General features: G+C 36.0%; 2 protein-coding genes and 9 non-coding genes across 12 annotated transcripts in view; 1 reads left to right on the forward strand and 10 right to left on the reverse strand.

The window, feature by feature from the left end:
• Window positions 1-15,987: 15,987 nt before the first annotated feature.
• On the forward strand, window positions 15,988-42,679 carry Smp_067280 (putative dynamin; the record flags this gene model as incomplete). Its single annotated transcript, XM_018794844.1, has 11 exons — window positions 15,988-16,089; window positions 19,443-19,703; window positions 22,084-22,333; window positions 23,399-23,652; window positions 25,312-25,425; window positions 28,852-29,211; window positions 30,911-31,111; window positions 36,194-36,391; window positions 38,394-38,454; window positions 41,349-41,560; window positions 42,067-42,679. The coding sequence occupies 11 exons, from the start codon at window positions 15,988-15,990 to the stop codon at window positions 42,121-42,123; spliced, it is 2,070 nt and encodes a 689-aa protein (XP_018649215.1). The 3' UTR covers window positions 42,124-42,679.
• Window positions 42,680-44,809: 2,130 nt separating this feature from the next.
• Smp_tRNA_02426_Trp_CCA.1.1 lies at window positions 44,810-44,880 on the reverse strand. The gene has a single exon. It is a non-coding gene (tRNA).
• Window positions 44,881-45,683: 803 nt separating this feature from the next.
• Window positions 45,684-45,754, reverse strand: Smp_tRNA_00799_Trp_CCA.1.1. The gene has a single exon. It is a non-coding gene (tRNA).
• On the reverse strand, window positions 45,685-45,755 carry Smp_tRNA_02316_Trp_CCA.1.1. The gene has a single exon. It is a non-coding gene (tRNA).
• Window positions 45,756-46,563: 808 nt separating this feature from the next.
• Smp_tRNA_02196_Trp_CCA.1.1 lies at window positions 46,564-46,634 on the reverse strand. Its single transcript has one exon. It is a non-coding gene (tRNA).
• A 1,630-nt stretch (window positions 46,635-48,264) lies between these two features.
• Smp_tRNA_00818_Trp_CCA.1.1 lies at window positions 48,265-48,335 on the reverse strand. The gene has a single exon. It is a non-coding gene (tRNA).
• Window positions 48,336-49,068: 733 nt separating this feature from the next.
• On the reverse strand, window positions 49,069-49,139 carry Smp_tRNA_02054_Trp_CCA.1.1. The gene has a single exon. It is a non-coding gene (tRNA).
• Window positions 49,140-49,931: 792 nt separating this feature from the next.
• Window positions 49,932-50,002, reverse strand: Smp_tRNA_01875_Trp_CCA.1.1. Its single transcript has one exon. It is a non-coding gene (tRNA).
• A 798-nt stretch (window positions 50,003-50,800) lies between these two features.
• Window positions 50,801-50,871, reverse strand: Smp_tRNA_01672_Trp_CCA.1.1. The gene has a single exon. It is a non-coding gene (tRNA).
• Window positions 50,872-51,663: 792 nt separating this feature from the next.
• Smp_tRNA_01405_Trp_CCA.1.1 lies at window positions 51,664-51,734 on the reverse strand. Its single transcript has one exon. It is a non-coding gene (tRNA).
• Window positions 51,735-60,208: 8,474 nt separating this feature from the next.
• Window positions 60,209-72,089, reverse strand: part of Smp_158560.1 (serine/threonine kinase) — a gene marked incomplete at its 5' end in the record, with an annotated part of 74,083 nt that continues 62,202 nt past the window's right edge. The window contains 4 exons of one of the 2 annotated variants that reach the window (XM_018794845.1): window positions 60,209-60,300; window positions 60,334-60,461; window positions 60,495-60,895; window positions 70,352-70,433. In XM_018794845.1, the coding sequence (XP_018649216.1) occupies window positions 60,531-60,895; window positions 70,352-70,433 (447 nt within the window). In that variant the 3' untranslated portion in view covers window positions 60,209-60,300; window positions 60,334-60,461; window positions 60,495-60,530. Of the gene's footprint in view, window positions 60,301-60,333; window positions 60,462-60,494; window positions 60,896-70,351; window positions 70,434-71,005; window positions 72,048-72,089 lie in introns of those variants that run through there. The other variant, XM_018794846.1, reaches the window with a different exon arrangement.

Here is a 72,089-nt window from a genome sequence, read left to right on the forward strand (position 1 = left end):
AATACGATTGATTCTATTGAGTAAGCCCTTTAATTAAACCACGTTTGTAATGAATTGGGCAGTGACTATGGAAATTAAGATATTGCCCCGTCCATGTTCTGATAAGCTTCGTCTTCTCACTGCATTATCGAAATTTATCAAAGGGACTAATTGTTTTAACTTGTTGTTGTTGTTTATTTTTCCTGCACTTTTATTTGATTATTATCGATTTTTTTTGTTTTTTGAATTAATAAAAAGGTAATTTTTACACTTAAAAATGTTTAGGAATAACACATTTTCAATTGTTTACATCCTGAAATAGTTTAATGAGAACGAAAAGAATTTTAGTAAATAAAGAACGATTAATCAATAAATGAACTAATTCAAAACTGTACTCAGATACTATTAGTAAAAAATAAATAGATTGGAGAAAAATCAGCTAGTTTTTATCAGTAAACAATAGTACCAAATAAGACGAAACGCGCGTCCTGGATTCCACTGCTAGCCACTATCCATCTTTGCTTATTAGACAATAGTAACTAGTTTATTACTGAGACAGAAATAAGTTCACAGTTAGCCAGAAAAAGTCGATATGAACTTTGGATAGAGTTTCTAAAGAGACCAGGTACACAGAATCTCACGAAGTAAAAGAAGCAAACAAGTATATAACTGACAAATATTTCCTTGTCAATTTAATAGTAAAGAATATTTGAGTAAATAATTGTTTTCAATAATTGCATCAGGCTCAGTATCATTGCATTATAATAATCAATCATAATGTATCGAAAAAGGTTATGTTGATTTGATTGGAATGATAGTAATGAGAAAATAATGTATTATGAAACAGATAATTACACATCTATGAATAATTTTTGGAAAAAAAGGATGTAGATAAAAGGTAGTTGATAATAATAGTTTATAATAAATCGGTTGGGAAGTTTTGCCAAGATAAGCAGAACGAATGTATAGAGTGCTTTTGGTTAGTCAGTCAGTCAGCTACAACGTAGGACCAGGCACATATATGCATCGGTCCAAGTTGCCATACCTCAATTAGCACAACAAGATGAACACCAAATTCATAGTGGTAGTTACTTCAATGGTAGTAATATAAAAAAGGTTATATATAAGGATACAATATAGGAAGAAAGTTATGAAGCAATTTTAATCTCAAGGTTTAAGGGAAGATAAAGAGTGTATACACCTGCATTATTGTGATCGATTCTGAGCCATGTCACCCAGAGTCTCCAACCATTGGTTACGATAGTCACGCGGACCCCAACCAGGTAGTCTGCATCTGCCAACATGGCTCAGACCAGAAGCTAGTGACTTCATGCTCTGATGCCACGTTTCGCTTTAGCCTCCCCTAACTCTCTTCCAACCATGTCCAACACTAGTCAGCATAGCGCGTCGAGGCAATCGGTGTTCAGGCATACGTAACAGCTTTTGGTTAGTTAAATTTGGTTTTCGTAATTTGATCTTAATGACTTTACTAACGTCAATTGTTCTGAACTTGATATGAAGCTGAAAAGGATATCCTCTTGACTAAGTGTTTATTATCGGTCAGTTAGGAAAGGACGTTGCTAGTTTTAGATCTATCAACCTGTTTTCCTAGCCATCCTGATAAATGTTCATCAGAATAAAAGATATGGCTATTAGAGTGTAACTCAAGTACCAGGTTCTACAGAAGCAATTAAACTGGTATACACATTATAAAAAGACAATTATTACAAACTTCTATGGTTTCTTTTGTAAGTACTAGTTTTACCATTTCTTTGGCGTTCTTTGAGAGTTGATATGAAATTATTTATCATATTTAAATTAAACCATAAGAAACAAAAGGCAATGCCTTTACGTTACTCCAGATAAAGAAATATATAGAGTAAGACTACAAATTGTAAAATTTATTACAAATATTATTATCATTATGTCATAAAGTATATTAAAATTTAACAGAAATGCATATTAGATTATTATTCACTCTATTTGTTAAATAACTAAGAAACAAAATTTTATGGAAAAAACCTATAAAACCTATTATAAGCAAAGATGGATAGTAGCTAGCAGTGGAATTCAGGACATGCGTTTTGTCTTATTTGGATAACGCGATGGCGTTTGAAGTGAAAGGTACTGGGTTCGAGTCCCAGAGTGAATATCAACCCTGAGATGCAGGTACATCCAGCTGACGAGTCCCAAATAGGACGAAACGCGCGTCCTAGGTTCCATTGCTTGCCACTATCCATCTTTGCTTATAATGCTTGTGCATTAAGGCTATATCGAGGCAATACGCGCAGTATGCACATATGCCAATAAGAGATCGATCAACTGCAGTCCTAAACATCAATGGGAAGATTCAAACAAATAATACCAAGTGAATACAAAACTTATTATTAAAATTGTTTAATTCAATGTGTTTTTCGGAAAATGTTAAATTAATCAAACAAATCTTTAAATAATATTCAAAATAACGTCCATAATCTCTAATGCATATCGATTTCATCTCATTGATCTTGACGTACACTGTGGCATTAAACCTGAATAGCATGGTGATGAATACCAATAAGACATATTATATGGATTTAGGTTATTCTACAGACTCTTTCTTATTATCTAAATCATAAAAAACTGTTTAAATCTTAACGAGTTGAATATAACAGTGAGATAATAGTTATGTTATATCCTAGGGAAGATATGAGTACGGGTAACTTCCGGGACCTATTAATGAACTATTATTCTATACATATTCTTACTGTTTAACTACTGAGTAATTAGATTGTGTATATCTATATTCATCTTATTACAAGCTTCATTTTGACCTATGGATTATTATTATACGAATCACTGTTCCTAAATTATATTCAGTTTATTGATTACTGTCTCCCACGTTCACAGCCACATTTCGGCTTGATCTTGTACAAATATTATTTTCTATTTTATGGTGTCATGTGGTCTGTCTGTCTGGTATATAAACCGAGTATGCTTGAAATAAATGATTCACATAGCGGTGTTCTGGATTCAGTTGGACGGGCTATGCGGACAAGAGACTAATAAGGAAGCTAGACTGCTCATACTGGTCGAACGTCATTGATTTGGCACAGTACTAAGATTAGACAAGTCGTATTCCGATTGGTGGACAAATCACGTGATAAAAGCCGGACACAAAATCACAACAAATTGGCATACGGTCCTTATTTTTAAAAATTCATAACAAGTAACGTATTTTGAAGTCTATTATATACACACTTTCAAAAAATACCCATCAAACCCCATCATATTAAAGAACATAATAGAAAATTTCCATGTCTACAGACGTTCCTTTGATCGATGAAGATTTGTAGCCCAGATGGATTATTTTAGAGGGTTTTTGTTCTCTGAGCTGGATGGATTAGGTGTGAGGCTTTCATCGTTCTTCCGAGCAATATGAGTTCAAACTTCCGGTAGAAGTGACATATTCGAATTTCTCCATCTCTAACTGATATTAAAAAACTAATTCAATTTATCAATCAATTAGAAATGTCAGAAAAATGTACGATCAAGAACCAGGTCAGAGAGCGACAATTAAAATAAGTATGTGGTAACTACAGGTTAAAGGCCTACTTCTCCCTGAAGTTTATTCTGATGATGTTATTCTGGAGAATGCTAAAGGCTTCCAGGTTAAACCATCCAGCTGAGAAAACAAAGTTCCACCAGAGTCCTTTGAAACTACGTATCATTTTTCTAAAACCTTTCCAGCCCAATGACTTTATATTTTTTCACTTGAGATATTTTCCATGATTATTCAAGTGATCTGAAATGAGTGATTAAGTATCGTGATGTTTTATAGATAAAAGCAGTTTATAAATGAATTGCTAAAGCAGATAATCAATATGTCCATTGTAATTGTTTTTAACGTGTATCCAATTAAGATATGATCAATGACTTTGGATATCAATTTCTAATAGTTATTAGCCTCACCTTTCTATTTATATCCTCCTAAATAACAGTCTATAGTATCATAAATCTATGATGACATTATACGTTTAAAAACTTAATTCCAACCTTAGTATTATCATTCAAGGTTGTAAACAGTACTGATTAATTCTTTACCAAGACGTCATGAAATAACACAAAGGAAAATATAAAGTGACAACAGATAAGAAACATGAGTTGTGTAGTTTTATTAACTCAGGATAAGTAGTAACAACTACAATCAGCTATTTATGCTGCAACTTGGATAGACCCGTTTTTTATATTATCATGAGATTGAAAGACTATAAATTACCATTGATGGTATAATAAACTTGAATAGATTACATCTGATATCATTTTCCACAATATAAGAGTTGCAAAGTATGTAAACTCACTTTACTGCAATAAACAAGCTGTTTGACGATGAATGAAGAGATATTTGAGCTATACGACTTTTCTTGGGGAATATAAAACTCTTATGTGTTGACATCCACTTAGGATGAGAAATGAAATCTGTAGGATGAAACCAAAATATAACAATGTAGATAAGTATGGAATTTCTATGGTAAATGAAAAAAAGCACAATAAATTCGAAAACAGTTTTGATTATGCATCCAAATTAGTCAAGTGAACATTCGAATGACAGAGGAAATCCTATTGCATAAAAAGCACAGCATTACACACGCTTATTATCCATACGTTTACAATGAGGGTGATGTTAAATACTTGGTAAACGATCGTTTCATAATTTTGGAATTTATCTTCGTTACTTTAAAGTATAAATTATTAGGCACATATATTTTAATAGTTGAGATCATGAATCAATTGAGGTTAGACCACTATGGAAAACCTAGAAGCACTAGACGACCGTTTCGTCCTGTTATGGAACTCCTCAGCAGTGCGCCCCCATGATCCCGCCTCACAAGATTCGAACCCAGGACCTATCAGTTTCGCACGCGAGCAATTAACCTCTAGACCACTAAGCCGGCATCCAACGGTGTTAATATCACTGACAGTCAATGATATGTTGATTATTCAGACAATCATATTTGATGTGAAATTTGATACCCTGGACCAAATTCCTATACTCTAACGATCGGAAATTCATAAGAGAATAATCAAATCTTCAAGAACGAGAGTTATTGAACCAAAGTAAGGGGATACTGTACAAATTATGTACTGTAAACTTAAGATTAGTATATGAGAGACATCCGTTATTGATTAATCTCTGTAAGGCTTTTGTTCATTTATGATTTACAACTAAGTAAATTCATCAAGAAGTAGATTGTATTGTCTTTACATCTTTAAGTACATGAAGAATAAATCATCTCATTTACGAATACTACTTCAACTTTTCCTGTTAGTTTAGATCAGCTAAGCTTTTGTCACCTGCTAGTATTATCTTCTCAACGTTTTCACAATCCTATTTAAGGAAAAATATGCACAATCGACTTTTAAAATATTTCAGTTGATACAGATTAATAAATGCATCGAAGCACATATTTGAAATATATACAATATTAATAGTATTTACTCAACGAATTTTTATAAAATAGTGTTTTAATTGTGTAATAACATTAATTGTTTTTTTCTGAAATCATGTACTTATAAATGATATGTCAAGCATTGAGTCTGAACAGTTCAGCAATCATTATCAGAAGGGGTTTTTGTGGAGATTTAGTATTTTCATAGTTGAAAGCGTGAGTCAATTGAAGCTAGACCACCATGGAAAACCTGGAAACACTGGACGGCCGTTTCGTCCTATTGTGGGACTCCTCAGCAGCGCGTATCCACGACCTCATCTCACGAAGTTCGAACCTAGGACCTACCAGTTCAGTAATTTGTTATTATCTAATACAATCTTAAATACTCTTTATTTCTAAGATATACAAATCAGAATAAAATATTTGGATTGTGGATTGGTTAAAGTTAGAAATGAACACAGTTAAATGCTGGCCCATTGGTGTGGAGGTTATGCGTTCGTGTGTGAGACCGAAGGTTCTGGGTTTGAATCCCACATGTGTGATCGTGGGTGCGCACTGCTGATGAGTCCCACCCATACTACTAGGACGAAACGGCCATCCGATGCTTCCAGGCTTTCAGTGGTGGTCTATCTTAGATCGACTCATGAATTCAACTATTAAATAAAATATTTCTTAAAAATATCCATGTATCGTACAGTTTATTATTAAAAAGTTATTTTATTGATGATACTGAACATTGGTAAGTGTAACAAATTAGTTGTGAACCAATAATAATAATAATAATAATAATGGTGATTTACAACATAAACAAATCGAATGATTGTTTTACTCTTATGGACTATATCGATAATTATAGTGATCACAATACTTATAAATCAATATTATATTCGCCTTTCTTGTATACACACAGACACAAACACGTGTATATACAGAAATTCACACAGTTAAAATATGAGCTTGGAATTTAATTCTGGTTTATTGATCTATATTGTTACTAACATAATTTTTTAAGCATTGTTACGGTATTCGGTGTAGAATACGATTGGTAATGGTGTAAAACAAAAAAACACAATGTTAGTGATAATTAAACAATTATTGTTTAAACTCCTGAATTACATCAGTCACCATTTGATAATTGTGGATTACTATCCCAGTTGTAAGAGATCATTTATTTATATTGTAAATTTAATTTAAGAGTGCTTAAAATGTCTTTTGTCGCACTTCAAGAGCATATACCTATAATATATTATAGGTTCATACATATTAATCCAATTATTAGAGAATAAAACTGACTTCAGAAGGGTAATGTATATTACCTTGACCAACTTTTATAAAGTTGACTAATTCTTGATACAATATTATTTATCGTCGAATTTGTTGAATACTATTATCATTAAGATGGTGAAGATTTGTAGCTCACGTGAACGATTTTGGTGGAGTTTTATTCTATAAGACAGATGGTTTAATAGTATTACCATTGTATATTGCTGAGGCAACTTAAAGATATCGGATTTTCATTAAAAAGTCATTCAAAAACTGGGGAAGAAACCCCAAATTAACAATAAATATCTTTCAAGAACGAGGTAGTTATGATTATCTAACCTATATATTCTTGTGGTAAAATCTGATTTCCCAAGTCATTTAGATCCTTGTAAGGAATGGGGAATAACAATCGATCACATTAATTGAATATTATTATTATTATATCCCACAGCGTTATGTGACAATAACCAAACTCAATTTCAATTAAATCTAGCCACTCTCAGTTAAAGTCCATTAAATTTAAATGATTTCTCTTTGTTGTACTTTCTTCAAATGGTGACTAAAACGAATTAGTTGTATGAATTTCTGACATGCTCCACAAAGTTACAGCGGAAAATGATTATTAAAATGAAATTGAAATGAAAAGATTTAAAATGTAAAGTTACTTATAAGAAAAGACTGAAATCAAAATATATTCGATGGTGAAAATGAATAAAGTAACAGTTCTCATGATGATATATAAAAAGAAGAGAGTAAATGAAATTAACGGGACATAGAGCCAACATGGAGCAATCTTTCACAATGATATATCGGGTTAACAGAAGTCTACCTAATTCCGTCAGACTGAGAATACTGCAGACGGCTGAGGCAATTGCTATTCGGATCAAAAAACCAGAGCTTTGCATCCAAAAGAAATATGTCCAGCCGCTCCTTTTACCCTGGCCAACTTCAGGGTCAACTTGTTAATAATCAATTTTATAATATGGTGACATTAATTTGAATAATGTTCATTTTTATACCCTAAACTTATTTTATCTACACATCTTACCATTGCCATTATTGTTATTATTACATTTGCTAACCTTTTAGAGAAATTTATTCAGAATCCAGCCCTATCTACTATATCTGACTTAATTCATATTATTCTACATATTACGTAATTTCTGATTTGTAATCCCCTTGTTCTATCTCACCCTATGTCAACTATATTTAGTCTGATCATTTATCTCACAATTTCATTTCACTTATAAATTGATTCAAGTTAACACTACATATTATTCATCCCAACATTAACGATTTTATTTTATTTTATAACACAAACACTCCTTGATTCACATGTTACAGTTTCCGAAATGATGTACTCTGCCTTAAACTTGGTCAGTTTTATATGGATTATTAATTTATAATTGTAGAACCTGATGAGAAATTATTGAAAAGAATATTCTTCTTTCATATAAATGTTTTAATATGATGGGAATTTTTCAGCGATTAAAATGATAATAAAGTGTATAGTCTTGAATGATGGTTTAATTGGAAATGTATGAATGTTTCATTAAGTTTGAACTAAGTTATAGGACATATACCTGAGGTAAATTGATAATGAAAACAATTTATACACCATCGTTACATTCTGAAACAACTTTAAACAAATTAAAAGTTACATTACAACAAGCAAATATGGATTATGGCTAGCAGTGGAGTACAGGACGTGCGTTTCGTCCTATCCGGGACTCGTCAGCTGGATGTACCTGCATCTCAGAGTTGATGTTCACTCTGGGATTCACTGGGAAGATTCAAACGAACAATATTAAGTGAATTTACATTACAATAGTTTGTAGACACTTGATTTATTTCAATTGTAAGATAGGTAAAACTTAGAGTCAGCATGAATTCCGTTAACAGAGTCAGGCATGTAATTGTCATTATTAGTGCCTTAATGAAATAATTCAGTGTTTTTCGTATTTTACCAATTTTTGGGTATGCCAACAATTTCCCCCCATACTTAGGATATTGGGTACCTGGAATTGTTTACGTATCTAACAACCATTTTTTTTGTTATTCTCAACATTTTCAGAAAAGTTAAATTACAGCCTAGATGTCTGTTTAACCATCTTTTATGGAGGATCATAGTAACTCAAGAAAATGTTTCCAATCATCACGATTAAAAAATTTCCGATTATTCATGAATTATTTTCAAGTAAGTTATGATTCAATATTCTAAAGATCTAAATGATAATATAAACTGTTGTTTTAGAAGTAGTCGTGTCCGTAACTTGAGCATAATTTTCTCAATCCCATCAATTTATTAACTGAAAACCAATTCTAGAGAGTTCGCAAACCTTATGGTGAGATCAAAGGACAATATTACTGAGGATGCTTAGGTTCTAACAAAATATGGTCCAATGTTTTTAGATTTCCAATAGTTTCCTAGGAGATACTCATTCAATATAACTAACGGGATACTGACGAACTAAACAACTGGAAATGATCACGGCTCATCACTGGGCAATATGATGTCACAAGTAAAACAGTATATTCTTTTTTGAAGATAAAGGTGTGAACCTGACTACAAAACTGTAAGATGAATTCAGAGATAAAATATATTTGGAATATGATAAGGTGGAATTTTCCTGCCACTTGGAATTTCGGATTAGAAAACATCAGTCGATGTGTGAAAAGGAAATCATCAGGCAGAAATAATGATCAGTAAGGAAATATTTGTGTTGAAGAAGAGATTCAACAGCAATACTATAAAAAATTGAGTATATTATCTCTGTATACAGAACTCAGCGACCAACTGGTAGCATGTTGTTTACTCAGAAATTCAACAAATTTATTGATTATAAACATTTTAATTTAATTTCTATGGATAAACATTGAGAACGTAAATTGATCAATATTAAACCACCACTGAAAAACTGGAAGCAATTGACGGCCATCTTGTCCTACCGTGAAACTCTTCAACAGATAAATGACATTTGATATGACTTTTATTACAGAATCTCTAACAATGCAAAAGTTGTACTATCCTAATAGGATTTTCAGGTAACTTTCACATCTAAAACTAAGGTTAATAGTTTGACGAAAACTGAATAGGCCTTCACTTCTAAAAAATCATTACTATTTCATAAACCAACAATTTTTATCTTTTTGTTTCAATGATAAACATAAGTTTTCAACATTAGACGCTAAAATAAAGATTAAAAATGATTTTTCGAATTTCATTAAAGAAAAATATACATGTAGATGTTTTGTAAATCATAGTCAGTACTTCATACTTCAATGAAAATTTGATCTCATTACTAGTGGCGCTTTCATAATACTTGTCAAATCCATATTTTTCCACAATAAGAATGATCAGTATTTTCAACAGACTTAACAAACATCTAAGGAGTAATCGAAATTGAACAAAGGAATAGTTTTGTTTCTAAAGAAAAACAACAGTTTTTAATTTTACATAGTTGAAATCATGAATCAATTGAAGCTTGACCATCATGGAAAACCTGGAAGCACTGGATGACTGTTTCGACCCATTGTGGGACTCCTCAGAAGTGCGCATTCACGATCTCGCCAAAGCGCTTAACCACTAGACTGGTAGGTCCTGGGTTCGAATCTCGTGAGACGGGATCGTGGATGCACACTGCTGAGGAGTCCCACAATGGGTCGAAACAGTCATCCAGTGCTTCCAGGTTTTCCATGATGGTCAGGCTTCAATTGATTCATGATTTCAACTATGAAAAATACTGAAATCTCCACAAAACTCTTTCTGATTATAATCATTAAATTATTTAATAAAATGAAATAAAATAACTTACCATCAATATAAACAATTTTATAATTTGGTATATTAAAGTTTAATGAGTCTATTTTGAATAAACCAGATTGGATAATTATCAGTATATATATAAAATAAGTAAATAATTTAGTATATTCCATTGGTGAAAAATAATAATTATTTTATATATATATATAGAAATAAATAAATAAAATCTTTTCGATGGTTTTGTTCAACGTTTATAATACTTGAATATGATATTGTTGTTGTTTTGTTTTCATAAATATCCCCATTGTATAATCATTCTATTTCATATTCAATATCTTTATTCAATCCTTTGAAAAAATTACAACACCCTTTGTGTGAACACTCAAAAAGGTGTTCTATAACTATTAAGCATAGATTAATCATTATATATGAAAACAAATATAAATATAAACATACCTAGTGATATATATATATATAAACAAATATCTCAACCAATGAGATTTGAGATTTTGTTTTAGATTCTCTTAGAATTGTTACTTATGTCACGTGCTAATCAACTCATCAAATAAATAAGGAATGTGTATTCAATGGTGTAACTTCAGGTCTATCATTTGTATTAAACGAAAGAGAAACTTGATTCCTTGAAAAGAGTCAAAAAAATAAAATGAAGAATTCATTTGGTTATTAGATTTAGACAATGGTCCCAGTTTCGTCTACATAGGTTTGATGTTTATTGGTATATGGAGAGTAATATCAAATAACTTCTCGAGAGTTCCAACTGGAGCTGAATAAATGAAAAGTAATTTATTTCAATGAAAAGAAAAAATATTCACCTTTGGTGATGACTATTGTTAAACATTAGGAACTCATAAAATCTTAAAGTAATCACCCATTGAATTTTCAATTTATAGATCAGCGACAAATGATTTGATTTAAGTCTTGAAGATTCTCAATGCTGTTATGAAGTGTTACTGAGTAGGAAAAAAATGAAGACATGTATTATCGGATGTACAACTGTCTATTCCAGGTGCTGGCTCACTCGAACATCACAAATTTTCCGACTAATAGAAGAAAAAATGAAGGCGTTCATCAACAGCATACGTTATCTCCTGGCAATTTATCATAAAGTTTGGTTAACGACTATCATTACCGGATTAGTGGAAACCATACGTAATGATCAAACTAGTAGGCTAGTTTCTTTCCTACTCGACGTTCGAAAGCCAATTTTAAAAATATTGCTATCCTTTCAAATTCTGATACTTTGAGAGCCTACAGTAGAGGGTTATGGTCGACGACGATACTCTTTATAGATTTACACATATATCAGTTGTATTTCGAAGTTTATCTTGGAATTGTAAGTATGGGATTTATGTGCTTTGCTTTGATGACCGTGAATTTTGATAATAATATATTATCAATGCCTAAACGAACAAAAGACCAATAATCGTGATATAATCTATGCTTGTTTAAGCATGCATGGCTGATCACGTGCTACTGCCCGCGCATATACTATCCTTACTCGGTTAAGCATTTATCATTTGAAACTCATGACAACTCATTCTTATTCTTGTATAAATGTTCCAGTTGATTTCTACCAATTCATTTTTATTTGCATCCATTTTTGCTTCCTCCTGCTGTTTTTTTGTCTTACATTCAATTATATAGGGCAGTTATGCATCCATATTGCTCTGTCTCTGAACAACCGCCTTACTAAATAAAATTTGCCGTTCATGAAAATTTCTGTTAGACCGACCACAATTCTGTCAAGCTAACGTTGAAAGAACATCCTAGCCCAGCGAACAAGACTACAATGATGTGAGCAGGTGGTGAAATCTTCCTATGGAATATCTTCATGTAGTACATCAGTCAATACATCTTCGCCGGTCATTTACCAAACCCACTGGGTCCTTCTAATTTGGATGTAATACCTTACATATCATCAGGAACAGATGGAATCCCTTTAAACATACAATAGGCTTGTTGATATCTATCGAATACCTATACTATAGCAGTATATGGAAGTTAGGACACACTCAGACAGCCGAAATTCCGTTGTGATTGATAGCGACTGGGCGAAACCGGGACAAGTAGTTAAGGCTTTACCTGTGAAAGCAAATATCAAGGACACAAAGCTATTCTGTGATCGCATTGTAAACTGCATGATCGATCGATCGGCTATCTATAATCGAATATAGAGTATAGCATGTCCGTTCCCATTGAAGATCCTCATCATGGTGCTATCATTTGATCTGGGTAATTTTTGGTATTTTCAGGCTTTATTGGTAACCGCATAAGTGGGAGAAATCACCCAATTTTAAACTTTGTCCGATTGGTTAAATATAATAAACTACGAAAATATCAAATAATATAGAATAGATTATCATTTCTGTTTGATGAGGCAACTGACGATCGGCAGTTAGGCTTTGTATAAATGGAGCACAAATGAGATACATTTAATGCCGAAAATTCCGAATTGTGACTCTGTTGGGGATGCTAGATCCCCAGGACTCACTTGATAAATGTTCTGTTTTTGTAATTTTATTTTAGAAATTTGAATTTCTTGTTTTCGAGCCAAAGTCTTTCATTTTCACCTTCGTATCGTATTTCCTACCTAAGAGGACCCTAAATATTATTGGTTCGTTGTCGCTTTTGATATTGTTATATCCCGTGGAGAATTATGAATGGTAACTTTGAGGACTATCTATGGACCAATATGATATGTATATTTCCTATTGTATAATTGTTAAGTAAGTAAACTATTCATATTCGTGTCCCTCTTATCATAAGCTTTATGTTGACCTATAGACTATTATCATACGATTTACCATTCTTTAGTTATTCCCAGTCTATTGATTACTGTCCCCCCTGTTCACAGCCACTTTTGGCTAAATCTTGTACAAATGTTATTTTCTATTTTATGGTACGATGTGGTCTGTTTGGTTGGTATATAAACCCAGTATGTTTGTGAATAATGATTCATATTGTAGAGGCTGTTATTGGTGTTCTGGACTTAACTGGCTGGGTTAGGCAGATAGCAGGACTGACAAGTAATTAAGACTGCTCATACAGCTTTTGTGTATCATTGCTCTGATCGATAATTCTCCCTTCTCTGATTAGCGAGTATCATCACCTTATTTACCAAACAGGGCACGTACGCACCCACATGTTATAACAATTACTGTTCCACTTTTATTTTACTGAAAACTTGATTTCAGTTGGCTAACCTATTAGTGGATCGTATTCTTTGTTTATCCTATTTGGTTTAGTTGACTGATTCTACCTCTTGAGCTACAGAGGCTTAATTACTTACTTTTTCATACATTTAACTGCTCACCTTGAAGCTACTTGGTTGATGTTGCATCTGTCATTTTTCGACAGGACTCTGCTTATGGGTAGTGTGGATCCTATCTTGTCACTGCCGAGTAATCAATGAACCGTTAGATGACTGATCATATATTCTGTTTACTTTTCATCGATATTTGTCCATTCAATACGACTCGTCTACATTAAGTCGTGTGACTCCACGTCACTGATATGGTAAGCCAACCAAGAGTAGCTAAATGGGATCAGTCGTTGTAAATCATAAGTGACATCAAGGACAATTCCATTTCATCTGCCAAGAAATGGATTAATTTCTTCAGAGGTAGAGTTGTACATACATAAACGAGTACATGGGAATTTATTCGGTAGCCCAATATGCTTTCTCTTCCACTCTTGTGTTTCAGTCCAAGTAGTCAGTTGGTGGGGGGATGAGCGCGTACTACATCGCATATCATTATCAGAATTCAGACACCACTTGTCACAACAGTTTCTATAAAACTTATTATCCATCATCGGCTTTTTGCAAACTTAATCTGAAGTGAGTCACTGAATAACTGCATGGCTCAAGTTTATCGGTTATACTAGAGATACCGGAATTTAAAAACGGCCGTCGAGAAAGTAATTTAGGTTCAATACGTTCCAAACGTTTGCGCAATATCCGAGTATGTTGATCAAGTAAGGAGTTTAACGATACTTCTAAGCATATTTGATAAGCACTCCACTGTTACTGGCCTGGTGCTGTTGTACTTCCATAATGATGCTAAAATTGATCTAACGTTCTAGGAGATCAAGCGAAATGAACTTCATGGTAATGGTAACAGAAAATGAATGGTATATACAATTATTTAAGGATAGAGAAAACTTACTTCATAGCCGGCAAATGAAGATTTCGAGGGACATTGCATAACACTTAACAGATTCACCAAAACTTACTTAATTATGTACCTCCTCCTCAACTTCGTTCACTTATCGATAAACTTGTCCTCAACCAGAGAAGCTTACTCTGTTATGCAGCCTCTCTTCGACAAGCCGAAACCGGAGTTTCCCAAGTGCCAGGTCCTAATGGTCCAACCAGTAACAGCGGTGATACCACTAACCTTTTAGCTGAACAATACTCTCGGACATTTCAACCGACCCAAATCAACTGTACTGATGAAAGCACCATCTGCAACTGCACAGGACTTTACTAAGTGAACCTGAACGTTGACTTGGTGTACCAGAAACTACACCACCCAAACAAGGACACTTCTCCTAGTTCGGATATGGTTCGTTCTGCTTTACTGAGGGAAGCAGCTTCGATCTTGATAACACCTCTTAGCGTGATGTTCTCACACTCTCTAAGCCTAGGCAAACTACGAAAAATTTGGAAGCTGGCTCATATAACACCAATTTTCAAATGAGGTTGACGCAGCGAACCTTCAAACTACCAACCGGTACCACTTCTACCTATACCTCCCAAAATTACGGGATCCCTGACATCCTAGGGTAAACACAACTATTTATTATCCTCAAGCTCTTTTTCACCCCAACAGCATGGTTTCAGGAGAGCTCATTCTTGTATAACCAACCTGTTGACTGTGGTGGACAGATGGACAAGCATCCTTGACCGCAAGGGGAAGGATTATCAATAGGCTAAAACGATTGGGTATCAAACCACCTCCAACCGCTAAATTTTACCCATTAAAGTATAGTCGTCTTAGAGGTGAACTTCTAATGGCTTGCAGTATCATTAACACTTCTGAACATCCTCCTAAACACCTAATTAAGTTTAGTTTCCACACAAACCTTGTGGGTAACACCCAGAAACTGGAGACCCAACACAGCAGAACGAACTGTAGACAACAAGTTCTACTTCTTAAAAGTTATCAAATGCTGGAATTCTCTGCCGGCTGAGCTAGTCTAAACGACTTCCTAGGAGTCCTTTAAGAAGCAACTTGACCTATTTTTAAGGACTAATGGTAACATATGATTATGATTTACCAATTTCTTTTTCCTCTATTATTGTTAATATACCAAGGTTCCTTCCTGAAGGTATTAGTGGTCCACTGTTACTAGACAAAGAAACATGTTAAACGAAAACTTCTCCTATTCCATCCACAACCATTTGAACCATCTGAACTTTGAATGCTGGAGCCCTATCCTGAACATAGTTGTTCAAGGTCAGGCTGGAGAGGAAGATTTGAGCGGTCTTGATTTACATACTGTGCTAATTTTCTCGATCTTCTTGCTTATATGGAATCTCTGATACCAGTCATAAACAAACTACAGGACGTGTTTAACACAGTAGGGTCCGAAACAATACAACTTCCTCAAATCGTTGTTTTAGGAACACAGGTAATTTTCCTCAGTTTATTTTCCCAGTAAATTTAATGAAATTAGATCTAGCTTTAAAGTTAGATTCTGTATCATATGACGTTTAAGAATTCAAATATGCCGGCGGAAAGCTCTTATCTTTCTTTAATGTTTCTATCTTTTCAATGGAGTTATCTCATCAATAACACCGTATATAATTGTAATGTTAAAGATCTTGGATATTGTCTCCTATGTGATCTAATTTTTTCAACTATGCATAACGTTACGATTAGTTGCCCTGTGCGCGTTCATCGTTTTACTTTGATAAGGGTCAGCATGTATCTTTTAAAGGTTCTGGACGGGGTAGACTTTCTCTAAACGGACTTCTGTATCTAGTAGCAGTATATCACCGGTACCTCCATGTAGAAACCTAGGTGTATCTTAGTAATTTAAAGCAGTGCCCTGGATCCTTAAGAATAGGTCAATTGTCTTTCTGACAGACTCCTGGCAAGACGCTTGGACCACTTCAGCCAGCAGTGAATTTCAGAATTTGACTTAAGTCAACAGGTGTTAAATTTATTAATATTAGCATTCTTTGAAGTTCAGTCTGACAGAAAAGAATTCAGAATGTATGGACAAATGGATTTTTAAAGCCTAAAATCACACTTTTATGCAGGTGTCCTGCGTTTGATTGTTGAGCTATATGATTATGTTCAAACTTTTGGTTCTAAGACAAGGTGTGCAGTGTTTCTTTGAACTTTATGGTTTTTCGGTTTTTGCTCAAGTCACTCGGTAGCCTATACGTTTCCGTCGGTTGATTTTTCGGTATGAAACACTTAACGCTTGTCATTGCTCTTTCTTTCCAGCTTTTAAACAAAAATGGATATAGTGGATAACCTTGTCGGACACCACTTGAGGCTGCAAAATCAGATGACAGTTCGCCATAAGCTCTAACTCGGCAGGTAGTGTTTGACTAAAGAGTCTTCATAAGGTTTATGCACTTCTGAGGTACTCCTTTCAATGACAGACACTGCCGAAGAACCTCTCAGTCTATAAAGTCAAATGCTGCTTTTAAGTCAACAAAAACTATCATTGCCACAAACTGATAAGCATGTCTGTGTTATAAAACCTGATGAATAGTGAATATGTGGTCGATGCAGCCATGACCAGGTCTGAAACCAGTCTGATTTTCTCGTGTTTACAGTTCACGAGTCTTTGTGAAGCGTCCGATAATCATTGAGACTAGTATTTTACATACTATATTAATTAAACTAACTCCTCTATGGTTATCACAAAATGATTTTGACCCCTTCTTATATATTGGGACGATCAGTGACTGAGACCAGGCACATAAGATTACATCCAGTTCCCAGATTTTAGCTAAAATATCAGTCAATTTAATCGCTAAAACTGGACCACCATATTTAAAGACATCTGGAGCAAATCTGTCTGGACCAGCTGCTCTTCTTCATTTCTGATTATCTATAGCCTTTCAAACTTCAGATATAGTCGGAGAGCCTACTTCAACATTCCATTCAGACTGTCTGGGAATGGTGGGTAGTTGTAGAGTAGCTGAAAGGCAGCTAAAATGCTCTTCAGTGTTCCACCCATCTTTCTAAACGTCTAGGCTGAGAGCAGATAAGTGTCGTCTTTTTCCGAGATCGTCTCACTTTTACTTGACTTCTTAATTCCAGTTTCTTTTATTAGTCTGAAAAGTTGTCTCGTGTTGCCTACAGCCGCCTCCTTTCTCATTTCTTTTGCTTTCGTTGCCCACCACTGCTCACGATCGTTCGGTAGACTTTAGGTTAACCTAGATCTGATTTGCTTTCGCTTTTCACCATGTTCGGAGCCTGGTGGGATGACTTGACGAGAATTCACCAGTGCAATAGACTTAGCAGAAATCCACTGGTTTTTCATAACCCTTTAGTTCAAATCACTAATGTCGTTGCTGTTTCCACAGCTGTTTGTGTATCTTTCCAAGCAGCATTTGGGTCAGCCTCGTTTACAGAACTGCCGAAATGTGAACTCATTTGTTCCTGGAATTTACATTTGGATTTCTCGTCCCTCAGTTCAATTCTCATTGGTCTTCTTAATTTGACTTTACAATAGGCAGGCCCGGCCATCACGTCGTGGTAACAGCAACGGTCGGGTCAATGTTTGGTGGTGTTAAGTAACGTGGAATAAACCAGTCTTAACGGTTCACTATCTTTTAAATCTTGAGTGGTGTCCGTTCGAACAATTTATTCTTCGATATCACTGGTTCTCTTTTAACTTCATCTCATGTTTAGATTTTTATTACAATTCAAACTTTGTAATCGTCATATTACAAAATGTTCTGTTTCTGCACTTACGTAAAGTGTGGCAACTAAAACCATTACACATTTATTTCAAGCTGTAACAGTGAAAACGGACTCAGCAGTCCGAGTCAAAGTCAGTAGGTTTGTCGATTGGGGTTGTGAAAACATATTTATTGTATCATGTATTACTTATTTTAGTCATTCACTACCCTCAACTTGATATCCTAACCTTAGAAATAGTAAACTACGAATGTGTTGAGGAACAATACTTGTCCATAAACTCACAAACTCTTGGTTTCAACTGTACAGAATAAGTAAGCTGTCTGAGTGATCCTTAAAAGTATAAAAATGACTGTTTTGAGACCAGTTTTTTCTATATTTTACTTCTAAACATCTTGTCAATTTGCTCTTTACATGCTTTTACTCAAATCATTGCTCTTTTAACCTATCCATTCTTACCATACTTACAGTTGCAAATTATCAGAAATCAAACCGACAAACTTTTGTATGAGGTTCCATTCAGTTTTTTATGTTTTACTAAGTATTCGAATTATTTTACGCGAAGAATCCAAGCACTAATAAAGTAAAATTTCGCGTTAGTTTGTTTATGCCACAGTTAGTTTTTACCACTCATAGTTCTATCAGGGAAATCACATGTCTTTCATATCACAGAATAATAACCTCACGGTTTTACTGATACTGTTTTATGGTGACCAAACGTATGTGTGGTTAGGACGAACTACTTAAATAATGACTATACGTAGCAATTGATGGCGGTTCACGACATACTAAGGCAACAATTGATTTCTGCAAGTAAGCAGCAAGCTCTTGTGTTGATTACATTTAGATTGAACTCTGTGGTATTGAACGGTAGGCTCCTGACACTTTTATTAGATATAATCAAATTTTCTCATCCAACATTAGCATTAATTTTGTTTTAGTGTTAGTTATTCGGATTATATAAGTTGTTCATTTATTCTTCAAGTCCTTCGTGGTCTTTACAGTAAAACGGATATTTTTCTCTTCTCTCACCCCCGGGTTTTTAGCCTAATGAAGGGATTAAAGTGATTTTCTCTCTAATTCTTATCTCACATTTAGAGCTCTGGAAAGAGTTCAGTTCTTGAAAACTTAGTTGGTCGGGATTTCCTGCCTAGAGGACATGGAATTGTGACGCGGCGACCACTTGTCTTACAACTTATCCATGTAGATGAGTCAGACCATGCTACACGGGTCGCAGAAGGTGATGGTACTTCAACCGAATGGGCAACATTCTTACACAACAAAAAGATATACCGGGATTTCGATGAAGTTCGTAATGAAATCAAAAGCGAAACAGATCGGGTTGCTGGGGCTGGAAAAGTATGTTTCGTTTAATTTACTTTCAATATAGGATATATTATTTTCACCTTATACTATGTAGTTGTAACATAAGGTGTACTGATAAGTGATTTGAATAAACAGATGGTTATTTCTTGCAAAGCTTATAGTTTCATGTAACGTTTATAGGTGGAGAGAAATCAGTAAGCAAAGCAATCGGTCACCAAGTTTTGTTCTCTTGTAACTTGCTCACAATATTTGAGTTGAATTAAAATTCTAAGCTTAATAAATAAGCGCTATCAAACCAGCTCTTACTCACGTACGCCTGTTAATCCTCGTGGAGGAGCATAGGTTGCCCACTAGGATTCTCCAATCAACTCTATCCTGGACTCTCTTTTCCAACCGTTTCCAATCGCTGTTCATTAATTTGATGTCCGCCTCCTACTCTCGATCCAATATTTTCTTGAGTCTCCATCTTCTTCTTTTCCCTTCAGGATTTGAAGTTAGGGCTTCTTCTCCGAGTAGATCTTGTAAGGCTTGGAACCTTTTCCTGGGAGCTTTATATTGAATTTGTTGAGTTTTTCAGTATCTCGAAGGAAGATAGTATTAAACGTTTGTAATGCCTGTTTCTGCAGTTATCTAGTGCTTCTGTAGCTTTAGTTTCATCTTGGTAACTACCAGGTGGTGATTTGAAGCTATATCAGCCCCTCTCTTTGTACGCACATCTTTCATTGACCTGAATTTTTCACTGATGTAAATATGATTGATCTGATTCTCTGTATTGTGACCCGGTGAGACCCATGTAGCGTTTGTGGGGGAATATAGTAGCACCTATAACTATTTTGTTGAGTGCATATAAATTTGCGAATCACCATTCTTGTTCATTTCTCCCAGTCAGTCCATGTCATTCCATGATATCTCCATACTGGATGTTGTCCATTCCGACTTTGACGTTTAAGTCACCGATCAGGATGGTCAGATCCTAAGCTATTCGCTATGATAGATTGCAGCCTCTCATAGAACTGGTCTTTATCGTTTTCGTTTCAATCATTGGTGGGTGCATAACATTTGCTTGAATTATGTAAGGACTGTTCTTATCCCGGAGTGAATATCACCTTCAAGATGCAGAGACATTCACCACACGTCCCAAGTTGGACAGAACGCGCATCCTGGATCTTTTCGCCAGTCGCTTTATACCTAATCTATGTAAATTGTGTTTATGAGGTTTGTTCTCACCACCTAACTTGCTTGAAATTTAACTACTCGGATCATTGACCTACTATTGTACCCGTAATTTTTGACTTTCAATCTTCGATATATATTGAGCAACCTAAGTCATATTATTATTGAGAAGACACTGAGTGGCTAGAACAAGGTCTGTCTTCAGTCCAAAGGTTTAGTGACTCATTCTAAACTATGTAACGGGAATGAAAACTTCTTTGTCAAGGTTTGCAAGTCAGCCACAGTTTATAATTCAAAACAGTGATCTTGAGTGCTGTTAGAGATACGAGGGCAGTTATCACTTCCCAGTTGCCCACACCGTGGAAGGTTTCTTCCAGAGGTACCTGAAAAGAAAATTTGATTAGAAGTGGTCGTAATGACCTGAGAGCGTGACCGCAGTGCTCAATGGACAACTGCTTGAGGTCGGTCACACACCACCTTTTTGTGGGTAATTTTTGTGTCAGGGCGTACTTGTTGGAACCTTATCGCCGGAGACAGATAACCGTGGGATAAGGCGAGGTGTGCATTTTTAGGGTCGACCTTTCCTAACCCCACCCCTCCTTGTGGGAAGGCAGCATCTCTGTTATGCTGGTTGTCTGAAGTAAACACCTTACTGTCGTCACACCTCTGTACAGTCAGCAGTACGACTTCACCTTCGGACCTTGGGTTTGCTGCATTTAATCTTACCGCTCTTCAACCGACCTGCCTGGCATGGTAGGACCTTGAGGAACGATTGTTCCAGCCAGTATAGCTCGATTGGTTCATCACGGTAGGCAAGCCCGACCACCATGTCAAGGTAGCAGCAACCTTTATTTTATACATAAACACCACTAAATTAACTAATTCTATGAATTCGGTGTTCATCTTGTTGTGCTAACAAGGTATGGCAACTTGGACCGATGCATATTTGTGCCTGATCCTATACTGTAGCTGACTGATAATTCAAAACATGATTGTTTTATTCACAATTAGTTGTAACAACATATATACATCCATTTTGACTACCCGATGAAACTCGTAGGCAAATACCAGTATTCTCGTAAGGACCATGTTTTGTTTCATTTTATGAGTTTCTGCTGCGTTATTACTTAATTTTTATTTCAAATCTCGTATAGACTGCCACGCAGACTTTGCAATTGCAGTCAGTTTCACTAGGCGTCAAATTTTAACAATTCTAATAAAATCCTTACGTTACTTTTAGGCTGTAAGCTCCGAGCCTATCAACTTAAAAATATTCAGCCCATCTGTTCTCAACCTCACTTTGGTTGATCTTCCTGGCATTACAAAGGTTCCTGTTGGTGATCAGCCTGAGGATATTGAAACATTGATCAACGATTTATGTCTTCATTACATTAACAATCCTAACAGTATAATTTTAGCTGTTACACCGGCCAATGCAGATATGGCTACCAGTGAAGGCCTTAAGCTGGCCAAAACAATCGATCCTGACGGTAAGTCGTGTCATATCTACTTGATAGAGCATAACACGTAAAATATGCTATCCATTTGTCGGACAAACTAAGACGGAATAATATTTTATAATGGGCGAAGTTACTTATAAATTTGTTCTTGATAATTTGAGGTTAAATTAACTCAGTTTTCCTTAGATTTTCATGAGATTTCATTGATCATATATTTAATCTAAGCATTTCAGTGATGTATGTTTTTAATGAATGATATTTAGTTTATAATTCAGTTGTTTAATGAATAATGGCATGGCAGTTAAAGTAATCTTCATTGGGATTCAGGTACATGTAGTTATTAACTTAATTAAAACTCAACGTAGAACCTACTACGTATATACATCGGTTCAAGTTGCCATACCCCATTATCACAGTTAGATGAAATTGTTAGGACGAATCCCAGAGTAGTAAAAGTAGTAACAGTATAAGTGGTAATAGAAAAACTTGACATCGGCCTCGTGGCTTCCGAAGGAACTCGGCTTTCACCATGAGGCGTCATAACTGTTCTAAATGAAGACCTTCTGACTCCCATGGTAGAGTTTAAATAGTTTGAGTAATTTTTTCTGGTTAGCTTTTTTAGCGAGTTAGTTTTCTACGGGATGGGGTCACTAACCACTTGCACAACCCTCCTCCTTTATCCGGGCTTGAGACCGGCAGTAACCCCAGAGGGGCTCCAGGCAAAGTTGTAGATGAGCCAAATGCAGTGATAATTACTGATAAGAACAAGTGGTTACATAATTGGCTGACATGTTTAAGAGAAATCAATTTAATAAACGAAAGTTAATGTTTGGTCAGAAATGGAATTATATATTAGGTGTTATTGTTTCTCGATAGTTATTTCTTGCAGAACAACAAATCGTTGGTTCTTCTCTCTCCTTCTCTATACACAGGTTTTAAACGTTTAAAGGAAATGACCTTTCCTAAGTAAATAAATCGTGATGTTTCTCATTGTCAATTATTTTCAAAGTTTTGGGAATATCCACTTTTATCCATTATTCATTAACTGGAGATATTTACGTATTATGGGTTTCTTATTTTATTTATTATGCTTAGGCCGCCGAACTTTATGTATTCTTACTAAGTTGGATCTAATGGACCATGGAACAGATGCCCACGATCTTTTATTGGGGCGTGTGGTTCCAGTTAAACTCGGGATAATTGGTGTTGTCAATCGTTCTCAAGCCGATATTAAGGCGGGTAAAAATATTGACGAGGCTTTACAAGATGAGGCCAGTTTTCTGCAACGGCGTTATCCATCTCTTGCTAGTAGAAATGGCACCCCATTCTTGGCACGGACATTAAATAGGGTATGTTATTACACTATTGTATTAAAATTTTATATATGTAAGAGTTTTAACTACTTTGTGCTAGCTGCTACTGAATAAATTTCTCTCCAATCTGTAAATCATCTGTTATTTAAAATTCTTTTTTACCCCACTTCTGTTGTATGTGGGTTTAGCGTAAATCATAGCAACTAAATGAAACATTTGTGATCAGGTCTTTTAGTTCTGTTCATTCAACTACGAACTGTGCTAACGCGTTTAGGAGGTTGATTAGTCACAAGAGAAGTAAAGGTAGAGAAAGTTAGTATTATAGGTAATGCACTTTTAGAGAAAACACTCAAATGTCCGATACAGAGTTCCTACACCGTTTTTGTAATAAATTTCCAACATTCATAGATAATTAGACGCTGAAAAAGTGAGAAAACTGTAATGCGAATACATGATTTGTTTTAAATTAGTTTGTGTACATAAATCACCATCTATTTATTTCGTTATGATCTGATGTGGTATTTTGTAGACTTCTAGATCAGCTGCATAATTTGTTAACAATTTTTGTGTTTGTCTAATCATATTAGAAAAGAAGTGTGTACCCTTTTAAGAAATTAGTTGTTATTTAGGTATTGATTTGCGGGAAGGTGTTAAGAAGTATTTGGGACTTTGTAGAGATTCAGGATTTGAATCCATCCATCTATTAAGTCGTATTATTGTCTGGCCCTAGACAGTGATTCAAATAAACTCAGTGTTTACTTTCCTAATACTGCATACTTTTCTTTCTATTTTTTAACTCTATGAATTTATCGTTTGTTATAAAGAGGATGTATAGTTTTAATTTCATTAGTCGATGCACATTGTATTCGTGAACTTTAGAGCGACATTGTTACTTAGTCTTAAACTGTCTCAATAGTTGGTGAGTTTCCAACTTAGAAGCCAAAAATTCATAATTTGTATTTGATTTTGTTTTCATCGTATTGTTTTAAGTAGATGAGTTTAATTTTCGTCTTAGTTTGTAAAACCCATGAAACCTCTGATGTTTATTGTGAGCCATTTTAGGTGTTTTTTTCTTAATTACAATACACAAGTCAACTCTAGTTAGTAGTTAGAGACTATAGGGGATGTAAACCTACAATTATTAGTATCATTATTCTCAGTTTTCTTTATCGCTATGTTAGTGCTAAGTGTGACAGCCTGGATTTATAATATTAGTCATAGGTCCTGTATGAAATATGTTTACTTTCTGCGAGATTGTATCTTGAATTTTCAATATCTGCCTCACGTTAAACCACATTGTGAAACCTACAAAAATAAAACCGTACCACAAAATTATAAAAAGTAGCCAGAAATGTCATATTAATTCAGAATCGATCACCAAAACAACCAATATAATCAATTGTCATAAGATTTCACTGTCTAAGGTCAGCTCACTGAAAGCTAAGTCAACCATTTAAAAAAAGGACAGTAAATTAATTTTATCTAAATTATTTGTCGACCATATTTACTAAATGTGGTAAGTCCTATTTTATGGTAAACATTAGTCGATACTATGTGTATTTTGTTCTAAAAAAGATACTTTAATAAATTGGAATTTTGTGTAATAGTAGTCGTAAACATCGATGTTCTAGAAAGTTCTGTTGATTTATTAGAAGTTAATATTATGCTTTTATATTATATTATATTTTTCGAAAGCTTTTAATGCATCATATACGGGATTGTTTGCCGGACTTGAAAACACGTGTAAATGTAATGGCTGCACAATTTCAGAATCTTTTAAATACATTCGGAGATGAAATCGAAGACCGAGTAAGTTTATTGCTTTATGTTTACCCTTCCCTTAGTTTTATTGTTCATGAAGTAAAATACTTTCACTTGAAGTTACCTATTATCATCCATTTTTTAATATCCATTCAGCGTGTATGAAAATATTGTCATGAATTATGCATCAAATGTAAATAATTACATTTTGTTTCGTAGCATGAAACTTTTATTTAAATGTGGCCAATATTTTGGTCAACACCTGGACTAATGGTAGCTTACTTTTGGATTTTTGTTTATTATTCTCGTATTATCCTCTTTACTACTATTTTCTTCTGTTAAATGATTATTTTAGCTTCATAACATCTTTTAAGGTGAGAAAATAGAAATTCCTGATCTTTTTACTATTTTATCGACTTCATTTCTTTATTTCTAATGTGTTTTAGAACACAGTTTTACTAAGATAATATGTTGTCATCAGGATAGGGTTGTGGAGACGGTTAAGTTTTAATTAAGATCACGAACCGATCAATGTTATACCACCATTGAAAACCCGGAAGCACTGGACGGCCGTTTCGTCCTAATATGGGACTCCTCAGCACTGCGCATCCATGATCCCGAACGCGGACTCAAATCAAAAACTTTCGGTCTCGCGCGCGAACGCTCAACCTGCAAATTTTAACTTCAACTAGTGGAAATTTATGCATACTATCTATATTAAATTATCCACTACATGCAAATGTAAGAAGAACATATTACAAATAAATGTACTCGTCTAACGTGCTGATTTAGTCAACAACTTAACAAGTAAAAGAAGTTGAAAAACTGAACGTCAAATTTACGTCAACTAAAATTCCTCCAAACCCATAGAGGGATCAGATTATTTTGGAGTCTATCTAAATATTCCAGTCACATTGTGAAACTCACCATCTTACTTATACAAGGTAGGGTTTAGTGTTTCTAACCTAGCCTTCTGCACTAAGTTTGTTAATCATAATTCTATCAAATGCTGTCTACAGTGTTTGTGATATTAAGTTGGCTGTCATATCCCTATTCATTGAGTTGTATTCGCTTATAATTTCCATTTACAGGTTCAGAAAATACTCCAAATAGATAAATTCATGTACGACTTTTTTAAGCTATCCTTGTTTAATACCAGAGCAACATAATATTTAGGAATTAAAGAAAGCTGTTTCATTTCCTATTTTCAAGCGTTATTTAGTGAGAATAAATATCCTTGCATAAGTACGTTATTAGTTGCTTTTTTAAAATATTATTTATTGTCGTTTGACAAAGATTTAGAAAGCGCTTTAAATACTGGATTATTAAGTACGAACCGGATTTTGTCGAAGTAATCAATGTAATAATATGAATATGTTCATCCATCAGTTCGTCAAAGCCTGTATTATAAACGAACATTTATCACATTTCTTGAAATGAAACCTGTCTTTGTCTTTGATTTTTTGACCAGAATTGTTCTGTAAATTTTTATTGACGAGGTGTACTTAAACTTTCATCTATATATTCATAAATGGTACAATTAGAGTAAGATTATGTAGCTAACAGTACTTGATTTTTAAAATCTAATTACATACATAGTATTCAAAGTGGATTTATCAATGTGGTGATTGCTTTTGCTTTACACCTTGGAATTCTAAAGAAGCTTTATGGAAATCGGTCATTCTACTCACCTTCATTGGTGCATTTTTTAGCTATCTGAAAACCCCATATGTCAGAATACTTATGGTATTACTGTCTCTTCTTGTTGCTGAATCCAACTATAAATAAATCTATTTTTTTAGAAGTTTTCTGGATTATGATTTAAATCTTTTTTAAATCATGAACTTCATTTATTTCGTCATCCCTTACATAAGTCATACAATGCGTTTTTAGTCTACTTGTAATTTCTCTAACAGGTTGGCTGGGAAAATTTCATTAATTAGAAAAACAAACGATGTCTAAAGTTTTATCTATCACATAAACGTGACGACAGTTTGATTGTATTTACGGGTCAATACGAATGTCAAATTAAAACTTTAAATGTTCAACTACTGATTTTCTGCTGCTCACGTTGCTGACTGTATGTATGTCAGTTTAACAAGTTCCTCTTAGAACGTTTTCAGACTAGTCGGCCTGGTTTAGCAGTATTGCATTTTGTCAACATTTATAATGGCCTTTGGAATCGACAATTTAATTCGATGAGCGTGTTAGTTTACTTCACATGCAATATGTGGAGTTAAGTGTCATTATATCAGATTGTCGTTTGTCTATTCATCACACTTCCTGGTATAATGTGACATGAGTTAAAGTATCATGGCCCAAAACCGGTTGCAGTAACTCAGATTTTTAACTTACGATTAGATTTTGTAGCTATTACGCTGTAATTTTGTTTTCTGTTTAGATAGTGATAACTATCCAGGTGCTTCTTTTCCGGACAATTTGTTTTGTTTCCTATGTTCTTCTTTTTCCAATACTTTTATAATGTTTTTATGTATTTTCTGTGCGGTGTATCTTGATACGTATCCCGTATTATATAGCGTTATTGAAATTAGAACAAACTAGAATACTTAGGTTTAAAAGTCCGAATTTTAGGGTGATAGTTATTTAACATATGAATCTTAACCTGTTTGTTTGCAAACCTAAAGGCTGAAGTGGGAATTCTTTTTTTAAAGTGAATATAACGACAGTGATCGTTCATAATTTATACGAATCCTAATGGTTGGACAGACTTTCAAAGTCATAACAATTACTGAAGATTCCGTCAGTGGTCTAGAGGTTAAGCGTTCGCGTGCGAGACCGATAGGTCCTGGGTTCGAATCTCGCGGGGCGGGATCGTGGATGCGCACTGCTGAGGAGTTCCACACTAGGACGAAACGGACGTCCAGTGTTTCCAGGTTTTCCATGGTAGTCTAACTCCAATTGACTCATAATTTCAACTAGATAGTCAGGATTTGCAAAAAAACAAATCTACACGAGTGAAATCGACCGACACTATTTGATATTGTTTTGTTTGAACACAAATAATAACTAAGCCTTCCAACTGATAGACTGTATTTTTGAAGCAATTCGTAACTCATTAATTCGTGAAGCTGGGAACAGTTATGAGAGCTAGCATATGGAACATTAGCAGTCCTCATTTTAAATCAATCAATTCAATTTAAAAGTAACTGTAGTTATTTCCGGCTACAGTTAATTAGAAGAAGATTAATCTGTTGCTCCTTATTTTTAGGGAATGTAACATACTATATACCTAATATTTTAATTTATAAGAAACCTTTCATGTATGTAAAAATTCAAATCCACTCAATTGAATCCTATGTGGTTAGTTGCAGATGTCTATGTCAGTGGGGAATTAACTTGTGAATATATTAAAACCTAACTTTTTGTTACATCGTTACAAAGATTCAGAAACTCAACTCTTCTCTCTAAGCTTATTTATTAGAACATCACTTACAGTGTACTTTATCCTTTTAGGGACAACTTTTGCTGCAGATTATTACAAAGTTTAATACTGCTTATTGTAATACAATTGACGGAGTTGCGAAAGATATTGAAACGACTGAGTTGTGTGGTGGAGCTCGTATTTGTTATATATTCCATGAAACCTTCTATCGAACGTTGAGTAAAATCGATCCTTTGGGTGGTTTATCAACTCTTGATATTCTAACTGCAATACGAAATGCTACCGGACCAAGACCTGCTCTATTTGTGCCAGAGGTTTCTTTCGAATTGTTGGTAAAACGACAAATCAGGCGCTTAGAAGAACCGAGTTTACGATGTGTTGAATTAGTCCATGAAGAAATGCAACGCATCATTCAGCATTGTGGTGCTCAAGTGAGCAATATATTGAATCTAGATATTTTTCGGCGTTATTGCATTTTTGTGTAACCATTCTATATATTTGGAAAAGATATTGTAAAACCATAATTGTATACGTTTCCTACCTTTTTGTGCGACGATCGTTGGCTTATAGTTGTAGTATTTTTGACAGCCCACATTAAGTGCCAACTTTTTTTCCATCAATCAAACTAGAATCCAAATATATTCATATAGATAAATAGTGTACGTTGAATTTTGATCGATGTTCGAGCGTTACAATTAACACAGAGAAACAATGAGTTTCTGACGTTTTGCTACCGAGTGTAAGTCGTCTCTTCAGAGAATGGATAAATGGAATTAAGCTAACATAATATTTTATTAATATTATACGAAACTTCTGAAATTCAATGTTTTACTCATTGGAATATTACTAATGTTTTATTATCATAGACAATACACCCAATACTGAACTTTTCTTATTTTCTCTGGTTCAACCTTGATAATGTTAATTACTATTAAAGCACAAACATTTCGACCAGAACTTTGGTAAATCATCCGATTTCTGAGTGAAAGTATTCAAATATCGATTCGTGCTTACAGAACCAATAACCATTATTCAAGCTTCTCATCTGGGAAAACTTATCTGGAAACAATACCGTTTGGATCGCTTCAGTGTTACCTGTTATTAAAAATAACAAAACAAAAATGGCTTTCCATGATAATCAGAAGCAGTATTTGTGAAAATACGATACGCTATCATTCTTTGTTTCATCTCTCCATGATCTGTTCAATTTACTCATTCCACTCCTTAAACATCGTACTACTATATACCGTACATTCATCGCTGTTTTTACCTTTCAACAGACTCCTGAATAATAGTAATTCAAGCAGCTACTGATTCCAATTGGAAATCACAAGTACAACCCTTTCAAATAATTACCATGATAAATCCATCAGTCAATCATAATCGAAATAAAGCCAGATAAAAATCTGCTTCATCTCATTTATCATAGGAAAAATTCTTCTCTGTGCATTATATACGAATGATTTAATGTGACAAATAGGATAGTTTAAGGATAGTGAATTTCCGAAGTAATAGAATATAAAGAAGGGTTACTAACCTGCGTTGATCATCCTCGAAGGTACATCAGTGGGTTAATAAATGTGTTTATGAATAATTCTTGTTGCTAGTGTAAATCGATCTAGTTAGCAATATAAAGCACTCTTAGACACGAATTTACGTGTTGAATGTATTCTGAAATCTGTAGACTTTTACATCATTTCGATCAGAAAGAGTGAATACAGGTGTGAATTATACCTAAAAGTCGTAATTCAAAGTAGATTGTAGAGCTCTCATGATTGATTTTGTCCAATTGTTTATAACATCTAAATGTTTTATTTTTGTATCAATATTTTGTATGTAAGCATGCAATTATATTTGGCAAAATAAACCTATTTCTCTGGCCAGTAACCTGGTCCTTAATCTTAGTTCATTCGGTGGAGTTTAAGTCAATAATAGCAATAATAGTAAATAGCACCCATCTATCGATCAACATCATTAATCCTAAACCACAAAATAAATAGATTTGTTCAGTTGGCTGAGCTACAGGTTATTATTTATCAGTATCCAATTATTGGTGACATTTATCATTGATTTCCTTAATGTTTATACTAAGTTTTACGAATTCATCTCAGTTTTTTCATTTACCTATAGCAAGAACTCCTTCGGTTTCCGAAACTGCACGAACGTATAGTCGATGTGGTCACTTCTGTATTGCGCCAGCGCCTGCAACCAACCAATCAAATGGTTACTAATCTAGTCGCTGTTGAGTTAGCTTATATAAATACTCGACATCCTGACTTTCTGGAAGCGCTAAGTACACATCGGCAACAGGCTCCAGGATTAGAGAATCTGGTAATTTTTTCCTGGTTTCGAAATTTCTTAATGTTTATTTTAAAATTAAACTAATTTCCTATTAAATTATGGGTCACTTTTCATACTTACACTATTTTATGTGGTGTGTTAATGGTTTTTGTAATCTATTTGTTTTTTTAGTAGTTGGCTTGTTTAAAGAACCCTGCTTGACTTTCATCTACTGGGCTAAGAGTTTGAATCCCGCTTCTGTTCAGGCAGTTGGGTAACATCAGTAACCTTCACAAAATTGTTTGACTCAAAGCCGAGCGCGTAAATCCGTATTTAGTTAGTGGATTAAATGAAATTATTTTATCCAGTTATTAAGTAAAATTGTGTCCATTATCTGTGATTTTAATATATCTCTGTTAAATATTGTTTATGGATTAAACACTTAGTAATTGTAAAATAAAAAATCTCAGGTTCATCTAGAATGTTAGTTGTATATTTGATTAATAGTTTCTCTAATACTATTTTCAAGACAACTATAGACATCAAATCTTGATTTTACTTCATGACCTATTACGTAAGTACTCCATCAACATTTTAGAGCTATTTTCCTTTATCTTAATTTATTTCACGCAATAAATCGATATATCTCGGGTCTTTCTGTTGGCTCAGAACTAAACTTTATCTATTGGAAGTGCTGTGAACATCATATAGTTCAATTAAGAAATTACTAACAATCGATGAAAAACTTGTCAGTATTACCACCATCATCATTAAACCCTACAACTTGACGAAAATATTAAAAACAACTTTTCCTTATAATGCTTACTTGTTTACAACATGACTGAATATATTTCATTCAAAAAACAGTTCATCTTTTGATGACAAAAACTGCTAAAATCAACCGGATTTTCGCTTCAATTTAATCCCAAATAATAATCGATTACGGTTTTGTCAAAGTTTTTATAAATTCCATCCAGTCATTGATTATCGATTATATAATAGCGAATTTATCAAAAAAATTATATAACCTAAAAATAGTCGTGACACAAAACTTTCTAACAGAGAATGACATTGACCGATGTTCAACCAGATTAGGAGAACCAACTGAATTAATTTTTTGTCTATTTGTTATGTCAACAACAATACTTAAATAATGAAATTGAATGTGCCGTTCTTTGGAATTTCAAGTATATATCATTTGATGATATCGCAAACCATTATAGACTAAGTTTATTAAGACATATTTTTCAAATCGCTTGGAGAATTCTTGAAAGTCATCAATGAGTTTATCTAAGGTCACTGCTTTCTCGTTGGCTCTCCACTTCTCGTGTAATTGTTTATTTCGTTTCGGTATCTCTACAACCGTTGTCCTCTTTTCATGAACGTCGGTGTATGATTCGTTTTCAAACAATTTATAATCCATTTTAGATTAATACTGTTGTATCTGAAAGTTTAGTCACTATATATACTTTTCGTTCATACTTGGATTTCCAGTGTTCCTATCTGTTGTTGCCTCAGACTATAAAATATATGAAAATTCACCAACTTATAGATGTAGTAATAGTTGAGTTCAGTTTGTTTCATTTGGTATTGTTAACATAAATTTTCTAAATCTTTTCTTGCCTAGTTTTTTCTTCCACTTGTCCAAAATTAACATATACTAGCGACTAACTTTAATGACTATGTACACTTTCTGTGGTTATTTTCATTAATATAATCATCTCTTTACTTTAAATTCATTTTCTAAATATAAATAATTATTCTTACTAATTGTGTGCTATTTCATCATTCCCAACCAGTACCTAGCAGCCACTACCCTTCTATCTTGGAACATCAATTTCCCCGTTTTAAACGCAGACAGACATAAAAAATTCTCCAACGATGTCATGTGAAATAGTGAACATTGATGTGCGACCATTACGTTTATTTGTCATAATACTTTGTTTTGAGCAACAAACTTATATACCTATAGAGACTTTTCCCGACCGTTGATGCTACCTTGACATGGTGGTCGGGCTTGCCTACCGTGATGAACCAATCGAGCTATACTGGCTGGAACAATCGTTCCTCAAGGTCCTACCATGCCAGGCAGGTCGGTTGAAGAGCGGTAAGATTAAATGCAGCAAACCCAAGGTCCGAAGGTGAAGTCGTACTGCTGACTGTACAGAGGTGTGACGACAGTAAGGTGTTTACTTCAGACAACCAGCATAACAGAGATGCTGCCTTCCCACAAGGAGGGGTGGGGTTAGAAAAGGTCGACCCTAAAAATGCACACCTCGCCTTATCCCACGGTTATCTGTCTCCGGCGATAAGGTTCCAACAAGTACGCCCTGACACAAAAATTACCCACAAAAAGGTGGTGTGTGACCGACCTCAAGCAGTTGTCCCTTGGGCATTGCGGTCACGCTCTCAGGTCATTACGACCACTTCTAATCAAATTTTCTTTTCAGGTACCTCTGGAAGAAACCTTCCACGGTGTGGGCAACCGGGAAGTGATAACCATCCTCACACGTCTGACAGTAGTCAAGATCACTGTATTCATAATCAATCTCCCTCTTCAATACCTATTGTTCCTCACACCTCGACTTTCAACACTAAACTTCCTCTTTCGACTTCATACTGTCTCAAGTCTACTGAAACCTCGCCCAAAACTACACATTGGAGTCTTCAACGTACACACCCTGTGTCAAATCGGCCAGCAGGCCTCCTTAGCTAAGACCCTAAAATCTCGTACCATTGATATATACTGCATCTTCGAAACACACAAACAGGATCGTAGTGTGGTTATTCACTCTACCTCACCTAGCTAAAACGGGGAGCGTAAGAGATATACCCTCCGTATATCCGGCGACCTGACAGCAAGTTTCCGTGGGCTGGGGGTGTAGGCGTAGCACAAAGTACGAGGGCAGAAGAAGCACTTTTAAAATAGATTCCTGCTAACAGTCACCTATGCAACGTTAGGCTAAATGGCTCCGTATGAACTCGGAAGGATAAGGATACTCGTCGTTGCCTTTTCATCATTTCTGTCTTCACTCTCACTGACTGCATCCTGGATGAAGTGAAAGATGAATTTTACAGAAAGCTTTTTAAACTTCATAAAGCTAAACGCTAAGACATAGTACTCGTAGCAGGTGACTGGAATAGTCCTTAGATAATCAAAGCCATTACAAATTAAAAGATACATATATGTTATCACTTTAGACAGTAATCTCATCAGCATCCTTCAAAACAAAGAAGGAAATCACAATGAATGTTATCCAATGTTATGCACCCACCAGTGATTGAAACAACGACAATAAAGATCAGTTCTATGAGAGGCTGCAATCTATCATAGCGAATAGCTCCATTTTTGTTCAGCGTCATCATAGACCTACTTCTGGAAATAACGTTCTCGTCGACTGAATTTTTGGACATTGATTTCCTAGAAGGAGGTCTACTTGTCGACTTAGAATACGCAGATGATATAGTCCAGTTTGGCGTAAATGCTGATGAAATACAGTCTTTTGGTAGCATTGAACAACAATGCAAGGATGTTTGGGATGCGTTTCTCCCTCGCTAAATGTAAGTTGTCGCTTCAGGACTGGTCTGCGTCAACACCTGAACTAAGGATAGGGAGTGAAGTAGTTGGACGCGTCGACAACTTCAATTATCTTGGAAGTCTGATCAGCCTTAATGGGTCGGTGTCTGACGAGATCTCTGCACGGATTCAATAAGATGCCCGTTTGACTTTTGCCAACTTACGTCACCTATGGCGAAGGCGAAATATCCGTCTATCAATAAAAGGACGAGCATACTGAGCAACAGTTTGCTCTGTTCTATTTTACGACTGCGAAACGTGGTCATTAAGAGTAGAAGATACTCGTAAGTTACTAGTATTTGATCACATATGTCTTAGAAATATCGCTCGCATCTACTGGGATCACCGGGTAAGTAATAGTTAGGTTAGGCGCGAGGTATTGGGGAATGATGGTGAATCAGTTGACGAGGTTGTAAATCTTCATCGACTGAGATAGTTGGGTCACGTGTTACGCATGCCTAACCACCGGTTACCACGATATGTAATGCTGACTAGTGTTGTGGATGGTTGGAAGAAAGTTAGGGAAGGCCAAACCAAAATATGGTATCAGTCCTTGATGTCACTAACTTCTGGTGTTAGCCATGTTGTTAGATGCAAACTACTTGGTTGAGGTCCACGAGACTATCGTAACCAATGGTTGGAGACTGTGGGTAACATGGCTCAGAATCGATCATAATAGTGTAGATGTATCCACTCTCTGTCTTTTTTTAAACCGTAAGATTAAAATTGCTTTATGCGTTTCTTTCTACCAACTAATTATTTCTTCCTGAACTATATCTACTTCTACGAATTCGGTGTTCATTTTGTCGTGTTAATGAGGAGTGGCAACTTATTTATTTATTTTATTTAAACACATAAATATTGGTACAAAAAGCACCAGATAAATATGCGCCTCACAAATCTCATTTGATTTGTGTGAGGGCTGAGATACTGCCCAGGTGCCCAGACTGAAGCAGGTGATTTTCTTAGGGGGCCACACCCCGAGCCTTTGACCTAAAAGTCTTATCCACAAGGCGGTGGAGCATCGTGAGGAGATGCAGTCCCATGGTAGCCGTTGACCAACGATTGATTCATACGCCATTTGTTCCCTCAGGATACTGGATCTGATGTGCACCATTGGTTTGGAATCAGGGTTTTCCAACTCCCCTAGGTGGACTTTCCGTGTCCACCAAACCCGGTTAAAGCGCCGGACATTCACTTTTCATCCTCTCAACTTCGTAAACAACACCCCCGCCACGAGAAGGCAGTGAGTAGGATTTCCCTGTCAGAGGCTATATATTCGCGTGGCCATGTGAGAACATTTCGAGAGGGAGAGCGAACTCTCCCCACTCTCGGCCGTACCAGGGCATTTGAGGGTGGAGTGGCAACTTGGACCAATGCATATATGTGCCTGATTCTACGTTGTAGTTGACTGATTGACCTATAGAGATTTACTTCTTTTAAGAGGTTTCTCATAGTTTCGTGATATTAATTCTAGCATATTTCTTGTCTCGTATTAATGATTAGTGTTTCCTAGTATCTAAACTTGTTACATCTCTTACTGACTTTTTTGCCAGTCCCTTAACGAGCAACCGGCAACACAGGGATCAATTTCGGGATCTTCACTTCGTACCATTACTGGTTCACATCTGTCTCGTCGCCTACCTGGAACTCTTCAGCACGAAGAACAGCCTAGTTCACTAAATGTTAATGGTCCATCCTCAGACCAAAATCCAGATAATCTGCATATTGGACTAAGCCTTACTCCGGATATTGTAAGTTTTTTCTGCTTATTGTACCGTTGTGTTCATGTCACTAAAAGGTAGAAATTATTTTTATTTAGATAAATTTTTATTGATATTCTAGACATCTTCCAGGTATTATATTTTTGCAGGAAGTGGAACTCACATATTTGCTTATCTTTACACGCTTTTAATTAATGAAATCGTGGATTAATACTTACGGAGGAAAAATCAATTTCGCTAATGAATCGTTACATAACCCCAATGTTTTATAATATTAATTTTTAACTAGCAGTACGTTACTTATATAACTTTGTGTCACTATTCAATCATTATTCTGTCTTTCTTTTTTGAATTGTTATCTTGTTCGTTCATTAGATGTATCTTTTGTACTTACTTACTTTACCCCTGTTACCCGTCATGGAGGAGCATAGGACAACCACCAGTACTCTCCATCCAACCCTGTCCTGGGCAATCCTTCCCAGCTGCTATTCATCCTTTTCATGTCTGTTTCCAATTCCCGACGTAGTGTGTTCTTCAGCGTTCTGTTGTATTGTTCATTAAATTCAATTATCTTTGACTGACTTTTATTTGCCTTACAATTCATCAAGACCGTAATTAGATTTTTAATGATCTCTTAAAACTAGATAGATATGCTTTACTTTTATTGTTAAAAGTTAAGAAAATTGTCAACCTTTTTCTTATGATTTTCATTGGTTATACATGTTTATAGATTTTTGCACTAATGAATAGTTTCCCGTGTAATGTCATTGACTGCTGACGTTCGCCTGTAACTACTACAATAAATATGTTGAAAAATAAGTCAAGTGCTTAATCATCTTAAAGCATCCTACAAAATTCGTGTATAACAAGTATTTTGTTTTTCAATATCCATGATATTGGTCAATTTAGTACAGTGATGACAAATATATTTTTTCTTCAGTATGTTGTATTAAGTTGTTAAGTTTGACTGTATTTGTATCGTATTTAGCACATAGTATTAGTTATTTTGTTCAGTGGAATTCGTATACGTTTTACAACATCACATGATGCTTTTTTAATGCACACCTTTCGTTACTTTTCATTTTGGTTAAAACAAAGGGCAGTGTATACGATGCACTAAGAAACGCTTCTCGAAACGAATTATTAGGAAGGTATGACATAATTCTAGTGGTAACGAATTAACATCATGAAGATTCACGATAAGTCTTTTATTTACTCACTTGTTTAAAATGATGGCTGAACTAGTCATATTGCGTACTGGTGCTCATTTGCCATCTCAAGATCAGACAATAAGTGAGACATTATGAAGGAGGCACGCTTTTGGAGGAAACTGATCATTTTTGTATTTAAGGTCTCAGCCTACCTGTCCTTGTCTAGGTCAGAAGAACGAATTTATCCATTCCGGTAGTTTGTTTCATTTGGTTTCCTATCTAAAGTTTTCTAGTCTTCTCACTTCCATAGCAGGTTGTGAAAGCATCTAAGAAATCTCTATGTGAGTTGGATGTCATAGAACACAACAAAAAGTTGGTGTGTTATCGGCACTATCCTTGATTCTTGTTTTTATTTTCTATCAGGATACTGTTTTTTTTGACTGAATAAATACAGTCTTTAAATCTTGCTGAGAGGATTTAAGAAAAAAGTAATCCCTTTAATTTATTTTTAAGAGACTGGTTATCTATCTAATCTATTTGACATGAATATCTAATTAACAATTCTTTTATCATTTTCTACTGTTCATGAGTTTTCTCACATTAAACTTTTTAACCATAGATTTAAATACTAGCTTTAAGATAGTATTATGTATATTTTTACGAGATTGAGACACTTAATAATGATCAGATCGTTTTTAGAGTTTAATTGTGGCTTACCTGCTTCAATTTTCCTGGTTAGAGAGTATTGTTCATCTATAAAGGAAAGTTGTTTTTCAGTCTGATAAATGAACTTGAAACAACATAAACAGGTCACATTTATTGTATTATGTTTAATACATTTGATTTTATATTTTTCCCATTGTTTATTCTCGATATATTAGCAAACGGAAGTTCAACAACATAAGCTAACACCAAATGAACGACATGATTGTGAAGTTATTGGTAAGTTCAATAATATATATTCTAATTGTTAGAGGTTGTAAAATAATGTTAATGTCTTTGTTATTTGTTCTGGCACTTGATGTTAGTCTGTTATATTAAATATTTATAGTTCATAGTCGAATCTAAAAATCTGTACCAGGTTACTTAATTTCATTAACATGTCACACTTGAAAGATGTATTTTATCAACTCACTAAAATGGCTAGTTATATCACCAAGTTTTTACTGGTTTAAACTCTGAAGGTTCATTATCTAATTAAAATAGTTATAGGCTTGCAATTTTGGTTAAGATACGTGACGTAAGAATCAGAATACAAAAATGAAAGCATAGCGACAAATAATTTCAAAATTGAATATGGTGGTACAAAGCGAGAAGACAAATCTTGTATTGTTTCAAGCAAGGTCACAAAATAATTATATATTTCAGACCAAGTTGCTATGAATGGCAGGAATTACATAACGTCCTGTGGGTATAATTTATTAAGAGTAAACCAGTTTGAGAGAACTACTTATGATATTCATGGTTTATATATTCTAGATGTGAAGTTACCATTCAATATACCATCTTGTTCATGGTTGACACCAAATAAAACTTAGAAAAGTACAATATTGCTGTTATATTTATTATAAAGCTATCGAGTAAAGACTACTCACCGTCGACAATTCTTGTTAGCTGTATATATTTAAGGATTTCACGTATCTAAACCTTGTTAAAAATCAATTAGACATGTTAAACTCCCTTTTCCCAACAAATTTCCCTGTTAAGTGCTTTCTGTGGTCAATAATTCATGCTCTTTTTGACTATGTGTGTAAATTCACATAAAGCGTGAACAGCTATCGTAGCGGAATGTCATGAATCCATTTATTTCCCGAAATCTTTATAATCTCTTGCATCTTAGAAATGATAGTAATGATTATTTGCAATCAGTATACATACTTTTAACTATTATTGAGACTTCTAACCATAAAATTGAGTGACCTGTAGAACCTGTCTATGAAAATGCAAGATTATTTGCAATACGGTATTGTTATCATGAAAATATGTGGGATTTGTTGTGAATTTATGCTCGGCTTTTATCACGTGATTTATTCACCAATCGAGATACGACTTATCCAATCTTAGCACTGTTCCAAAACAATGACGTTCGACCGGTATGAGCAGCCTAGCGTTTTTATTGATTCTTTATCCCCCTAGCCCTTCCAGTCGAGTCCAGAACACCAATTACAGCTTCCGCTATGCGAATCATTTATTTCAAGCATACTCGGTTTATATACCAGACAGACAGACCACATCACACCATAAAATAAAAAATAATATTCGTACGAGATCAAGTCGAAATGTGGCTGTGAACGTGAGAGACAGTAATCAATAGACTGGATATAATTTAGGAACAGTAGATCGTATAATAATAATTATAGATCAAAATGAAGCTTATAATAAGATGAATATATATAGATTAACTCTAATCACTGAATAGTTATACAATAACATTATATATAGAATAATCATCCATTAATAGGTCCCGGAAGTTACCCGTCTTCACTAGGATATAACGGAATTCATTAGAGACTACGGTTTGGGATTTATTTATGGTATACACAGAGCGCGTGTACAATAAAAGAAAAATGTTTCCTAAAATAAATATATTCATTTATTTACAGCAATGTATAGTAAGCTAATGGCTATATCGAATTACTGTCGGAGACAATACAAAAACAAGAACAACACAAAAAAATTGTAAACGGTTACAATAAAACAAGCTCCCAACGAGTGCACTAGGATTAAAATTAATTGTTGCAAAGTATTGAGACTATATGATCTCAATAATAAGTAAACTGAATATTATCAGTTTGTGTAAATACTTAAAAATATTTTACCTCATAAAGATATCATGCTATACACTCAAAAAGTTATTGTGATTGAAACCGGTTACTGAATATTTGTAAGTAGTATAGTATTATCTGCAAAATAAAATTGAAAAAGAAGACATTAAGTAGACAGAACTCATTTGACACCTACTTTGCATCATATTAATGAATTTTATTGAAACGGTCAATAGATATGAAAGGATTATAAGAATTTTTAGACAATTGTTTTTTTCTAACCAATTCATAAGTGATTTAGAACAACATATATAAGCGAACAATATTGTTTTCGATTAGATCCTCATCAGGTTTTACTCTAATATACAGTAATATTTATATGCATATACGAAATTATTAAACCAATCAAGGCAGTTTACGAGTCAATGATAACAGTGGAATAGATTACGTAATTAAAATTAATAATAAGTGAAAAGTACAAATTGATAGTGTAATGACAGGTGTACTAGTTGTGATAAGAATAATAAAAGGCTTGGATCAATGTTACATAATGGGCAAATAGGTCAATGATTAGAAAAATATAGACACTGAAGTAACATTCATAGAAATTATAAGAATACGTAATAAGAAATGTTTTAAGTTCTTTAAGGAAAATATTTAGAAATCATGAAAATATGTTACTAGAAAATGAAAATGAAAAAAATTAGGCAGTAACAACAGTAAAAAAATAAATTAATTAAGAATTAAATAAGTAGAGCTTATAAAAGATGCAACAATAAAGCATAGAAATTCGTAACCGAGATTACGCAATAAAATGTTGAAAATTTGATAGCGGACATGTTGACATTTTAAAAATCTCCGAAAATAATCAATGCGCAAATAACTCATTGTTTAAGTTTTTTTAGTGAAGCTTTCTCTATTAAAAAGTTAGGACTGACTACGATTGTCAGTCTTGTACTATTGTACTGATGACTTTTTATTATTGATTTATTCAAAACTAATGAGGATGTTATTTCTCATTCAGGTACTAATATCAAACATTTTATTAGTATCCCTTTTTTCTCCCTTTAGGGAAACTGATTCGTTCCTATTTTCTAATTGTTCGAAAGAACATACAAGATACTGTTCCAAAAGCAATAATGCATTTTTTAGTGAATTTCGTTAAAGATAATTTGCAATCGGAACTTGTCGGTAAATTGTATAAACAAGATGAATACAATACATTGTTACAAGAAAGTGAACGAGTAGCTCAGCGCCGAAGAGAAGCTTCCGAAATGTTGAAGGTAAATAACTCATAGTCTAGATGGTCTGTTAATTCTATAACTATATGTATCAACTCATTCATAAAATAACACGAAGTATTAGAATTCCCCTATACACCCGAATCTTTTAACTTATTCCTTTATGATTACTTTCATTTAAAAAACTTTTGAACTCATAACCTTGCTTTCGCTCAATCAGTATTTGTCTGCCTATTATTATATATATATATATATATATATATATATATATATATATATATATATATATATATATATATATATATATATAACATGGAGTCATAATGAAAAACCAACTGATGAAAATTAATTCTCTGTATTCATCTTTTTCTAAATGGCAGTTCATACTATTTCATAAATCTTTCCAGAATCCTCCTGCTCCAAACCGTAGTAAGGAAAATGCAAATAGAGACTGGGTTATATATTGGTATGAAAATATCTTTTAGTTCATACATAAAAGAAATCGGATTTGATTTGTACTAATATACTTTTGAAATTTCTTTCTATAGGCTCTTCAGAAAGCCAGTATGATCATCGGTGAAATTCGTGAAACACATTTATGGTGATTAAATGTTTCGGGCATCATTTTTTTGATTTTCAACGACAACGATAGTTTACATGTTTCGTTACTTTCTTGTATTTCTAATATAATTTTTCGTTAATTAAAAGTATACATGTAGGCTTTTAACCAAACCATACCAGTATACTACGTATGTGTATACATCATTTCTTTTGTGCCATTTATTCAGCTATCTTCATCTACATTTTGACCGTTATTTCGAAGTTCTTATCTGTTGTTATCCTTGCTACTGTTACCACCAATGCGACAACTTCTAACCAACGCACACCAAACTCATCTATCATCTTATAAACTAACCTAGCATAATAAGTGAACCATAAAGAATTTACTGTTTAGTAGTTTATAAGACTGATTATCATTCTACACTGTCTTATTGTTTTCCTCGTGGGTTCTTTTTTTGTTATGATGGTTTTCTTTTTAATTGTGGAAAAAATGTATATCTCTCCTAACCTGTGTTTGTAAAAAAGCTTTCTATATTGTAACTGTTCTGCAATTAAGAATGTAATTATCTGAAAGAGCTATTACAAGTTTCTACCACACTCAATAGTCTTAATTCTACTAACTTTTCTCCCCGGTTTATTAATTATAAGCAGTCCATTTTTAGTTATACTTATTAATTATTTTGTGGGAGAGGGGGTTTATAAATTAAAAGTAGTTGATATGATACCCTTTTTAGTACTGCTGTGTCTCAATTTCGACCCGTAGAGTCCAATATCCTTGGTGGTTGCAGAAGCAGTCACGCAGAGGTTGAAAACTGCAATCTTATCAATGTTTAGGTCAGAAATTCGGAGACTCTATGTAGACGATGCATTCGTCATTCTCGGAAAGGATCAGTTGGAAAGTACCCACATTTTCATCAACGGCATCTTCGCTGACATAAAATTCACATTAGAAGCGGAACGAGACAACAAGCTACCATTTTTTTTACAAACCGATCATCGGAAACAATACGGAAAGAGTGAAAACTTAAATCTATCAGAAACCAACACATACTGATAAAATACTCAATTACAAAAGCAACGGTTCACTTGTTCACAGAGTAAACTGTATACGAAGACTTTTGAAAAGAGTGAAAATACTTTGCAGCACTTCCGTTGCGCGAAGAAATGAAGGAAAACATATAGTCGGTTTATTCCAAGAAAAAAAATAGCCAACCACAAAATTTCATCAAAAATCGCTTATCAAATAAACAATCAACGAGAAAGACCAGCAAACGAATAAATTTACCCTACATGAAGAGGATCTCCGAGATAACGAACAGTGTTAAGACTACTAGAAATTTAGGTGTAGTTCACAAGCTAAAAAATCACTGCAAACCAAAGAGCACAACGACAAACAGGTACAAGCCAGTGATCAACAATAGAAATTTGTAGTTGCCTTTCTTCGAGGTAATTCCCACTCTTCATGTGTCACTAGTTACGATAACCGTTACTAGATAACTCTCAATTGTGTTTAAATTTTAGCAAACAATACGAAGCGTTAACTGCAGTTTATTATTGTCCAGCTCATCACAAAGATACAAACACAAGCGAATGCAAACAAAAATGTGGATGTGAGCGTCTGAAACAATAAATAAAATAAAAGAAGCACATATATATAGGAAAGCAATATTTCATTAAGGAATTTAAGCTAGCAAGGGTAATGTGTAGGCTGTAACACATGATTATAATAATACAAAGGTACAAAATAATTGTTACTGACCGAACGACACAGTCTCTCACATAATATAAGTCAAAAGTTTAAGAAAATTAGATGTAGGTGGTATGTCGTAAATTGCAACAACTGCTGCATGCTATAGAATTAAACAGCTACCCTTTTTGTCTACGTCTACATGAATAGCAGTTAGCGACGCTATGTAGCTTTCCTTACATCATTGGATAAGAATATGGTTCCAACTAGGACAGCGTCAAAATGTAAGACAAAAAATACAAGGTGAGCCAAAGAATATGTAGAAGGCATGACACTTTATTCAGGCATCATTCAACAGACATACTCAGACCAGTTATACCTGTCAGTCAATAAGAAAAAGTATAGAAAAACATGTGTCCAAGTTTAGGTGCGGGAAGAAATCTTATATACAAAAGAACGACCACACAGTTATGAATAACAACCAGGTCTATTGGACAAATTGGTAACTGACAATCGATCGGTCGTGATCAGTTTGATGAGTTCGATATGGACACGAACATGCTTAATACCGGTAACAGTGACGTGCTGCAACCGATACGACAGCTGATCTGTGTGTTGTTCGATGGCGAGTATCGGATCTTTGAAGCACTTTGGAAAACAACTCGTTATCAGCTGGGGTGTGACATTGTTTCCCGATTAAAAGGACACATTTCAGAGGTATTATGAAAATTCGATGAAGACAAGAAGAAATTAAAGGTTCCGCATTCGAGCACACAGTATGTTAAAAATCACATCCGTGGCCATAACTGATAATGTCTTAAGAATATTGAGACGCAGTATCTCTATCGGTCATAATGATCGGAGCGACGACTAACAAGCATCAACCGCACAGAATCCTATGACCATTGTGGGTCGAATTGCACAACTCCGTTCAACAGGCGTTTCTGTACATGATGTTGGTTTATGGAGCAGTGTCAATGTGGGCATAGTGAGTCATATGAAGCATATTTTAGCAATGATTTTGGTATGAGTGCAAAACCGCTGAGCCCGACGTGATTCGAACACGCAGCCTTCTGATCTGGAGTCAGACGCGCTACCGTTGCGCCACGAGCTCGCCTCGACCCGACCACACATTCTTATTCTCACTAAAACTCAACTACTCCTCCCTCAAACACATCATCCTCTAATCGTTGTCTCTTCGTCCACTCACAATCCGCTTACAAATTGTCAATAGGCGAACGAGTATCAACACAATACACACATCACAATCAGTAAGCGCATCTACTCATTCGTTCATTACAGGACAACTGTACACAATAGCTAACCGTCCACACGACACAACCACACAAACCACCAAGCAAGTCGGCAAACAATCACATCCAAAATCAAACAACTATCCGACGAAAAGTATCACCAATCAACAACACTACATACTCACACACCTATTCATTCGTCCATCCAAACTATTATTCGACCAATCGGTCAATCGATCGATCAATCCTTCAAACCATCAATCAACCATCCATTCATTCACTGAACTGTCGGTTCGTGTCGACTGGATTCATCAATCTCACTGGAACGGAACAGCTCTACACACTCGAGTGCACATCCATCAATCGGTTACGTTGCTTCCATCACCGTGATGTGCCCTCCGATTTATATATATGTATGAATATATATATATATATTTATATATACATATATATATTTATATATTAATATATATATATATATATATATATATATATATATAAATCATGACTTCATCGTTCCATGTGTATTGTGGGTCGAATTGCACAACTCCGTTCAACAGGCGTTTCTGTACATGATGTTGGTTTATGGAGCAGTGTCAATGTGGGCATAGTGAGTCATATGAAGCATATTTTAGCAATGATTTTGGTATGAGTGCAAAACCGCTGAGCCCGACGTGATTCGAACACGCAGCCTTCTGATCTGGAGTCAGACGCGCTACCGTTGCGCCACGAGCTCGCCTCGACCCGACCACACATTCTTATTCTCACTAAAACTCAACTACTCCTCCCTCAAACACATCATCCTCTAATCGTTGTCTCTTCGTCCACTCACAATCCGCTTACAAATTGTCAATAGGCGAACGAGTATCAACACAATACACACATCACAATCAGTAAGCTCATCTACTCATTCGTTCATTACAGGACAACTGTACACAATAGCTAACCGTCCACACGACACAACCACACAAACCACCAAGCAAGTCGGCAAACAATCACATCCAAAATCAAACAACTATCCGACGAAAAGTATCACCAATCAACAACACTACATACTCACACACCTATTCATTCGTCCATCCAAACTATTATTCGACCAATCGGTCAATCGATCGATCAATCCTTCAAACCATCAATCAACCATCCATTCATTCACTGAACTGTCGGTTCGTGTCGACTGGATTCATCAATCTCACTGGAACGGAACAGCTCTACACACTCGAGTGCACATCCATCAATCGGTTACGTTGCTTCCATCACCGTGATGTGCCCTCCGATTTATATATATGTATGAATATATATATATATATATATTTATATATACATATATATATTTATATATTAATATATATATATATATATATATATATATATATATAAATCATGACTTCATCGTTCCATGTGTATTGTGGGTCGAATTGCACAACTCCGTTCAACAGGCGTTTCTGTACATGATGTTGGTTTATGGAGCAGTGTCAATGTGGGCATAGTGAGTCATATGAAGCATATTTTAGCAATGATTTTGGTATGAGTGCAAAACCGCTGAGCCCGACGTGATTCGAACACGCAGCCTTCTGATCTGGAGTCAGACGCGCTACCGTTGCGCCACGAGCTCGCCTCGACCCGACCACACATTCTTATTCTCACTAAAACTCAACTACTCCTCCCTCAAACACATCATCCTCTAATCGTTGTCTCTTCGTCCACTCACAATCCGCTTACAAATTGTCAATAGGCGAACGAGTATCAACACAATACACACATCACAATCAGTAAGCTCATCTACTCATTCGTTCATTACAGGACAACTGTACACAATAGCTAACCGTCCACACGACACAACCACACAAACCACCAAGCAAGTCGGCAAACAATCACATCCAAAATCAAACAACTATCCGACGAAAAGTATCACCAATCAACAACACTACATACTCACACACCTATTCATTCGTTCAACCAAACTATTATTCGACCAATCGGTCAATCGATCGATCAATCAACCATCCATTCATTCACTGAACTGTCGGTTCGTGTCGACTGGATTCATCAATCTCACTGGAACGGAACAGCTCTACACACTCGAGTGCACATCCATCAATCGGTTACGTTGCTTCCATCACCGTGATGTGCCCTCCGAATTATATATATGTATGAATATATATATATTTATATATACATACATATATTTATATATTGATATATATATATATATATATATATAAATCATGACCTCATCGTTCCATGTGTATTGTGGGTCGAATTGCACAACTCCGTTCAACAGGCGTTTCTGTACATGATGTTGGTTTATGGAGCAGTGTCAATGTGGGCATAGTGAGTCATATGAAGCATATTTTAGCAATGATTTTGGTATGAGTGCAAAACCGCTGAGCCCGACGTGATTCGAACACGCAGCCTTCTGATCTGGAGTCAGACGCGCTACCGTTGCGCCACGAGCTCGCCTCGACCTGACCACACATTCTTATTCTCACTAAAACTCAACTACTCCTCCCTCAAACACATCATCCTCTAATCGTTGTCTCTTCGTCCACTCACAATCCGCTTACAAATTGTCAATAGGCGAACGAGTATCAACACAATACACACATCACAATCAGTAAGCGCATCTACTCATTCGTTCATTACAGGACAACTGTACACAATAGCTAACCGTCCACACGACACAACCACACAAACCACCAAGCAAGTCGGCAAACAATCACATCCAAAATCAAACAACTATCCGACGAAAAGTATCACCAATCAACAACACTACATACTCACACACCTATTCATTCGTCCATCCAAACTATTATTCGACCAATCGGTCAATCGATCGATCAATCCTTCAAACCATCAATCAACCATCCATTCATTCACTGAACTGTCGGTTCGTGTCGACTGGATTCATCAATCTCACTGGAACGGAACAGCTCTACACACTCGAGTGCACATCCATCAATCGGTTACGTTGCTTCCATCACCGTGATGTGCCCTCCGATTTATATATATGTATGAATATATATATATATTTATATATACATATATATATTTATATATTAATATATATATATATATATAAATCATGACTTCATCGTTCCATGTGTATTGTGGGTCGAATTGCACAACTCCGTTCAACAGGCGTTTCTGTACATGATGTTGGTTTATGGAGCAGTGTCAATGTGGGCATAGTGAGTCATATGAAGCATATTTTAGCAATGATTTTGGTATGAGTGCAAAACCGCTGAGCCCGACGTGATTCGAACACGCAGCCTTCTGATCTGGAGTCAGACGCGCTACCGATGCGCCACGAGCTCGCCTCGACCCGACCACACATTCTTATTCTCACTAAAACTCAACTACTCCTCCCTCAAACACATCATCCTCTAATCGTTGTCTCTTCGTCCACTCACAATCCGCTTACAAATTGTCAATAGGCGAACGAGTATCAACACAATACACACATCACAATCAGTAAGCGCATCTACTCATTCGTTCATTACAGGACAACTGTACACAATAGCTAACCGTCCACACGACACAACCACACAAACCACCAAGCAAGTCGGCAAACAATCACATCCAAAATCAAACAACTATCCGACGAAAAGTATCACCAATCAACAACACTACATACTCACACACCTATTCATTCGTCCATCCAAACTATTATTCGACCAATCGGTCAATCGATCGATCAATCCTTCAAACCATCAATCAACCATCCATTCATTCACTGAACTGTCGGTTCGTGTCGACTGGATTCATCAATCTCACTGGAACGGAACAGCTCTACACACTCGAGTGCACATCCATCAATCGGTTACGTTGCTTCCATCACCGTGATGTGCCCTCCGAATTATATATATGTATGAATATATATAAATCATGACTTCATCGTTCCATGTGTATTGTGGGTCGAATTGCACAACTCCGTTCAACAGGCGTTTCTGTACATGATGTTGGTTTATGGAGCAGTGTCAATGTGGGCATAGTGAGTCATATGAAGCATATTTTAGCAATGATTTTGGTATGAGTGCAAAACCGCTGAGCCCGACGTGATTCGAACACGCAGCCTTCTGATCTGGAGTCAGACGCGCTACCGTTGCGCCACGAGCTCGCCTCGACCCGACCACACATTCTTATTCTCACTAAAACTCAACTACTCCTCCCTCAAACACATCATCCTCTAATCGTTGTCTCTTCGTCCACTCACAATCCGCTTACAAATTGTCAATAGGCGAACGAGTATCAACACAATACACACATCACAATCAGTAAGCTCATCTACTCATTCGTTCATTACAGGACAACTGTACACAATAGCTAACCGTCCACACGACACAACCACACAAACCACCAAGCAAGTCGGCAAACAATCACATCCAAAATCAAACAACTATCCGACGAAAAGTATCACCAATCAACAACACTACATACTCACACACCTATTCATTCGTCCATCCAAACTATTATTCGACCAATCGGTCAATCGATCGATCAATCCTTCAAACCATCAATCAACCATCCATTCATTCACTGAACTGTCGGTTCGTGTCGACTGGATTCATCAATCTCACTGGAACGGAACAGCTCTACACACTCGAGTGCACATCCATCAATCGGTTACGTTGCTTCCATCACCGTGATGTGCCCTCCGATTTATATATATGTATGAATATATATATATATATTTATATATACATATATATATTTATATATTAATATATATATATATATATATATAAATCATGACTTCATCGTTCCATGTGTATTGTGGGTCGAATTGCACAACTCCGTTCAACAGGCGTTTCTGTACATGATGTTGGTTTATGGAGCAGTGTCAATGTGGGCATAGTGAGTCATATGAAGCATATTTTAGCAATGATTTTGGTATGAGTGCAAAACCGCTGAGCCCGACGTGATTCGAACACGCAGCCTTCTGATCTGGAGTCAGACGCGCTACCGTTGCGCCACGAGCTCGCCTCGACCCGACCACACATTCTTATTCTCACTAAAACTCAACTACTCCTCCCTCAAACACATCATCCTCTAATCGTTGTCTCTTCGTCCACTCACAATCCGCTTACAAATTGTCAATAGGCGAACGAGTATCAACACAATACACACATCACAATCAGTAAGCGCATCTACTCATTCGTTCATTACAGGACAACTGTACACAATAGCTAACCGTCCACACGACACAACCACACAAACCACCAAGCAAGTCGGCAAACAATCACATCCAAAATCAAACAACTATCCGACGAAAAGTATCACCAATCAACAACACTACATACTCACACACCTATTCATTCGTCCATCCAAACTATTATTCGACCAATCGGTCAATCGATCGATCAATCCTTCAAACCATCAATCAACCATCCATTCATTCACTGAACTGTCGGTTCGTGTCGACTGGATTCATCAATCTCACTGGAACGGAACAGCTCTACATACTCGAGTGCACATCCATCAATCGGTTACGTTGCTTCCATCACCGTGATGTGCCCTCCGATTTATATATATGTATGAATATATATATATATATATTTATATATACATATATATATTTATATATTAATATATATATATATATATAGATATATATATCATGACTTCATCGTTCCATGTGTATTGTGGGTCGAATTGCACAACTCCGTTCAACAGGCGTTTCTGTACATGATGTTGGTTTATGGAGCAGTGTCAATGTGGGCATAGTGAGTCATATGAAGCATATTTTAGCAATGATTTTGGTATGAGTGCAAAACCGCTGAGCCCGACGTGATTCGAACACGCAGCCTTCTGATCTGGAGTCAGACGCGCTACCGTTGCGCCACGAGCTCGCCTCGACCCGACCACACATTCTTATTCTCACTAAAACTCAACTACTCCTCCCTCAAACACATCATCCTCTAATCGTTGTCTCTTCGTCCACTCACAATCCGCTTACAAATTGTCAATAGGCGAACGAGTATCAACACAATACACACATCACAATCAGTAAGCTCATCTACTCATTCGTTCATTACAGGACAACTGTACACAATAGCTAACCGTCCACACGACACAACCACACAAACCACCAAGCAAGTCGGCAAACAATCACATCCAAAATCAAACAACTATCCGACGAAAAGTATCACCAATCAACAACACTACATACTCACACACCTATTCATTCGTTCAACCAAACTATTATTCGACCAATCGGTCAATCGATCGATCAATCCTTCAAACCATCAATCAACCATCCATTCATTCACTGAACTGTCGGTTCGTGTCGACTGGATTCATCAATCTCACTGGAACGGAGCAGCTCTACACACTCGAGTGCACATCCATCAATCGGTTACGTTGCTTCCATCACCGTGATGTGCCCTCCGATTTATATATATGTATGAATATATATATATATATATATTTATATATACATATATATATATATATATATATATATATATATATATATAAATCATGACCTCATCGTTCCATGTGTATTGTGGGTCGAATTGCACAACTCCGTTCAACAGGCGTTTCTGTACATGATGTTGGTTTATGGAGCAGTGTCAATGTGGGCATAGTGAGTCATATGAAGCATATTTTAGCAATGATTTTGGTATGAGTGCAAAACCGCTGAGCCCGACGTGATTCGAACACGCAGCCTTCTGATCTGGAGTCAGACGCGCTACCGTTGCGCCACGAGCTCGCCTCGACCCGACCACACATTCTTATTCTCACTAAAACTCAACTACTCCTCCCTCAAACACATCATCCTCTAATCGTTGTCTCTTCGTCCACTCACAATCCGCTTACAAATTGTCAATAGGCGAACGAGTATCAACACAATACACACATCACAATCAGTAAGCGCATCTACTCATTCGTTCATTACAGGACAACTGTACACAATAGCTAACCGTCCACACGACACAACCACACAAACCACCAAGCAAGTCGGCAAACAATCACATCCAAAATCAAACAACTATCCGACGAAAAGTATCACCAATCAACAACACTACATACTCACACACCTATTCATTCGTCCATCCAAGTATTGTACAGTAATATAGTAACAAAGTGAATGAGCTTTCATAGTCATTGTAAATTCATGTATTTGAAAAAATTAATTATGTATATTCACGGCTTCAGGAAATAAATCGTATAGAAGAATAATGAAATCTTTTCGAATTTATTGGAAATTCAGAAGCATTTTGTGGAAGAATTGTACATATACTGAATCAGAACAGCAAACGTATTTAAAATAAATTCCAATAAATCACATCAATCCCAGGTTTTTTTTTTCATAATATCAACATATTTAGTATCTTGAGCTTTATAATACATAATTATGCTCATGCCTTTTTGCCAATCAGGATGATAAGGAGCTAGCGGACTTAATACATCATATGCTATGCTTGAAAATTTACATAAAACATGACCTAGACAATCAAAATTATTGTGCGTATTGTATGGATGTATCAGATAATTTTTAACTTTATTCATTCGGTCACAGTTGCGAAATTCACTAGTATCACTTATATGTAATAATAGGAAAGAGGTAACTGAATAAACCAGTCGACCAAGTTGTAAACGATCTGACAACAACCAAGTTGTTCTCCAGTAGAATTCACTCAAACCACTAGCAATTACAATATTTACGAGAGAATCTTTAAAAACTTTGAAGTTCGTTTTATTATATTGATTACGACCTTTCAAATTATCCAGTAATGAACTCAATGGTACTGTATGTATAAATCGAACACGAGAACAACATCGTGCTAAGTATAAACTGTCTTTATGACCAAATAATTTATAGTAAGAACAAGATTCTTGAAATTGTACATCCTCAACTGATTTCAATTGGATATTTTGTATAGGTTCATCAATCTGACAACAACGTAAATACATGATTAGAGCATCTAGAGCTGTAAGAAATAATGAGAAAAAGAAAGTAAATTAAAATAGGGAGCTTAAAATGATTGCATACACGACCAGAGCAAATAATTTTAAGATGATAGATGTAATTTGAAAATTTCTTCATTAAACTGTTAAACCGTGGGATATCACTCATTGATAAATAATGAGTATAAAGAATAACTCTTCTGAATTCAAATTTACAGATATATTAATTTATCCAAAAATTTACCAAATCAAATGATAATTTACAAGTTATATCACACTAATATATGGAGCTGAGAAAAACTCATCATTCTGAAAACCTATACAGGATAATCAAAATTTTTTGACATCTGTAAAATCTAAACTGATATCCAATCACTAGGGTTTACACACAAAAAAGTGCTAATATGGAACAAAGCACTTGTGACGGTTGATCATTTTATTAATATGGTTATTTACTAGTCATACATTATGATGACATAATATTATTTACTGGATGTTTTTAAAAGGTATAGAGAACAATAAAAGGCAACAAAGTGCATCTGAAACACCAGTTAATAAATGTAAAAGTGAAATTCCATATGAACTGTAACGTATTTTATAAATATGGGTCTATGTGCTCAGCTTTGCTGTTTAAATGAAGATTATTAATGCAACTTGATTCCTCAAACCAATGTAGTGACAGATAATTTGAACTAATGTTCTACTGGTCGAAAATTGGATGCTACAACTACTACGCAACCGCTTTACGGTATAGCTAGTCAGTCAGCTACAACGTAGGACCAGGCACATATATGCATTAGTCCAAGTTGCCATACCTCATTAGCACAACAAGATGAACACCAAATTCATAGAAGTAGTTAATTAAATGGTGACAATATATAAAAGAAAGATTGTATATAAAGATGCAGTCCAAGAAGACAGATATGAAACAATTTTAATTTTAGTTTAAGGGAAGACAAAAGGTGTATACACCTACTCCATTTTGATCGATTCTGAGCCATGTCACCCGCAGTCTTCAACCATTGGTTACGATAGTTAGGTGGACCTCAACCAAATGGTTTGCATCTACCAACATAGCTAACACTAGAAGTTAGTGACTTCAAGCACTGACACCATGTTTTGGTTTGGCTGCTCCTAACTCTCTTCCAACTGTCTCCAATACTAGTCAACATTGCGCGTCGTGGTAATCGGTGTTCAGGCATACGTAACACGTGACCCAACCATCTCAGTTAATGAAGACTCACAACGATGGCTGGAACACTTTAAAGAACAGTTTAGCTGGCCTTCAGCTACTCTACAGTTATCCATCATTCCCAAACAGTCTGAATGGAACATTGAAGTAGGTCCCACGACTCTAGCTGAAGTTCAGATTAGTTTTATCCTTTTGAACTTCAGCTAGAGTCGTGGATATCTATGGGATAAGGTGACGTATGCGATTTTAGGGTCGACATTATCTAACCCCACCCCTCCTTGTGGGAATACAACGTCGCTGTTATGCTAATTTTCTGAGGCAAACACCTTACTGCAGTTACACCTCTGTACAGTCAGTAGCACGACTTCGCCCTTGGACATTGGATTTGTTGCTTTTAGTTTTACCACTCTTCAACCGACCTGTCTGGCATGGTAGAACCTTGAGAAACTATTGTTCCAGCCAGTATAGCTCGATTGGTTCATCACGATAGGCAAGCCCGATCACCACGTCAAGGTAGCAGCAGTGGTCGGGATGGTATAGCTACGTGGTAGATTGAACGAACATACAAACATAGAATGAATGTTAATCTCTCACGTAATGTAATTGTTCTAACCTTTAGTTGCTCGTATTTTTTGCAGTAGATATGATAAGCGATTATTTGGTTTTTAGATTCATAATAAAAGGATACTAGTCATCGAGTTAATTTTCCCTCAACCCTAACACTTGTATGCAACTGCAAATAAATCACAAGGCTAAAATACCGTTATGAGTTAAACCATTATAACTCCATACTAATATGTGTATTAGATATCTGGTTAACATGAATTATTGTATAGGTAGTCTATTTGTGAGAAATGAGATCCAAAAGCAAATTTACCAGTATCAACATCTGAATGAACTTCAGTTTTGCCATACAGATTATCTGCAATTCGATTTATTAGCTTATCATCGTAGACTTGGAGGCATACAAAACAGTAACGGACCATAATAGGCTTTGGTAGTTTATTATTGTTACATTCCTTCAATTTAGCGGACGAAGGTAGTTTCTCAAATTGTATTGGTCCGCTTAAACAGTCAGACGAACAACAAATGAGTGATGTAATCTTTTTCTCCTAAACACAGATAATAATAAAACTACAGAATAAGTGAAATTACAAAGTGTAAATGAAAGCAAATATAACCACTAACTTATGAAGTCATTTGTGGGATCGATAAGTCATAATTAAGAGATGTAGGCATAATGATATAACATATATATAATTAAAAGCCCATTTCCTGGACAATTAAATCACAACTGAAATTATGAAGTGCTAAGAACTGTTTGATGACACGGGTTTCTGTTATAACAATTATTCCTGAAATGAGTTTCTTTTTCAGTCGCCAGATTATAAATGAAATCAGCCCTTTTGATCTTATTGGTGTCTACGCTACATTATGCTGACACGTTTTTATACTAACTTTTAATTAATTTCATTTCTGTATTTTAAGCTATTTGTCGTTTTGGAATATTACGACTTGTAAGCAGTAAATGAGGACTCGACAAAACAAAATGAATTAGTGCTATCCTGATGAAATTGCTGTTCTTTGACGTTAAAGTTAATAAAGGGAAGTATGTATACGAAAACTTAAAACAATTAGGTAAGATACATGGGATATTTTTAAACGCCATCGCTACATCTGTTTTTTGATGCATCAGAAACCGGTTACGAAGCTACTGGTTTCCCAATATTTGAATATGATTCAGGTGGATCTTTGCTATAGGTAAAACTACGGTGGCTTCCCTAAAATTTGTTACTATCTGACACCTAAACTTGAAACAGGCAGTACTTGTAGTGAAACTGATGAGATATAGTTGAATTAAAATAAAAGGAGACTACGATTAGAACTCGCTTCTGTACTGACTCAACTACTGTGTTAAATTATATTTTTAGTACAACTTCATATTTCAGAACATATGTAGCTAATAGGATCAACTGTGCTCAAGAAAAGCCTGTGTCCTAATGGACGTATGTACCGCCCATAATGAATCTCACCGACATGGTATCTAGAGGAATTCACGTAAGTGACTTGGATCGCATTCATTTTTCATCATCACCAAAACTTTTGACAACCAGTAAATGCCAAAGGTATAATTGTGAAAAGGACTAAATTCTGAATTTACCAGCCTATTAAGAAATGAATGCAACAGTTATGGTAGCTAGAACCTTAGTATTATCATTAGATACATTTAATTCGTATTTTTCACCGTAAAGCACGCTAAAACAAACTGAGGTTTGGTTTATCAAATTAGAAATGGATGTTATCAAAAGAGATATATGTGAAATTTGTTTGCTAGGAGTATATAGTTAACATCAAACAGAGACCATAGTGATCAGTATGTCAGAACGGCTGTGAAAAGAATAAATAGTACCAATATCATTTCTGCGTGTCTTCACACGAAGTGTTTGAATAATAAAAGCACGGATGAACATACTGGCTTTGTGGGATGTGTTAATCTTGCTTTATTACTTTGATGTCTCATAGTGAATTGTGACACGATACTCAATAAATAAATTATATATATAACAATATTCTTATTGTTTCGTTGTTCTATTTAAACTTGGATTAATTTGAATTTGGTTATTTATTCTCTGAAGAAGTGGCTTACACTGAGTCACGAAACGTCAGAAAATCTTATTTTTCTACTCATTGGGATATTATAAATATATTTATTTATAACAATCCCATGCTCAATTTATTCGAAATTATAAAATCAAAACTTGGTAATGATACCTATAATATTTAATGTTCAATAACCTATATGATTATTAATCGTTTTTTGAACATATGGTTCGAATCACCATTTTGTTGTTAAGTGTGATAAAGAAGCAATAGAAGCCGCGCCCTAAACGAGCCCCCAAATGCCCTGGTATGGCCGAGAGTGGGGAGAGCCCACTCTCCCTCTCGAAATGCTCTCACATGGCCAGCGAATATATAGCCTCTGCCAGGGAAGTCCTACTCACTGCCTTCTCGTGGCGGGGGTGTTGTTTACGAAAGTGAGAGGACGAAAAGCGAATGTCCGGCGCTTTAACCGGGTTGGTGGACACGGAGGGTCCACCTAGGGGAGTTGGAAAACCCTGATTCCAAACCAATGGTGCACATGGGCTCCAGTATCCTGATGGAACGAATGGCGAATGAACCTGCTGCTGGTCAACGGCTACCATGGGACTGCATCTCCTCACGATGCTCCACTGCCTTGTGGATCAGACCTTTCGTTCAAAGGCTCGGGGTGTGGCCCCCTAAGAAAATCACCTGCTTCAGTTCGGGCACCTGGGCAGTATCACAGCCCTCAAGCAAATCGGATGAGATTTGTATGGCGCATATGTATCTGGTGCTTCCTTGTACCAATATTTATGTGTTTAAATAAATAAATAAATGTTAAGTGTGATAGTTTTTTTAAACATCTATATGGATTTGTGACATTTAATTCAGTTAACAGTTATTATCATTACGTCTACGTCCATTGGACATTCGTACATTAGTAACAGTTCTCGTTCTGATAGGCTAGCTGTGACCATAGACAACCAAGGAACTGAGGTTTGAGAAATCTACTGCAGTACCGTTCTGTGGGCAAACTCTGCTTTTTAACATGGGATTTTGCGTATCATTCAATCATATGGTTTGAAGTCAAGTGGATTTAAGTTACATTTGTAATATATCAGCAACTCGGTAATCAACTGTTAGGCTTTATAGTCAGTATCTGTTTAATTGTTACCTTATTAGAAAATATTGTCACTGAACTTTGACTCGATGACGGTTCCCAAAGCTTCATCATGTTAGAATTTGCCCAATAGTGAAATAAATATTGAGTATGTAATTTCACAGAGTCTTCGGATTATTTAAATACACAACAAGTATATTCATTCCGAAAAGAAAAGCTATTTATCTGAGTTGAAACTTCCGAACAACTTACTGGAAGTTTACCTAAACGAACTAACCATAACCAAATCAGTCAGTCAGTTAGCTATATCGTAGGAGTAGGCATATATGTGCATTGGTCCAAGTTACCATACCTCATTGGCACAACAAGATGAACACCAAATTCATAGAAGCAGTTACTTCAATCGTAGTAAAAACATTTCAAATAAGGATATGGTAAATGGAAAAAAATGAGTTCGTAGAAAATAATTTAAATCTCACGGTTCAAGGAAAAAAGAGCATACCAACATAGCTAACACTAGAAGTTAGTGACTTCAAGCACTGACACCATGTTTTGGTTTGGCTGCTCCTAACTCTCTTCCAACTGTCTCCAATACTAGTCAACATTGCGCGTCGTGGTAATCGGTGTTCAGGCATACGTAACACGTGACCCAACCATCTCAGTTAATGAAGACTCACAACGATGGCTGGAACACTTTAAAGAACAGTTTAGCTGGCCTTCAGCTACTCTACAGTTATCCATCATTCCCAAACAGTCTGAATGGAACATTGAAGTAGGTCCCACGACTCTAGCTGAAGTTCAGATTAGTTTTATCCTTTTGAACTTCAGCTAGAGTCGTGGATATCTATGGGATAAGGTGACGTATGCGATTTTAGGGTCGACATTATCTAACCCCACCCCTCCTTGTGGGAATACAACGTCGCTGTTATGCTAATTTTCTGAGGCAAACACCTTACTGCAGTTACACCTCTGTACAGTCAGTAGCACGACTTCGCCCTTGGACATTGGATTTGTTGCTTTTAGTTTTACCACTCTTCAACCGACCTGTCTGGCATGGTAGAACCTTGAGAAACTATTGTTCATCATGATAGGCAAGTCCGACCATCACGTCAAGGTAGCAGCAACGGTCGTGACCTTAACAAATACAAGATAAATGTTGAATAACTTCACATGAATTAATTAACATATTGATTATTATAATACGCCGAATTAAAGTGTACTCACACGGTTGATATCTACACATAAACTGCATTTACATTTGAAGTAATAGTTATTTGACAGATACGTTTGTCTTTCTTCAGTGGTTGTCATACAATCACAGTAACTAATATGGGGCTGTAAGATAAAAAAGAAAACTGGAACTGAACAATAGGTACTTAAGAATAGGGAAATGCATTTTCTTTCCATAGGCATACTGATGAAAATAGCTACATAAAACTTCCATATTCGAGGAGTACAATACACTTTTTGCAATGAGAAGTAACCTGAACGATTTTACAGAAACGTTAGTTATACTTATTATTATTAATGGCTTTATTCAATTTGTTCTTATCTGTTTATGGAGAATAAATATCAAAGCATAGTCGTCATCAAAAGAAAATATGATACTTTACCAACAAATTGTGTTCTCGCGTTTCAATATCACTCACTTCATCACTGGACAGATTGTCACTTACTAGTGTTTTAACTGCCTTCATATGAAAACACAGGGATTAAAACCTGAAGTTTGATGACAATGACAATCAAATTTTCCCTCACCAACAGGTAAAATTAATACTAGAGACCAACTCATAAACTGTCACGAAACAACCATACTTCCAGATATAGGCATCGTACAGCGTAATTATAATACACAGCTAACAACAGCTAGACCTTAGATCTCTTTTTAGATATCGTGTATCCACTTAGTTTTGTCAGGTTTCCTCGAGAAAATGTTGGTGTTTTAAAGCTATAAAAGCTAAATTAGAGAGTGGAAGGTAAAGACATGATAATTTATCCAAGAGTTTAATCAACTAACTGGCAGAAAGCCCGGAAACGATTGAACTTTGCTCAATAACCAATTTGAATTCAAAACAAACTATTTGATGACTGAATGGCACCCATGGCTTTAGTTAAAATTGTGAGCCAAATATACTACTGCAACCCCCTACACTGAAAAAGATCTGGATCCTGATTTTCCAAATCTCGGTGCAAAAATATGCTTCTACACTGATAGTTGGCAATTAAGAATGAGGGTAAAACTAAATGACTTAACGAAAGATCGATACTTACTGGTGCCGAGCATACAGATGAAGCATATCTACATAGAATAAGTTGACGATTTGAAAATACGTACTGCAACTCAGGGACACAAGAATGATCCAGACGAGCAGCTCTATTCGTAATGTAATTAAGCCCAGAAACTAACCTTAGAAAAAGTGCAGGCCCAACATCCACACCATTTGGATCAGTGATCATGAAGCCATTTATTTGAATCTTTGGACAGTAAAGAAATGAGATCTAAATTACTTTACAAAATATTTGGAAAATAGTTTCCTCATTTGCAAACACTTCCCCACCCAAAAAATCCCATAGGGTTAGCCTTATTGTATGATACTTCTCCATAAGATCGAAATTCTTTCGTATTTCGTTTTCGTCTAAAAAATACATCAATATCTACGAGTATTTACGTGAGAAGAGAGAATCGATATGGCATTTCTGGTCCTTCAGACATAATTATAAGCACGTTTCAGACAAACCTGCATACTGATAATCCTTAAAATAAGACGGACAGGGGCTATTGGTAGGCGTTCACATTTAATATACTGTTTACATTCTCGTTTGTGCACGCGCCACATAAGAAGCTGACAGTCGCGGGAACAATAACGCATTAACTTGCAAGAAGAGCACAACCGAAGATTAGGGATGCTTTTCAAACACCCATCACAGTACTTCGAGAGTTTGTTGTTCAAAATGGAGTGTACGTAAGAAGTCTCCTCTGAGCAGACAACCCCCGTCAAACTCATTTCTAAATCAGAAGCATCCTGTTGTTGACCTTGTTGATTTGAACTCAGGTGAAAGGGCGGTGAAACTAGAAATACAGTTTTGGACGATATATCCATTCATTGTTCAAACTAAAAGAGATATGTCTGTGAGTGCAAACTTACGTTTCCAGCCTCCTATTATTTTGTTAACGATGAAGTGGTAAATAAATCCCCAAAATCAATAGCTCTGTAAGCGTTCAACATTGTATGCTGACCACATTAGTTTTAGCGGAATCACCTAGCTGAAGGCGCTCGATCATGCATCCACACCAGATCACGAGTGCAAACGCCATGCTCAACGTCTCCTGCCATCACTAGCCAGTTTAGATCAGTCACTCCTCGATATATTGATAATCTATCAAACATATCTTCAACCTCCTCGCTTCTGACTTTTGATTTCACTGGGTGGGCATGGTTCAATTATAGGTATTGCTGGTAAAAAGTTGCCAAACTACAATACTTGTGGTATCTTCATTGATGAGCCCGACGTGATCTGTTTCACCAACCCATAAACTGTGAGTCTGTTTCTTTTTGGGACTTCATAAATCACTGCTTTACTTTATCTTTTTATATATTGTGATATTTTTTATCGTATTTTTGAATGTTTTTCCCTCGTTTATCCCTTTGCTTTAAATTCGACACGACAGACCAGACATCTAAGCTACTGAAGATCAAGACTTCTACACCACTCTCGTTTCAGCTAATGCCCTTTTAGCCAGACAACATCGAAGCCTGGTTCTGCTATGCAGAAGCCGACTTCTATGAGCACGGCATAACTGATACACGCGCACAATTCCTCGCGGTTGTAAAGGCACTACCGTGCAAATTTAGCAGGTACGAAATACCTTGTATGTTTACTAATGGTGTTTCGGAACCTTACGAAACACTGAAACGCGGAGACCAAACCGATCGACGAAGGTTAGATCAACTCCTTGATAACATCGACTTGCAACATGGTTCTGCGACAGACATGTTGCTAAGAATGAGAAAGGTAATTGGCCAAAGAACTTTCGATGATGGCCTTCTAGATCATCTACGTTGATGGTCTATGTCGAAATGATTGAAGGGGCCTACTATAGTTAGACGAGAATGGTGACGAACCAACTAACGCTGAAGTCACACATCGCGACCAACCCTTACGTGGATTGAACTATCGACGCATCAAAGGATCATGGATGCTATAGAGACTGTACAACACAAAGGACGTTATTACAAGAATATATTAGTTAAGGTACAAACACGAAGGTGCAGAAGTGAAAGAACAACCACTGCCGCGTGGGCCAGTCCATGACATATGATTTATTGATGCGCGTTGACTATCCTTGACTTTGACAGGGATCAATGATCTGTTCGATATTCAGTGACCCTACAATACTCCCCCACCAGATTCAACGGCTGTTTGAATCGATGCCAAACATGTTGGGAGTAGTCGCGCGCCGGAGGTTGCCAGACGATTAATATGAATCCTCCGGGTATTGCCGAGCTGTAAAAGAAATGGAAAGGAGGCTGCAGAAACTGATCGGGAAACAACGAGTAATAACACGTAACAAGGACGTTGGTTAAATGTTAAGCGATCAACCATAGAAATAATGAAAAAAAAGATGACATTTTAGAGTTTTATCAATTCGCGTTGAAATAATTAGCTTTGAAAAGTGATTGAGGTCCTCAGATGAGAAACGTTGAGTCCGCTGCAAAAGTAGTGATGTCACAGTGATAGAACGATAAGCGTACTATCTATCGATGTCAATGTTTGCACTGTTATCGGTTCAGAGTAGAAAGTCAGTAAGTGTCATTGACAACTGTTCGTAAGCGTCGATTTCTAGTTATATCTATATTTAACAGACTAACTGTAAGTACAGAAGTATAACCGTGAAGATAAGTCGTGGTTTCCTTGTACGAAGCTTCTGATCAACTTGCAGTCAGTTTGGAAAAACAGATAACTGCTGTGAAAATCAATAAGTGTCGAAGAATACAGAGCGAGAGCGAAGGTGGCACGATGAAGTTTCTAAAAGATGATAAACGGTGAGTACTGCACGTGTGTTTGATGAGTGAACCGAAAAATGTCGAAAAGAACATAAGAAACCAAGAGTATCACTCTGGACTCATGTCAATGATATCGGTGAAAAATGCTGTCAGTGTTGAGGTCGAGACGACAATATCGTTGTCAGTTTGCAGGAGATTCGCTCGACTGCGTAAACCGATGATTCGCGTGAATGTGTCGTCAAACCACCAATTGAACTGGACAGTCTTTAGATCGTCGAGTAGTTGAACAGCCGATTGATGTACCGAAATCATCTACTAGGTAACAGCCACGCGGAAACGAAACTTCATAGGATAAAAAAAATACGACGTCGAAGTTGAATAACTACAATAGTTCGTATGTGTTGTAACGTCATGTCGAAGTAACATCCTTTCGTATACTGACAATTGTACTGAACGTTCGTTTGGGCATTGTTAATATAGCAATTGGATGTGTGATAGCAAACATGTACAAAAACTATCGTGGGGTTTGTGGAGAATTTCAGAGGTCGTTTCGATATTTTCCAAACCCATATTGCATGTGAATGAGCCGAAGACGGAATTAAAGTGACTTTCGTGCAATAAGGAAATTGAGCCATGATTTACTGTGTGAGATAACAGCATATACGAAGCGCATAGTAAACATTTATTTAAATGGTAACCACCAATTTAACTAAAGTTTAGGTTTAGATAACGTGATCGTTTCGTAAAAAAGCATATTATCTAGCGCTAAGTGACATCAAGTACGACGAAGTGTCTCATTAAGACATGGACTAAGATTGCTCGTGTACGTGAAATATGTTTTTTCGGAGTATGTTGACTTACGAGTCATAAATGTACATAGTTTCGACTAAAATTTGACGGCAGTGACAGAATATATGACTACTCGAAGTGAAAGTAGCCGCGAAACGTTATTAAACATCATAAATATTATACGAAATTAACTAACGCAATTACGAAACTCGCCTGGGTTACTCTTGCTCTAAAGTAATTGAAATTTGTTGATTAAATTCATAGATTAACGAAGCGTTGTAGACTGAATTGGTACACGTCCAAATTTAATTTGAGCCAAACACGTAGCATTGCCTGGCGAAACAGTCTAAACAAGATCTAACATTACGGGAAATTTATAGTTCAAACTCACCGTAAATTTCTAGCATTTGTATCCTCTGATTCGCCATGGAACTCAGCAATCGGAAATTAGGAAGGCAGTGGTCAAGAAAGTAAAATATTCTAGTAGATAGTCTCTGATAGTAGTTAGTTGATAGTGATTAAGCAGAAAGATGAACTTATAATCGACAGTTTATCCTGTATTGGTTATACAAGTGGATAAGTTGCAAACAGATATGCGTTCGTGTTGCCTTGAGGTAATACTTACGAGTGGTTGATATTTTAACAGACATATTACACAGGAGCATTTACATGCTGCTAATGCTTGTTAAAGAACCACGATAGTCGATTATAGTCGTAGTTGATTGGTTAGTTCTATCGATTGAACTAATTATTTCAGTTGAAATACTAATCAACATTGATATGAAGCAACGAATGTTCACAGAAACTGATAAAGATAGCCGAAGTTAAAAATGAAAAATAATAAGTATAGAATGCAATAAAAAAGATCATAATGATAGGTTGCGTTATTCGAAGTCTTGCTCACCAGTGTGGGACATCTACGTTGATGGTCTATGTCGAAATGATTGAAGGGGCCTACTATAGTTAGACGAGAATGGTGACGAACCAACTAACGCTGAAGTCACACATCGCGACCAACCCTTACGTGGATTGAACTATCGACGCATCAAAGGATCATGGATGCTATAGAGACTGTACAACACAAAGGACGTTATTACAAGAATATATTAGTTAAGGTACAAACACGAAGGTGCAGAAGTGAAAGAACAACCACTGCCGCGTGGGCCAGTCCATGACATATGATTTATTGATGCGCGTTGACTATCCTTGACTTTGACAGGGATCAATGATCTGTTCGATATTCAGTGACCCTACAGCCTATTCGGACAACTTTTCTAGTCTAAACTTCCTCAACAGGTGCAAGCAGTAATTGTCTCGTTTCAAAACAACGCCGTAGACGAGCTGGCCGAATCTGCTGACCGCATTCTGGGAATCACGAAGTCTTCCAATGCCGAGGGTTTTTCAGCCAAAGAAAAACTACAAATGACACAGAACAATATTGCAGAACCATGTCATACACTTACACGCTACCTTAGACTTCGTCATGACTTTAAACGGTCACATGCCCAGCGAAGAAGCACGTCACGTAGGCGATCTGTCTCCAGAACACGAGAGACGGATAACCCCGACTGCTGCTGGTATCATAACCAGTATGAGATGTCTTCCTGAAATTTCAGGAAACCCTGCAATTACCCGAACTCAAAATCGAATGACACAAAAAACAATTCGGGAAACTTCCCAGCCGGCATGCGTTAACAGCAACCGTAATCGGCTAACACAGCCGTCTATTTTACGTCAGAGATGTAATCACGAAAGTTCGCTACCTCGTCGACACTGGCGCATAAGTTAACGTTCTTCCTGCAAATTCAAACAATCGGCTTCACGAATCTGTTTTAAACTTACAGGCGGCAAATGGAAAGCCAATCGCCACATATTGTATAACTCACGTTTACCTTAACATGGCTTTACGCAAAACCATCCACTGGATTTTCGTGGTTACGGAAGTTTCTATGCCAATCATTGGTATAGACCTCCTACAACACCACAATCTACTGATCAATGCGTGCAAAGGGAGGCTAGTAGACGGAAACACTAAGTTACCTGTCTGCGTAACTTCATTTCCTGGTTGCAGATTATCTCCAGTTACAATTAGGCACACAATTGACCCATTCTATCAACCATTACTCGATAAGTACTCTGAGATATACCAACCGCAACCGAAATTGCCTTGTGTAACCAACAATGTTACACATCACATCTTGACTACAGGACCACCTGTATTCTCGAAAGCACACCGACTGGCTCCTGAAAAGCTGAGGTTGGCCAAAAACGAATTCGACCACATGAAAGAGTTAGGAATCATTCGACCGTCAAACAGCCCATGGGCATCTCCCTTGCACACGGTCCCTAAAAAGGGCAGCAACGATTGGCATCCAACTGATGACTGTCGGCGTTTGAATGCAAAAACCATTCCCGATCGTTACCCGTTGCCTCACAGCTACATTGAAGGGTACAACCGTCTTTTCAAAAATCCGCTTGGTTGAAGCCTATAGCTACTGACGGTATTCCGAAAACCATTTTTATAACTCCTCTCGGACTCCACAAATTTTCGCGAATGTCTTTCGGCCTGAGAAATGCTGCCCAGACATTCCAAAGATTCATAGATGGCGTTTTTCGAGGTCTCAACTTCGTACATATATATGTTGATGACTGTATGATAGCAAGTACGGACAGAGAATCCCATCTCCAGCATCTGGAAATTGTGTTCGAACCACTGCAAAAGCATGGCATTACTGTAAAGATCCAGAAATGCCAAATCGGAACTGACTCCTTAGATTTCCAAGGTCACACTATTGATGGTCAAGGCATCTGACCTCTTGGAAGCAAAGTAGTAGCCATTCTGGATTACCCAGAACTGACCACCATTAAGCGATTGCGCACATTTAACGGTCTTGTAAGTTTCTATAGACAGTTCATACCAAAATGCGCGTCCCTTGTGAACCGCTAACCTGTGGGGAGTAGTGTAACGTCGTGTACTATATTACACCTACATAGCTTATCCTAGTTTCTGGACAAGCCAATTCACCTATAACGTTATGAGTCATATTTTGATCTTGTTAATTATTCACTTATTGACCTTGACTATTTTTTTATATGAGCGTATGTGTATGCACACTTCTTATCCTACCTATCACATGTCTGTCATTCATTTTAGTCTGACTATAAATGTTGATTAATGCTTGCTCATAGCGAGTTGGCTTACCAGCCATCTCCCATGCATGTCATTTTTACTTCGCTCGCTAACATGTGCTCACTGCCTTCTAGCCTATGTTATTTGTCAATAAAAATGTAGTTGCCGCTTCCCTTTGTCTTCTGATATTATACACCGTTCAGATTGATATAATAACGGTTATCGAGACGATCAATTAACGAAGCACGCCACTACAAACCGACCAACTTTGTGGAAATGCGAACTCCACTAATCTGGACGACACCACGCGGAGAGCATTCTCCACAATTAAGAAACTTAACGCAAAGGCAACCATGCTGACACACCTTGACACTCAAGCACCCGCTAGTATCGCAGTAGACTCAACTCACTCAGCAATCGGAGGAGTCTTACAACAATGGGTTAAGCACTTCTGGCAACCTTTGGCATTTTTCTCGAGACGGTTGCTAGACACTGAATCGAGGTACAGCACTTTCGGTAGAGAACTCCTAGCTATTTATTGTGTTGTACGGCATTTTCAACTTTCTATCGAAGGCCGAGAATTCATCCTTTCTCGTATAAGTTCCTTGAACAGTTGCCAAGGAATCGACCTTCTTAAACTCAACAAGCTTCAAAAATAAGACACTGATCTTCATCACGAGTTATCCTCGACAACTCTTAACCTACGTATTGGACAGATGGGAACAGGTAAGGAAACCTTACCATGTGACACATCTACAGGTAGGGATCGTCCAATAGTACCAAAATATTATCGACACAACGTCTTCAATACGTTGCACAATCTTTCTCATCCAGGTGTTCGTGCATCCATCAAGCTCATAGCCGAACGGTTTTGCTGGCCTGGTATGAATAAAGACGTGAGGGGTGGGCACGCTCCTGTGTAAGCTGCCAGAAATCTAAGGTCATAAGACACAAGAAATGTCCCTTAGGCTCTTTCAAAACCCCCCATGCCTGTTTAGACCATGTTCATCTGGATTTGGTAGGACCTTTACCAGATTCAGATGCATCATGTTATCTTTTAACCTGTGTAGACCTTTTCACACGACGGCCAGAAGCAGTACGTATTAAAGACATTACTGCTGAAACAGTGGCTCGCACCCTCATCGAACGATGGGTAGCAAATTTCAGGTGCCCTTCAACCATCACCATAGACCACGGACGCTAGTTTGAATCTGGACCTTTCCGTTGTCTGAACACACCATTAGGAATCACTCGCTTCCGAACGACCGCCTACCACCCACAAGCAAACGGGTTGGTAGAATGCTCTCACCGACTAGTAAAAGCTTCACTATCAGCTTCAAGCGTTTCACAGTGGACCGACGCTCTCCCACTCGTCTTACTAGAAATTCGCAATGCAGTAAAAGCTGATATTGAATACGCTGCAGCTCATCTCCTTTATGGGACGATACTTCGACTTCCAGGAGAATGTGTATCCTTCGTCTTCTTCATTGAACATGGATCTAAAATCCTACATGAGCAGGCTTACAAACACAATGCGTTCAGTGAAACCTGTTTCCACCTGACCTCAATTAACTGATGTTTTCGTTCAACCTGACTTAAGATATAGTACACATGTCTTCGTACGATTAGACTCACATCAACGGCCCCTCGAGTTAGCATACGAAGGAACCTTCAAAGTTCTTCAGCGTGAACCTATGTACTATATAGTCGATAAGAACGGCACTAACCATAGCATCAGTATCGATTGAATCAAAGCAGCGTATTTAGAAGGAATTCCAATCCACGTCGATTTTCCTTCCGTACAATCAAACGACATTGCTCCTACAGTTGTAATACTTCATCTGACAGTTAGCACGCGTTTTGGAAGACGGGTAAGATTTCCGGAACATTTAAACGACTATTGCACGCAAGACACCAGTTAACATTTTTGCATTAACCCTATTCTCCTTTGTGTTATATATAATGAAAAAATATTATATGCTTATACATATACATCTATTCCCCCAAAAAACAAATTTTTTTCACTAATATGCGTACATTTGATCTTAAAAAAAACGAAAAAAACTTTTTAGATCGCTTATACGCTGTCGCAGGTTTATAAGTTTATTTCCTTTTTTTCACCCGCTTTGTGTCTTTACGTGCGTACGAGTGTATTTCGACAAGCACGATGAAGTTTAGTAGGAACGGAAATTTTGATTTTACTTTGTTTCCTTATTACTATGTTGTACTTCATGGTCCTTTATTGTAAAGAAAGACGACCAGATGATGCTAAACATAGCAAGCTATGAGAAGAGTGTTTGTCAACGAAAAACTCGTTGGCTTTAAACTTCTGGCTGGCCACTTTGTAGGATCATCACTACCTCACTAACAGGGGAGTGATCTGCAGAGGTTAATAAATCCCCAAAATCAATAGCTCTGTAAGCGTTCAACATTGTATGCTGACCACATTAGTTTTAGCGGAATCACCTAGCTGAAGGCGCTCGATCATGCATCCACACCAGATCACGAGTGCAAACGCCATGCTCAACGTCTCCTGCCATCACTAGCCAGTTTAGATCAGTCACTCCTCGATATATTGATAATCTATCAAACATATCTTCAACCTCCTCGCTTCTGACTTTTGATTTCACTGGGTGGGCATGGTTCAATTATAGGTGTTGCTGGTAAAGTGTTGCCAAACTACAATACTTGTGGTATCTTCATTGGTGAGCCCGATGTGATCCTGTCAACGTTTGACTGATTTCCGCCCTATAGTGGCCAGAAGACTCTGCATTTTGTCAGCGTATTCACCAAATAAAACTATGTCATCGGCGTATTCTAAGTCAACAAGTGAGCCTCTCGGTTCACTATTATATCACTGTGGTCTTCTATTACTTATAACAAAGTTATGTGCATAATATAATTTTCTGTGCTGACGTGTGGTCAGATATTTCAGGTATATCATTATGTTTTGAGTCATAAATGAATTGATATGCTATCCATCTTCATATGATTAAACGCCAGGTTAGGGTTTTGAGAATCAATAATCATTAAGTTCTTGGTCAGTGTGTCAGTTGTTAAGTCCTACTGGTAATATATTTGAACTAGTCGATAGCCGGATCAAAGAAAGAGACCATAAAACTACTTTAAAGTCATTGTTACCAGGTCACTCTGGATCCAATGCAAGCCAACCCAGAAACCAACCAGCTTTTCGGGATAACAAACATATCTACTTATTTGGTGATGTAGCAGTGAGGACCTAAAATTTCAGGGTGTCGCACAAAAACTCGTTAGATGGGCCAAAAAACGGTGCTTTAAAATAATGTTCATCGGTAATAGTGATCGCCACATGTACAGCACCGAAGACGGCATTAGAGTATGCTTCATGACTGACGTTTTCATTTATAATGCGAGTAATCTCTTTGCGAACTGTTCATCACAGTAGATGTACAGCACGAGCCTCCTGTATCAACACACATATCCATATTATGCTTACACACATAACACAAGTCAAAGCATATCACATAGTACGTGATGGAAAGAGCTCGATATTAGTGGTTAGCTTTATATTAGTAAAAATTGCAGTCTTCAATCCATACGTTTTTTTTTTTGAGAAAAATACCTGTACACTGAATACTTTTATAGTTTAGACGTTCCGTGGTTAAGAAATGAAACTTGGTAAATATAATAGCATCTGAAAATAACTAAAGATATGGAATTCACAAATGATCAATATACCAGAATAACAGAGAGTACGACAAATTCCAGAGAACTTATGGAATATTTTGTTAGCTGGAGTGATGAATATTTTGTTCTTAAAAATAATGCGAACAAGTAATTAGAGATTATTTCATTGACTTAAAGAATAACTTCTTCGTAATTGAAATGTACAATATATTTTAGGAGTAGTGCCTAAAAGACCTCATCACCATTTGATTTTACAAGACGAAAGACATCACGATGTTTCCCAGAACCTTCGGATTCAGTGTGTACTTTTCAGAAAACGACCTACCAAATGAATATAAATCTCAAGTAGGTTAGATATACGTACACTCTAAATAACCTAAGCTTTAAAAAAAATACCGACGCCATAAGCATACGGGCCAATGTTGATTACAGTTTTGTACTCTTAACTAATAACCTGGAGTTTGATATAAAATGATTGTGTCGCATCACATATACTCCATATTGAACAATTAATACTGCAAAAAATAACACATGAACTATAATTTTTTTAACTATGAATGAAAAAATATCGGATAAGGTAATACCTTCAAGTTGAAGAGAAAGTGTTGTCATGAGACAATTAGATTTAACATGACTTATTGAAAAAGACTATCTGAATAGTACACAATGAGCAACAATTATTGTGAAATTAAGAATAAAAACTTGTTTGACAACACTGAAACTGCTTACACTACATTGTACACTCATTAAACATTATAAAAGAGATCAATTAATAACTGTAACAATTGATGAAGAAGTAAAATACGGTTTTATTTCACTTACATTTCAGAGAAACGATGTACATTTGACAACTCAAAAGTGATATTTATTTGAATGAGATTAAATATAATATTACCAATAGGAACTATAAAATATGGTAAATATGCGAGCAAACTCTTGTTCGATACCATCATTTTACATTAATAAAGGCAGAATATAGGTGGATTGTGTAAATGAATTTACATATGTTGACAAAAAAATGTTAGTGATAATGTATCATATGTATTAAAGATGTTGCATAATGGATCGATCAGTTTTTCATTTAGAGATAACTTTGTCCAAAAGACAAAAACAAGAAAGAAATGAAAAGAAAATTTACAATGACTAAGCACGAATATAATTAAACTGGGGAGATAACAGTCAGTTAATTAATGAGACATGAATCCAAGGCAGATAGATTATTAACAGATGAAGGGGAGACAGGACGAACAATACAATTGTGTTCAGTAGAAAAAGAGAGTAAAAATGTACACACAAATAAAGAAACAACAAGATGCTTCAAGAATATACAGAGGACGTTTTTAAGATATTTCCGTAGCATTAATGGTTTGCAAAACGGTGACGGCGAAATAAGACAAAATATAAATAAAACTGAAACTAGGTCCGGTGATATAACGCGAAAAGAAGGGTTTTTTATTATATTTACCGCGAAATCACAGCCTGCACAAAATATTGATTATAATGTGGACAATCCCTATTTCAAGATAAGTAGAAAATGGTAGGATCTTCCAGTGATAACAATATACGAAGGAGGATGAAAAATGATGATATTTGATCGTAAATTAGGGACATGAAGGGTTATCATCAGAAAGCTATGAAAGCAAAAAGAAAACAAAATTGGATTGCTGTAATAC

This window comes from Schistosoma mansoni, chromosome 1 (assembly GCF_000237925.1).
Source record: "Schistosoma mansoni strain Puerto Rico chromosome 1, complete genome".
Taxonomy (NCBI): domain Eukaryota; kingdom Metazoa; phylum Platyhelminthes; class Trematoda; order Strigeidida; family Schistosomatidae; genus Schistosoma; species Schistosoma mansoni.